The sequence below is a fragment of the Tetrao urogallus genome (genome assembly GCF_951394365.1).
Source record: "Tetrao urogallus genome assembly, chromosome: 16".
In the NCBI taxonomy this organism is placed as follows: Eukaryota; Metazoa; Chordata; class Aves; order Galliformes; family Phasianidae; genus Tetrao; species Tetrao urogallus.
The window spans coordinates 11,794,508-11,866,183 of NC_136829.1; the positions used below are offsets into that span (position 1 = coordinate 11,794,508).

The 71,676-nt window shown below is 40.0% G+C and overlaps 4 protein-coding genes across 4 annotated transcripts; 2 read left to right on the top strand and 2 right to left on the bottom strand.

The window, feature by feature from the left end:
- Positions 1-716: 716 nt before the first annotated feature.
- On the bottom strand, positions 717-13,272 carry RAB22A (RAB22A, member RAS oncogene family; the record flags this gene model as incomplete). Its single annotated transcript, XM_079543561.1, has 7 exons — positions 717-814; positions 2,024-2,133; positions 4,003-4,109; positions 4,224-4,295; positions 7,170-7,251; positions 11,438-11,517; positions 13,237-13,272. 7 exons carry the CDS (start codon positions 13,270-13,272, stop codon positions 717-719), a joined length of 585 nt encoding a protein of 194 aa, XP_079399687.1.
- A 408-nt stretch (positions 13,273-13,680) lies between these two features.
- LOC306952596 (serine/threonine-protein phosphatase 4 regulatory subunit 1-like) lies at positions 13,681-31,922 on the top strand (the record flags this gene model as incomplete). The annotated part of the gene is made up of 20 exons (XM_079543317.1): positions 13,681-13,687; positions 13,795-13,839; positions 19,190-19,322; positions 19,670-19,776; positions 20,012-20,154; positions 20,686-20,832; positions 21,344-21,451; positions 22,498-22,563; positions 23,133-23,291; positions 23,751-23,944; positions 24,289-24,722; positions 25,573-25,805; positions 26,845-26,934; positions 27,438-27,623; positions 27,932-28,093; positions 28,642-28,742; positions 29,774-29,894; positions 30,106-30,240; positions 30,654-30,795; positions 31,768-31,922. The coding sequence occupies 20 exons, from the start codon at positions 13,681-13,683 to the stop codon at positions 31,920-31,922; spliced, it is 2,868 nt and encodes a 955-aa protein (XP_079399443.1).
- A 4,134-nt stretch (positions 31,923-36,056) lies between these two features.
- Positions 36,057-39,537, top strand: ANKRD60 (ankyrin repeat domain 60; the record flags this gene model as incomplete). The annotated part of the gene is made up of 4 exons (XM_079543358.1): positions 36,057-36,237; positions 36,373-36,503; positions 38,506-38,671; positions 39,266-39,537. The coding sequence occupies 4 exons, from the start codon at positions 36,057-36,059 to the stop codon at positions 39,535-39,537; spliced, it is 750 nt and encodes a 249-aa protein (XP_079399484.1).
- Positions 39,538-53,314: 13,777 nt separating this feature from the next.
- CIMIP1 (ciliary microtubule inner protein 1) lies at positions 53,315-58,071 on the bottom strand (the record flags this gene model as incomplete). The annotated part of the gene is made up of 5 exons (XM_079543318.1): positions 53,315-53,470; positions 55,478-55,576; positions 56,591-56,672; positions 57,034-57,310; positions 58,068-58,071. The coding sequence occupies 5 exons, from the start codon at positions 58,069-58,071 to the stop codon at positions 53,315-53,317; spliced, it is 618 nt and encodes a 205-aa protein (XP_079399444.1).
- Positions 58,072-71,676: the final 13,605 nt, after the last annotated feature.

Here is a 71,676-nt window from a genome sequence, read left to right on the forward strand (position 1 = left end):
CCAACAGCTTAACGTCAAAAACTTGTAACAAGAAGAAGATGTCTATGAGCATATCAGTTTGCCTCAAAATGATTAAGTCAGCACAGAAAAAAAGATTGTCCGTGGTTTAAGGTCTGTTGCGTGTGTCCCCACCCCCGCTGCTTATCTTTAAATAAAAAGTGCAAATGGGTCCTGGGGAGTGGACGGACTGATCTGTTATCTGCCTTCATTTGCTTATTCTGAAGCCACCTCAAACACAACTGTCCCACTGTACTTTGGATTAGCTACACCTACATTTCAAATAAGGCTCACTGAAGAAAAGAAGAAGCGACAACTCACTAAACTTCAAAATCCAGACTCCTTCCACCCACCCCCAAGTCCCACAAAAGTGCTCGTTTTCCTTTTTACAAAAACACAATCTCAATTACAAAACTACTAAACATTTCAGTTCAACCATTCATAGTCAGCTTCCTTTTAAGCAAGGCCAAAGAAGTGATGATGGATTCCCTTTGAATGCAAGAGATACTACAACTTTTTGTAAGTAAACAGGCTGACATACCATGGCAGTCTTTTCTGCGAGCATACAGATGTCAGATGAACTGGTCCATTTTTACTGGACCATGGGCGTATGAACACCAGCAGATAGAGATCTAAGACTGATAATATAAATCCAACATGAACTATTAACTTCCAAGACCACCTACTGTATAAACAAGTCTGATTTTCAAATGGACCAGTCAACAGCAGCTGCGCTTTGTCACCGACGGCTGTCTTCTAAGTTTGAAGCCCTTACCACTAGATGGGGGGTTGGTGTCAGTTGATGGGATTCTACGACCTACAAGGAGGCAGAAAAAGACATTTATGGCAAACATATTTGAAACTCACTCTTTTCATTCAGTGTATGTCAGGTCATAACGTCATTAGTGCATAACATAAGAATGGCAGTTAACAGTCTGCACTGTGTTAGAAGTATGGATCCACAAATAAAAGTGAAGCAGCCTAAGCTAACTTCATGCTTCTGGCTAGCCTTGTCTCAGAGTCCTACAGCATAGGAGCATCCAGAGAATATACTCTGCAGGATGCAGTACCTTCTGGAAACTCTCTGCTCTTGATCTGCCCTTCCCCAGCAGACCACCTGCATCAGGCTTAACACCAAAATGCTTCTAAGAATAGCTGCTTCAGTCACCCAGTAAGCGTTTGAAGCTGACCATTCCTGGTTGAGCATTCTTCTTGAGAGGGATTTAAGAAATTATTCCATAGCTTACTCAACAGAAATTTTTAGTTTAGAGAACAACTATTAAAGTCAGTAAACCACGAAGCTTATATACAGGACATACTTTTGACATCAGCTTCAATATACTGAACTGCTTACAAGAACAAGAAATGTCTTTTTATTTGAGAAACAGGATATCTGTATACTGGTGCTGCTGCCTGAAACATATCCTACAAATAATACTTTATTCACTTAGGAATACTGTTTTTCATTCATACATGGAAAAAAGTGTTTGCCACCATCCTCTGCCATGAATGAGACAGAGAAGATTTGCCATTTAATTGAAAAGTGAGGTATCACAAAAATACTGCTGGAAAATACACACACTAGGTGCTCTTCCTTAGGCAGTAATCTATTATTTTCAGTTCTTATGTTTTTGAAAATGTATTACCTGGGACTAAGTACAAGCACCGAGAGTGAGAATGCAATTCATTTCATGAGCTGTATGAAGTCTGGATATTCGCCACACCGTTTACTGTCCCTTCCATAACCTTGGAAGTATTAACTGCATCATTCAATTACAGACATAGTAAGATGACACTGACTGCTATTTATCCAGCAGCACAAAAGTACACGTAAAGTCCCTAGATGGAACCTTCAGAAGCCATTAGACCATGAAAAATATATGCAGCTCATTTTGCAGTTAGTATTCATATTTGGATGTCACACTTAAATCAGGATACTCTTGCCTAAATAGCACAAAAAACGAACAGTATCAAATTTCTACTTGAGCTGCTTGCAGAAGAACACATTACCTGTTTCAATACTTACTAATTTCTATAAAGAGTTCATTAATGTTTATTGCATTTTTCGCACTTGTCTCTACAAATATTGCATGAATGGAATCTGCATAGTCTTTAGCATCTTTTTCCATGACTTCCCTGAAAAGAAGCAAAGAAAGAACTGCATGTAGAAAAATACTTAATTCGGAACTTTCAGAGACTGATTAAGCTTTTAAGTGTCACGTTCAATGAGTATTTTGTATTACCTGTTTTGCATCACCCTGCTCCCTCATCCTGAAATTGATATCCATTTTTCACTGTGCTGTCTCCTTGTTTAGGGGCAGGAGCATCCCTAAAGCACAAACTAACAAGGCCATCTGACATGACAGTGGAGTTTCATTCTTGACTACTCTAAGTGTAGGCCTGCAATCAATCACTGGGAGTAGTTTATTTTTTCCCCACACATACAAATTTTAGATGCATTGAAAAGACCCTCATGTTCACTCCCCTAATCCAGTGATTTCCTACAGCTGCTTAGAAAACCAGGCATCTCTCAGTGCTGCACAGATCATTAGCATAGCGTTTAGTTTACGTGAAGCAATGAAGACATAGCTGGGAGCAGGAACTTGCTGAGACTGTAACCAACCACAGAGCCAAGAAGTGAAAATGAGTATTTTACACCCTCAAGCAGGCAGGTTGCTAATGCAGTATTTCCTTCAACAACAGAAAAAAACCCAAACCAAACCCCAGCAAATAAAGAGAAGACTATGCTCTCCATGTCTTTACATAACGTTTCTAAAACACATAACTATTTTCAGTAACAAGAGACTTAGGACATCAGGACACTAAAACACTGCCTTCAGGACAGTGTCTCAGATATTGCCTCTCGTGAGGAGAGCAATCTTACTCATCACAAGGACTCTTACTCATTAGCTTCAATTGCAGTGTTTACATGATTTACAGCTCCACCTAAGGACCAAGAAATAAGTGCAAGACTTCATACTGCATGCCTTACAATTGACACATAAATAATTTTATTCCATACTGACTCCAGGGGACATGCTATTTCTATCAGGTTATTACAGCATGCTAGGTAACTAAAATATAGGAACAATTCGTAAAGCTATACCAACTTTGCAGTGGTTCTTTAAACACAAAACCATCTGTCTCTCATGAGACAGCAGCTGCAGTACCTCTTCCAATGAAAGCTAAAAACAAGGAGTTTGCACACACCTTCGTTCTGAATTCTGAGTTATTTACCCAGGATATGAATAATAAAGGACTTCTTTTGTTTTTAATACATGCCTGCTTGAAAGTTTGGCTGTTCATAAAGTTTCTCAAAAACTTTTCCCACTCCCTGCAACCATTCAACCACAGCCAATTCCACCCTAATGCTTAAGCAGTGAGGGAAGGCACCTGAACAAGCAAGTCAGAAAAACCTACACAATGCTTTCCAACAGGCTTGATGTTTTTCATAACAAAATGAGGTGTTACAGATTGACAGGAGTACTTCTTATAAAAGGAGGTAAACAGCTTGTATTACACTGTAGTTTCATAGGCAGTTTTAAGCTTGTGTAACTTGGCACTGCCACCAGAAAGGTAATCCTGTCTCCCTGTAAACTTCTCATTCGTAACCCTGCTGCCCCTCCTCTGCCATGCTAGCAAGTTATCATGTCGTGAGTGAGATAAATACACATGGATAAGTTTTCCTTTTTAAAATTGGTTTGTTTTAATGTAGATCAATTTTACAGTCTGATTTACTGCTAAATCACACATGTACTCACACCAACAAAGAGAAGGATGTGGGCAAGAAAAACAAAGGCAAACTAACCAAGTTTTCTGGCAGTGGGAATAGCTCAGCCTCCATATGAAACTAAAATGGCAGTGCAAAAAAAAAAAAAAAAAAAAAAAAAAAAAAGCTTAAATTGCTCTAAATCTTTTACCAGCTTTGAAATCTTAAAAATAGCATCTTTAGCACTATTAGCTTGTCTCTGAAAGGAAGGCTCCAAACTGTCACCAATTATTTACCTTACGTCGTTAAGATCACATTTATTTCCTGCAATAGCTACAACAATGTTTGGAGGTCCATGTTGTCGAAGCTCTTTAACCCAGTTCTTTAATGTTGAGAAAGTTTCCTGATGTGGCAGGAAAAAAACAGAATTAATTAGGAGCCAGAACTGCTTCATAACATGAAAAGAAGAACTGGTAATGCTGAGTAAAAAAACAATGGAATTTATTGAATTTCTTACCTCTTTTGTGATGTCATAAACTATAATGGCAGCTGCTGACCCTCTGTAGTACATTGGGGCTAAAGCACGAAACTAGAAAAAAAATAATATATTATGAATCTGATTTTTCACTGATCTCCTGAATTTGCTTCTTAATATTAAAATGAGAGAAAATTATTTTAAAATTTAACATTAGCACAAAGCTTTTCTTTGCAGAGAACCTGCACAACAGAACATGTAAGCTTCCATAAAAGCACTATTATATGAAGGCCAACCAATCAATAGCTTGGGGATCAGCAGCACACCTACCATAAAAAGCAAGCAGCCCAACTTGATTTTGACTGAACGAAAATCTCTCCTTTAGTAGGCCAGTTATAAACAGACAAACCCACAGGATATACACTCAACTTTGAGTGGAACAAAATCAAAATTGGACTTTTTTATTCTTGCCAGTGCTTTTGGAAAAAGTAATTCAAGAAAGCTAGTGTACTGATATCTGCTGATCTGAGCTGTCCAGAGGATCGTGGCAATCTCCAGCCTTGCTGAAAAGCGGTTAAGTCATGCCACTCATTAAATGCTAGGTTAAGAAAAGAGCATTTTTAACTTCAGGCTTTAGGGATTTTGCTCAAGTTTTTCCTCAAAACTCGGAAAATTGAAGCACATTTAGAACTAAAAATGGCAAAAACACAAAGCTGTGTGATCCACTGCAAACAGACATTTAAGGAACATTTTGGATAATAAAAGCCTACAATAATGTTATTGCAATATTCAAGATTAAATCTATGTAAGATATATTCAGCTGGTTGTGAATTTGCAGGCTATAAACCAGGTCTGTACCTTCACATAATGTTCTGAATCCATCACAGCAAGAAAACACAAAAAAAGGGGGGTACATGATTGAATATCTTTCCTCAACTTCCTAAATACCCAGTGTGATATTCTGCTCATTAAAAAAAGAACCAGACAACTACTCGAAGAAACAGAACTCTCATGGAAGCAGAATAAGCTACACGTGCAGTTCTGATGTAACCATATGAACTCTGGTCTTCTGTGCATCTTGTTAGCAGGGAAAAAAATCATGAATAGAACACAGATTTTCATGAAGGCCTATGGTTCTTATAAAACATCAATTTCCTTTTGCTTAGCACAGTTCAACTGAGAGCAATATTATAAATCATGAAAGTTTTGGTATAAAGGAGAATTCCAGACCATTTACATTTGGTTCTCAAATTCTGTTTTGAAAACAGTATTTTGAACACAAAGTTCAGAATAGAAAAATATTTAATAATGGGAAAGGGAAACACAGGCAGACATTCAGTTCACATTGGGGCATAATCCCTCCCCTCCACAAATACTAAAATGTAAAGGGAAACATATTTGGTAAACCACCACTTGGACTGGTTGCAACTTGGCTTTTTGATTATTTGACTATTTACCTTGGGAACAAACCAACTTTCACTCACTGATTTTGTAGTACTCTCATTTCCTGCCTGCTAACACTTAGATACATTTTTCCACTTAAGAGCAGTCAGCAGATAAAATACATTAACAAAACAGATGTTAACAGGAACACTGCATTTTCCTTTTGCTGTTTTTTCAAAGACTGCAGCTTGCCATCCTGACTGATTCGCATTTTGACAGAACTAAGATGTAATTTCTACAGTTAGGCACAAATATAAGAATCCTAAATCCTTTAAATAGCCTTCGTCCAACTTTACTCAGGGCAGAAGAAACGAGAGAACAAAAACGGCACAGGCATGCAGCTGTACGTCCAGTGAACGAGTGCACATCTCCAGCACAGAGCAATGCTAGCTTGCCACTCCCTGAAACCATGTAGAACAAGGGGCTGCCCTATCTAGTCTGCTAATGGGGTTTAGAAGTAGAAAATAGCAAGCACTCCCCCAAAAGCCAGGATTAGGAATTGTGTTTATAAGTATCATTTAGAGATTGCAATTCTTGAATGGTTTGGACGTTCTTGCTGTTCCAGACCACCACAAATGGGATTCTTTCCAAGATGCACTGTCAGATGTGCTGCACGGCAAGAAAACCATGCAGCAGGTTTCAGCACAAGGCATGTATAAAGATCGGCTGTGACCTGCAGTAAGTGACAGTACTGGCTTCCTTGGAAGTATGTGGGCTGCACAGAAATTTCTCTGTGGCGTGGAATAGCCCTTAGAGATACCACAGAACTCAGATCAGAAGCCAGGGTAAGTCATCCTTCCTTTTTTGATTAAAACAAAAAACAAACAAAACCAACAACAGTAACACCACACAACTTGAACAGAAGAAAACCAAAGAGATGTCACTTGGTCTAAAAACAAAGACACAGAACGTACTGGGCATGCACAGAGAGCTTCCTCAGATTGTAGCATGCTGAATCCAAACAGGATGGAATGCTAATACGTAATGGATGCTTCCTGCCAAGTTGTTGCAGGCACATTTGTAAGACTTATTATTATTATTATTTTTTTTTAAGAGTACCACTCTCTCAAAAGTCTCATTTCATTGCTTAGAAGACTCACATTCAAACACTGCCATTTCAGAATGAGCTCTGGTGTTCACATCAGGCATGCCATTAACAGTAGATGCTGACTGACTGCTGCAAATAGAAAGACTGGGACATTTTTGATAACATGCATACACACACAACACATCCCTGATGATGAAAGTTGGTTTTATATCATGCTGCTGGGAGGAAATCAGTAGTCATTCGGAATCCAGAGTTCTGAAAGCAATACAAATATACTAGAATGACTTTCGAGACATCAAGTGTGTTACCACATTAAAAATCCAGCAAGTCAGTTTCACCAGGAATCCAGAAGGTCAAATGACTGCATGAAAATAACCAAGCCTTTACAAGATTATTTCTTTCCCCTGCTTTGTGGTTTGGGCTCGGGTAGGGTTGAAAAACATCACAAAGTCAGAACGGTATATGCAGACAGGATGAAAGATACTGATGCTACTTACCCGTTCCTGTCCAGCTGTATCCCAAATGAGGAATTTATGCAGCTCATTTTGATACTGTACAGTCTTGGTCATAAATGAGGCTCTGGAAAATATGCCAAAACATCATCTTAGAACACGACTGCCACGAACTGTTAAACAGGTTTCTATTTCAATTAAATTGCTTTTCCTCCCTAGATGCAACTGATTACAATTTTCATATATAAATATTGAAACTGAGGCAAAAGGCCCTATTCAAAGGACGAAATTCAACTAACAAACCAGAAGAAACAAGAATGCAGGCTGTAAGCCTTTTGGGAAAAATAAAGGATGTATGATGACCAAGAAAAAAAAGTCAGAAAGGTCAGCTGTTTTCTTAAAAGAGGAGTTGTTACCACGGATTATCTGAACGTGTACAGGATCCTTTTGGAGGGTAAGAGATCAAAGCCTCACCCTTGGCATCAGCTTTTTTTTTTTTTCTTTAACATCTCGGTACTAAAATTCAAATGAATTCTTCATCATTCCACACTTGGGAGGACAGCACAGGAGAGTCTTATTGCCATTTGTAGGTGTTAAGGGGACAGACATCAATAGTAACTCACTCGCTGTCTCCAACCTGTACAGCTCCCATAACCTGCCTGTCATTATATCTCAGCCTGCAGAGGCTCTTGCAGATCTAGAAGACAAACGAAAATTCTCTTCTTCAAATGCCCCTGCCCCCAGCTTCCAGGGTATTACAGTAACATTTTGAACTGCTTCTGTGTTTTGCTTGATCTGTTTAATGTGAATCAGTGTATATCTCAATAGAGGAAACTCTAAGATCTGATATTTTAAAAGAGAAAGTTCTTTGCTGAGTCTGTAACCTGTAGCCATTTTTTATTAGAAAAACAACACACTGAATGCAAATAGCCAAGGATCTCTAGATGCCATGATTACTTTAAGCATATGAGATCATACCTTATGATCTTAAACAGCTTTTATATACTTAATTTTCATCACTCAAGATATTGCAGATTTCCAAACGTGCTACTGACAGTTTTGGACAGGATGGTAGATAGTAACCTGGAGGCATCCTTTGCTAGAGCTTCTTAAACTGTATTAAACTGTGTAAATTCAAAGCAGAAAGCAAGAGTCATTAGCATGACAACATTAAAAGTCAGTATCTAAGACTCCAAATTTCAGTTTCTCTTGCCCTACATTTTACCAGGGCATGAAGCTTTAGTGCCCATTACAATTTTGTAGTGAATAGAATTGGTATCTTCCAGCATGTCTCACTGTTACAGGAGGACAAAATTATTATGCATGCTTAAAATAAAGGGGAGCAATTACACAATGCTTCCCTCTGTTAAGAGGTAACCTTCTCCCATTTCCTTAAGCTCAGATAGTTTGCCAAAAAGCATGTCATTGTCCAAAGTTCATTGTTATTTTAAGAAGCTAAATATATGACTGCAGCATCCCTACCAAGAAAGGATCTAACTACAATTTATTTAAGTAGAATAAGCTAGATTTATTTTAGCAATGAGTAAAGGTAAAGAAAATGATAGGAACATCTGCTGTAAAGTGCAAAAGACTTTGGTTTCTTTAAGACTGCTGGAAATTCAGCATCCCTTCCTGAATTAGACACTCACTGACAACTTCTCTGGTTCTACAAACCAAACCATGCCAGTGCGTTCAATTTGAATTGAACGGCCATACTTCACATCACAGTTCAACATGCCCAAATGGTAGCTGACTACAGAGGCTCAGCTCCACCTGAAATTCTCTGAGAAGCGTGACAGAAGCAAGTGAGAAAGCATGAGCAGGAGAGTGCAACTCAAAGACAAACTGCTCTGGGAGCATCCAAACTAGAGTTAACCTTGAGTTATTCTAAGAAAAGCAGCAGTATCCCTCCAGATTTCCTAGCTGCTTCTCTCAGCAAGCACCATAACTACATGAACACCTGTACTACACTCATTCAGAGTGCCTATGTAAGGATACAGAGAGCAATGCAAGATCCTGCAGCAGCAGCATGAAGTGCCCCCAGCACTGACAACACAGAAGTTCCAAAATTCTAACAGGGTTTCTACAGGCTGCCCACACTCAAATTTGAATTAATCATGGTGAAGTATGATTGCTCATATTCTTAGAAGAGTGGAACTAGGACAGGAAACATAAGATCATATCTCATGCACTCAAATACCCCGGAGGAAACATTGCTTTGTTCTCACCTTTAGCTTTGCAAGATGCTCTAAAACTCCTCTCCAGTCCTCACTTTATTCTTTCTACCCCCTTGTCTCAATTAGGAAATAAAAGCATGGTCTAGCAAAAGATCCAATAATTCATTTTTTCAACTTCACACTATCTGGCATATGGGAAGTTTTGATTAGTTGTATCACTACTGCAAAGTACTAAAACACCAAGTCCTTGGACCATTTAATTTATCCAGATCACCAAAAGACGCAGATTTTCAGCCTGTCACTTCAGAAAACCACAGGAATCCTGTAACTGTCACTAAATCAATGAAAGGAAACAAAATCCTGCAAAGTATCCTCATCACCACAATGGTGAGCACTTTCCAAAAGTACCACAAGGTATTCCCAGGCCTTCTCTTCAGGAGAAACAAAATAAAACTAATGATCCAATGAAAAACACTCTCCTAAGCTTTCTCCAGAATGCAAAGAGTTCTGCTGTCACAACAAAAGCAATGCAGATCACACAGATCTTAGCTCTGCAGCTTTACACAGTCTTGCAGATACGTGGGGCCTAAACCAGCACAGTTGGTTTTTCAGAATAATTTGAGAGATAAATGGAGGAGAACGCAAATCCACTCTAGGTTACTCCAAGGTTTAACTCAGGCAACTTAAATGTGTGGTCACACACATCTCACTACAGAACAGAGCATCCCACAAAAATAAATAAGCACTCCCCATCTTTGCAGAGTCTGTTACCACACCTGAACACCTACTAGTTAAGTAGATTTATTATTATTATTTAAATTAAAAATCAAGAACAATGAAAAAACCACAGCATCCAAACAAACAGGATCTGTGTGTGTGAGCATGACTGACCACTTTAGGTCTCTGTAGATACCATCCATATTAGTCAGCTATTTAGCAGACTAAACCATAACAAAATGTTTTTATTTTTGTTTCTAAAAGTATCAGGAATGAAATCAGGTGCCCAATTTCTCAGAAAACCTCACAGAATACAAAAAATAAACTGATCTTTCAGTAGTGTCTCAACAAGAAGCTTTGCTTGCAGCTATGTCACTGTGAGCAGTAGGCCTTAACTTTCTGCACACACTAAACTTAAACGTTTAGAACAGGTTGGCCCTTGGCTTAAGCAAACAGCACTACAGCTACTATCCCCACTGCAGTTTCACTGTCTTCCAAAAAAAGAATATTCTTGTAGCTAGCCTGAGAGCCAAGAATGTTCAGTCCTTGAAAGCATAACAAAATAATCTAGCAATCTATCTTAACGGCTACCTTTGTTAACAGGAAAATTGAAATAAAAACATAATTCCTATAGAACATCTTGCAGTTTGATACCAGTATTTATGCTGAAAAAACAGGAAGAGGAGAGCAGCAGGGAAGAGAGCAAAAGAGAGAAAGATCAAGGAAACCACATTCTTTAGAAGGACAGGATGAGATGTAGCTGACATTTAATCAGCAGAATCTTTTTGATCAAAGCTGTAGTGGAGGCTGTGTGGCACCTGAGACAGGAAGATGCAATGCCCCCCACACTTCTCAGCATCAAGTCATGTCCTCCTGTAAGTAAAGAATTGCTTCTGAGCAAAGCAGCTCATAAGATATTTTGAGAATAAAAATAAATTAAAAAAAAAGGCAAAAAATCATCAGAAAAACTTTCAACCACACCAGGAATTCCTGATGTCCTCCCTCTTATCTATTTGAAGATCTGAGGTAGGCATCATCGCTCCTCTGAGGCTTACCTGTAAAAAAATCCTTAGCTGTAATAGCATCTGCACTAGCAATTTCTTCAGTTACTTAAGAGAATAGATATAGCATATCAATGTATAACATCAGACTGAATTAATGAGAAGAACTATAACCTGATTTAATATATTAATATCCGCAAAAGCCTTGGAGACTTGATATTGTAATTGATTCAAAAAAAGAAGGTCACAGTTGCATTATAATCAGACTTCGAAATTTAAGAATAGCATTTGAGAAACACATTGTTCATCTAGCAGAAACACATGAAGTAAAATACTCCTAACACGATTTTATTAGCTGACACTAGCAACACAACGCGGGCCCAGATCTTACAGATGAAAATTTCATTTAGTTTCTTACCCTATTGTTGGGTTGATGTTGGGATCAAAGCTATCTTCCACAAATCTCCACACGATACTTGATTTGCCCACACCAGTGTCCTAAAAAAGAACAGAAACATGAAAGAGATAAAACTTGCCGTAAACAATTCTTTTTGTCCTCCCATCTTACAATATTTTGTAGGAATAACACATTCCTGCAGAGAAGCTCAGTGAAGTTAGAGGTTCACAAATATTTCATTTTCTCTTCTTTGTAGTATTGAAAGTATTATTTTCTTTGTTAACTAGAAAAATGAAACATTTCTTGTAAGTTACAACTTCCTAAATAAAACTGTTATCAAGGAGTATAAAAATCTGTATTCCTTATTTATCAGTCACTCAACCTTACCCCAGGTGTATACAAACCACGTATGAATTAGAGCACAGAAAGACCTTCTAACACATTTAGCAGCATATACAGAAACTGAATTTAGTACTCCACCTTTGTAAACCAATCAAGCATGTGAAATTATACAAATGTGACACACACATTTCAACTTCTGACTAATGCCGTCCCACCCTTCTTAATGAAAGGCCTGAGATGTCTTGTATGACGCACACCTGAGACATGTTTCAAATACAACTTTACAGGGTTGAAAACGGAAGAGAAAATACGACATAAAAATTTCACATGACATTTGTATTTGTACCACCAACTTGATTGTATAAAAAAAAAAAAAAAAGAAAAAGAAAAAAGTAATAGTAGGCATATCTAGGAGTGAAATGATGCACAAAACCATTCCCAATAGCAGCTGGACATCCCAAATGGTCATTTATCCAGGCAGGTAACAACAAGCATTTTGCTTTGCATGTCCAGAATCAACAAAGCATTAAGGAAACAAACAAACAAAGACACTTCACTGAAAATGAAGTTCTACTCATACATGTTCTTAAATTGCCCTCCTATCGGCAATGGTGTATGACCTTGGTTCTGGACTTCATAATATTTGCAATCTCAAGAACAACGCAAATATTAAAAGAGAAAAGGAGACACAGCTCCTGGCTCTTAGAGTTCGGGAATCATTTTTCTTAGCTGCTTCTCTTCTAAGATGAGGAAACACAGGACAGGGGGAACACAGAGCAGACAGGAACTCTGCATCGCCCCAGGTTGTCTTACATCACACGGAGCACAGAAACATACAGATTTCTCTCTGAAGGGCAGAGAGGCCATCTGGGAGTCCTGAGAGCACTGCCTGCAATGCCGCCAGCACAGGGCCGAGGCTCAGGGCACTGCCCTGCTTCCCACAGCAGCTCCGCAGCCCGGCAGCACTTGGCTTCTTCCAGAGATTTTGAAACTTCGACGTCACTTTGCTCCAAGTCTCCTCCTTCCCCATTGCTAGTGCTTAATGCACTTTCAGAAGCCAAATACCGTTAAACAAATATAGTTCTGCTTCCCTCCCTCTCTTTCAAGTTTGATTTTAGATATTTGCGACCTCCAAGCCCGAAGCAGCGTGCCTGGGAAGCGTGAAAGCGTCCACCAGCTGCCCGGGCCTCCCGTCCACTCCTTTTCAAGCGATAACGCTGGAACACAGCAACGGCATCGTCCCGTCAGGAGCCCCGTCCCTCAGCACGGCTCCCCGCCCTCCGCTGCCGGGGCCGGACGGTCGGGACCGGGATCAGCCCCGACTCCGGCGGGGCCGCGGCCCAGCGCTCGGCAGGGCAGGCCCGGTTGTCGGAGCCGCCGGAAGGCCGAGCCCGGCGATCTCCGCAGCGAAGGGCGCAGGGTGGACGGCCGCCTCCCTCTCTCCCGCTCGCCCGCCGTGTCCCGCGCGGAGCACTCACCCCCAGCAGACAAACTTTCAGCTCCCTCAGAGCCATGGCCGGGCAGGCTGCACCTTCAACGAGCGCCAGAGACGCGGCCCAGAACGCTCATAGCCCTCCTCGCCGCACGCGCGAGGCCCGAGGGACGCGGACAGCCGAGCACCGGGAGCTCCGCCGCCGCCTCCCGCTACCAACGCGTCTCTCTCCTCAGGCGCCGCGGACCCGACGCCATCTTGGGCGGCCGCCGGAGTCACCTGACCACACCCCCCAGCGCGGCCGCCGCCGCCCGCAGCTTTCCTCCCTCAGAGGAAGGGACGGCGGCCGTCGAGGGGCGATCCGCCGGCGGGGAGCGGCCGGCTGTTAAACCGGTCGCGTTTGGAGGCTGAACCGAGGGCAGGAAGTGCGGGCGGCTCCTCCCCGCGCGCTCCCGTCCTCCTCCTCCTCCTCGCCCATGTCCGATCCAAGATGGCCGGTAAGTGGGCGCGGGCGGGGGGCGGCACCAGACAGCGCTGCCACGGACCGTCCTCACCGCCGCCCCCCGAACCAACCCCTCGGTGTCTCTTTTGTTTTTGTTCGTAGGGATCCCTTTGTATTTTGTGGATTTGCAGGATGACTTAGATGATTGTGAGTAACCGTTTTTTATTTTTCTGCCTCCCCGCTCAGGCCCTCCCCCGCCCCACGGCCCCGCTGTCGCGCTCTTTTCACCTCTCCGTTTTTACCCCCGGACGGCTTTCGGGCGGTCTGACGGCTCGCGGGCCTTCCGAGGGATCGCCGTGCCGGCGGGGCGGCACGCGTCGCTCTCGTCGCCGTGCTGAGGGGCGACGGGTCGGGACCGCCGAGCTGCGAGGCGGGGGGGGGGGGCCGGGGGCGGCTTAAAGGATTGACTGTGCTGTTGTTGTGGCTGAAAGTTGGCCGGGGCCGTCTGGGGGGATTTTTGCTGTACTAATTCCGATGGGTGAGGCCTCTGAGAGCTTTGCTAAAGGCGCTACGTTTTGTTTTTGGAGCATCTCCGAAGCGCAGACTTCGTTACTGTGTGCGCTGCTGGGGCAGGGCGTGAAAGTAAATCCGCCTCGGTGCTGCTCTTAGCCGACACGAGCCCGTGTGTTTAGGTGAAGTGCCCTTCCTTGGGTGCCAGACGAGGCTGCAGCCCCCGGTCCGGAGTTGTGTCGTGGGGTCAGAGCTGTAGGAGTGCGGGGCAGCCTGGAGATAGCTGTGTCTCAGGAGATAAGGCTTCGGCTGCTGCTGGTTTGAACTAGAAAGCGGCTGGCACATAGGGCGGTTGGGATGCTGTGTTGAGTTTTCCATTAAAAAAAAAAAAAAGAAAACGGAAGCAGAATTTGTTTTGTTTGTGCACTGATTTGTTTAGCATGTGAATTTTATTGTGTAGCAGTGCTGGAAAATGTACAGCAGAAGGATAATTACAGAATAACTTTTCCTGAATCTTATCATTAGTGTTTAAACCCTGTTTAAAGAAGGTGATTTTGAGGAACAGCAGGAGAAACATTGGGTACAGAACATTTAAGTTCTTTACAGAGAGAGTGGTGAGAACACAGCTGGAACAGGCTGCCCAGAGGGGCTGTGGATGCCTCGTCCCTGGAGGTGTTCAAGGCCAGATTGGATGAGGCCCTGGGCAGCCTGGTCTGGTATTAAATGTGGAGGGTGGTGGCCCTGCATGTCGCAGGGGGGTTGGGGCTTCATGATCCTTGAGGTCCCTTCCAACCCTGGCCATTCTGTGGGGTGTTAAAGAGGCTAAGTGTCCCCTGGCAAGGTGTGCAGGGATGTGGCCTCTGCAGGCAGGGAGGGGGTCTTCCTATGGAACGTCATTAGCTGGTGCTGCTAACTGGTTTTGCTTTCAGTGCTTGAGGCTTCACCCTTTTGGGTAGTAGGACAAAAAGTGTTCATTTGTATTTTGATAATATTTAGAAAATGTTGGGATTAACTGTATGCAAGATAGCTCATTTTGTTTTGTGTTTGTATCTGTAAGTGTATTACAGAATGTCTTTGATATTTGTGCAGACACTTAAATTGTAACGGTGTGAGTCTTATTGAATTGTAAATTATAATTAGAAATGAGGAAACCTTGGAGGGTAATACTTGTAGTACATGGGTTTTTTAGTACGTAAGGATTTGGAGCCTTGTTAGTGCTATAAGGAGTTGTTATTAGTAGGTACTGGAGGTTGCTGGTTACTGCAGTCAGTAAATGAAAGAAGGCCACACCAAGACCTTAAATGACAAAGCATGCGAGTTTTGAGCAGGATTTTGATGAGAAAGATATTAGATGATGTGTTTCATCTGTTCTGTAGAGCAGAATCAGTCTCACCTGAGTTTCTCTAATAGCCAGAGCTGCAACAGCGCCTTATTTAAGACTTAGAAATATTCGATTCTTTCTACTCTAATTAAAAAAAAAAAAAAAAAAGCAAACAAAAATCCTTTTCATAGTGCTAACAAATGCTCAGCTATGTGAATTGATTGCATCAATTGAATTGAATCCCATCATTGAATTGTTCCCAGTTCCATTTCTCTTTTTTTCTGTCTGCAATAAAACAAAGATACTAGTGTGTCATCTGAGTTCTGTTTGCTGAGCGTAAAGCACAAACAGCAGAAATAAGTGCAAATATCTCATAGCGTTCTGTGGGTTTGTCCTGGAGTTAGGCATTCATTCTCCATTAGTTTCCTTTACATACATATGTATATATGGTTCTTCCAACAGGTGGGATAGGCTTAGGTAGTTCAGTTGGGAGGGACCTGTAGAGACCATCATATCCATCTGTCTGACCACCTCAGGGCTGACCAGAAGTTCTTGTTTGTAGCTGAGCATATTTGAAGTTTTTTTGTTTCACTGGAAAGAAAGTGCTGAATAAATACTTCATTCACCTGTGAGCAAATATTATATACGTTAGAAGTACCACCTTATTTTTTTCCATTTATTTACTGCTACCCTGTAGTCTAAAACTTGGAGCTATCTATAGCTGCTTCCTTTATGGGAAAAAAAGTTGTGAGAGAAGTGGAAATGGGTTCTGCTGTGACTGTTCCGGGTATTGAGAGTGCATGCAAAAATTTCGAGTATTTAACTCTCTTCATCCTTAGTAAAAGTGGTTTACTCTGTTTTCCCTCAGGTCCTAGAAGCACTAATGTGTACTTAGCCAATTTAAATGAATAATAAAACTGCTCAACTAGTAAAGCTAATCCTAGGTGTAGCATTATGGTCAGGCTATAGAGATTTGTTTCACTATCATTTGACTTGGTAGGAATTCTGCTCAAAATGTATGAAGGGGCCAATAGCAAAATGGGCTGCTGAGTGCATTCATTTTTGAGTTGCTCTGTAGTTCAGTAACAAGTGGGAACTAGATGAAGTTAATGGCAAGTGTGTTGGGTTTTCATTATTATTGTTTGTGTTGTTTTCAAGCCTCAGTGGATCCTTGCACAGCAGGTGGCTAGCCTCAAAAATCAGCTAGTGCAAGAGTGCTCAGTCTGTGTGCACTTCAAACATGTAATGCTGTAATCGTGCAGGCGTGGGGATGGGCGGAAATGGGTTTATGAGATGGGAAAGAGTTACAATCTCCAAAAGGAAATGTGCATCCTCTCCTACAGCCTGTAGCTTCCTGACAGCCCTCAGTCATACAGTGGGTTTGCTTTGAAGCAGGAAGTGCTGGTACCTTCAGACGAGCTTGGAGGGATCCCAGCATGTGGATAGATCAATCCCTATTAGCTCTGTGTAGTGTAAACTGTCTACACTTGTGCAAATAAGTGATTTGAACCTGACAACTTCATGGTTGTTGTTTACATGCTCTTAGAAATAATAATGGCCCCTTGAATGAAACTAAGGCTGCCATAAGAACGAGTATAAGACTGAGTAGCACGTGCTTCTGGTCAGGTAGCTGTGGGTTCTCTTTGTCTGTATACATTTTAAGTGGGAACAATTGGTCTAAACCCACAGTTGTCGTCTTTTTGAGTTCCGTTGAGCTGTTGGTGGGAGCTTGTCTCCAACAAGTAGAGTTGCTCTGTCTTAAAATTCAGATAGGTTCCTTAGAAATGATGCCTTCAGAAATCCAGTCTGTTTGTTTTATTCTTTTGTTCCCCAGAGGACTGCAGCGTAATGTTTTGCCCCGAGTATGTCCAAATAATTCCTTTTTTTTTTTTTTTTTCTTTTTTAAATGACCTGTATTTCTGTGGAGAATGTTTTGGCTTCAGTTTGCGTCTGATACAAGGAAACCATTTCCTAGTCAAAGTAATGGATGTCTTCTGTGAGTTTGAAAGCAATGTCTTCTATAGATTCAGTCCATTTAAGCATGTAAAGTGAAACCTGAGTATTAAATAATGGGAAATCAGTCATATGTATAAAATTGGACTTTCTCCTTGCAGGAAAAAAGCCGAGGCTTAGTACCCCTGAGTAACAGATTATCATTTGTATACAGATTTGTAGTGGATATTGATGCAGTTTAGAGCCAAAGTCCATCGCACCTGGTCTCAGATTAAGGGGTTCTTTAGAGAAGCGTTGGTGACAGAAAACCAGTGGTAAAGGATGGATAGAGTTGAAACTTCATTATACTGATTAAGGTACAGCCACTGCAGTGCTGAAGAAATTGTTGTGTCGGGAACCCTGTGATTCTGTATATGCACCATTTAACCTCCTGGCAATTTGAGAGAGTATTATGAAATAATAACAACTTCTCTTTAGGGTGTGCAAAAGCTTTATACAGTCTGGGATGATGTATTTGGAAATACTTCAGTTTTTTATTTAACCAGAATACTGAAGGGGTGGTTATGTAGGTCTTCACGTGCATATCTGTTAATCTGCTAAGTATGTCCTGTTCTTCCCCTTTTTGTAAGCAGGAGAAATTGATGCTATAAATGAAACTGTGTCTGGTTTGTTTATTTGTTTAGCCAATGGTTTGCTTTATATTTTGGTGGTACTTTTGGGAGTTGTTGTGTTGTTTGGTTTTTTTTAAACTTCCCCTCCCTGCAGACAGGAGGTCTCTGCCTATGGAGGCAGCCTGGAGCGCCTGGATTTTTTTTTATAGGCAGTTTCAAACACAGACCATTTGGCTTGTCATTGTGCTTACGAATTATTACCAGTTTTGTGTTTTCTTTACCAATCTAAATACCTAATATAATGTCTTGCCAAGTCAGGAACTGGCTTCTGTTTTACAGTGCTTGTCACTGCTAGCACACGTGCTGTTCTGAGACCTTGCATCTGAGAAGCAGTAGTGGCATGATTTGTGCTTAAGGAGTATCACACTTGCTGTTATTAGTGTGAACAAAGTCCAAATAATTCAGAAGCGTGCTTTGCTGGGAAAGTTTTAAACTGAGAAATATCAGCTACTCCAGTGCAGTATTTTCTGCCACTTCGATTGCTGTATGTGTTTCTATATGAAATGAGAGAAACTCTGTAGTTAATAATGTCTGCAGTAAAAGTCTCCCTTAGAAATGAGGTGAAGTTGAGGTGTTTTCTAGGCTACCAGTGTGATGTAGATGAGTGAGACCCATGGCTTCAGTGAGAAAAAGGAGCCTCGGTAGCTTTGAAGCAGACAAGAGTTTGTGGGTTCAAAGCAATATGGTTTGGGATTTTGTCATTGCAAAAATTGCCATTTTTCTTAATGGGACTGATTCTTATTCTGAATTTGTCTGTTGGTGGCACGTAATTCTTTCACCTGAGCCCTCTTTAACATGCACGTAGTTAGCTCACTCAAGTTGCAATGTGAAATGTTAAAAGGGAAAGATATTATGACAGCTGAAATAGACTGCACTTCAAGGCTTGACTTTACAGCTCTGTACACAAGTGTTGCTCTGCACATAATTAGGCACAGCATAGAGATTTTTGTAAGCAGTTTTCAGTGATGCACAGTTTTGCTTTGAAGGATAGTTCTGAAAAAAGTGTTGGTGTAGGATATTTTGTATTCAGCATCTCTTGCTGACTTTTGTGTGATTTTTAAAATTGCTTTGTTTTGTTGTTCTGTTATACTTGTCTTTCAAGTTGGATTTGAAGATTATGGACCAGACTGTGATAGCATGAGGATAACAGCATTCTTAGACATTCCAGGACAGGACAATTTGACCCCACTGGCTCGTTTAGAAAAATATGCCTTCAGTGAAAATGTATTTAACAGGTAAGGATTCAACAGTTCTGCTGGATGGCAGCCTGAGTCTACTAGTGGATGTCAGGGGTTCACTACTTCTTTCATTATTTTGCTAAATTGAACATTTGTTTGAAAAACAAGCTGTTACAAAATACTTTCCATAAAAGGTAGTTTAATCTGTTGGTCGTTTAATGTCTTGGACTCCATCTTTGTTTTGTTGGAGCCTGGCAAAATTGTGTACCTTGTATGTCTGAATAATCGGAGTAGATCTTGGTCTTGTGTTTTAGGGTTTCCATCTGGTTTTGCTAAGATCCTGCCATATTCCACCCATGTTGTTGACAAGATGCTAAGGCGATTAATATGTTGTCTCTTCACAGGCAGATTATTGCCAGAGGTCTTTTGGATGTCTTTCGAGATTTCAGCAATAATGAGGAAGATTTCCTGACTGTAATGGAAATTGTGGTCAGGCTCTCTGAAGATGCAGGTTTGAATGTATTTATTTTAATTTTTGTAATTCTGTACCATGGTGATGTGTTGTGAGGTTATTCTATTTATTTCCTTCAGAAACCAGCAATCTCAGTGGTAACATTTCTGTATGTTTTGAGTCTTTTCATTTTAGTCCATTTTGTAAACGTTAAACCAAAATAAAATCCTGCCTTTTTCTTAAGGTTTTTAATTTTGAATTTCCTGATTTAGTTTTTACTTTTTTTAATTGGTAGAGCCGACTGTACGTACAGAGCTGATGGAACAAATACCTCCAATTGCCATTTTTCTGCAAGAAAGTCGACCAAAATTCCCAACAGCGTTTTTTGAATACCTGATGCCCATAGTGGTGAGATATCTGACAGATGTGAACAATCAGGTAGGAAAAACAGGCTGTGTGAGTTAAATATCTGGAAATTTTGATGTGGTTTGGTAATCCTGAAGCACGAGAAAAAAGGCAATAAGAAATTCCCTGTTAATTGATATCCAGTTCTTCTGTAGCACTTTGTATTTATTGAATGCAGCACAATTTACTATGGAAGTCTGAATATATGCATTTTTTCCTACTTCCCTTAGTGGGGAACTTGCAGGATTTACCTAATGGCATATTGACATTGTGTTACTGGAGTCATGGCTTCTGAATTCTGACTTACACTTAAGATTTTGGCTTCTCCTCACAATTTGATGCAAGGGCATCTAACAATTAGATTAACATTTAATATTTATTACTAATTAATTATAGTGCTCAACTTTTTTTTTTAAAAAAACAACTTTTAACTTTTGGTTTGTTTTTTTTTCCTCTTTCTTTAACCTTGTACCTTTGTATTCTACAGAAGCATACCTCTTGTAGCTCTCACATCAGTAAATGTTGTTTTTACAGCTGTAGACTTCTGTTTGTTCACATTAACAGGTTAGAAAGGCAGGTCAAGAAGCACTGCTTGTACTTTTGGAACAAGATCTTGTTTCTCAGAGTGACATTGAAAACAAAGTGTGTCCAATTCTGTTGGACCTCTCTGCTCCTGACAGTGATGATGAGTATAAAGTGGAAGCTGTGAATGTGAGTGAACTTGAAAGAAAGCTTGTATCTTTACTTGTTAGGCTTTTCTTTAATTGCTTTTTTTTCTATTTTTTTTATCAGTGTTGTTATAAAGCCCTTTTGGAATGTATTTGTGACAGCTTTTGTGCAGTACTTTAATAAGCCTAAGAGCTCTACAGTAATCATGGAACCTAAACTTTCTATGCCATCACTATTGCAGTTTGTTGTATTTCTCTGTTTATTATAATTTGCTCAGTTGCAAATTGCAGAAGTGCTGTAGTGATATAGTTGAAGCTGGAACCACAGCTTGTCTGTTAAGCTGTTAGATCTTGAATCTGTAAGTTTATTAGTTATTTGTAACGTTGAACACTGTTGGAAAAACAAATTCTCAAAGGATTTGGGCAAGGTGAGGACTTGATACCTTATATTGAGAGATTTAAAAAACACAAGTAATTTTTAGGAGCAGTTTGGGACTTTGCTTATAAGCTTTCTAATTTTCTTGTCCTTCCTCATATTCTCTTCTTCATTTCAGATAATCTGTAAAATGGCTTCTATGCTGAGCAGAACAACAGTTGAGCACTTGCTACTTCCTCGTTTTTGTGAACTTTGTAGTGATGGGAAATTGTTTCAAGTCCGAAAGGTTGGTGTATTTTCAACTGAAAGAATTTGTGTATATGTAGTTATTCAAATGCCTACTTGAAGAATTAAATTATAACTTTTGCTGACGAAATTTGAAAGATTCTTAGAAGAATGCTTTCCAGTTTTTGGAATGGCTGTAGTTTCTGAAGTTCAGTAAAGAAATATGTAACAGTCCTTTGGGAATAGCAAGTCTGGGGCCATTTAATAGTTTTTCACAACCAATACTTAAACCACCATGGTCAGTTCTTCAAAACCAGAAATTCAGAAGGAGTAGATATTTGAGAGATTCATCCTATATTATTGAACAGAGAAGTCTCAGAAGTGTGAGATTTATTCTAAGTCATGATCAAGTACAAAGGAAATTCATACTATGAAGTCTTAAAATAGTTCAGTAGATTTAAAGGTCACTTAGAACTTCAGTTTGGACCCTAATGTAAGCTGTGGTTGTTGGAATGTGACCTGTTTTAGAGCATTATAATTCTGACTTACATTAAATAAATCAGACATTAATGGAGGCCCATGTTAATTGATTTTAGATTTCAGCTACTTCTTTTGCATCATGAATGAATGTCCTATCCTGCCTTAATTATAGAATTTGTAAGTTACTGCCCTGTAAATGGCACCAACTTGAGACCTTGGTTAAACTTTGCTTCAGCAAAGCGCTTAAGCCAGCAAAGAGAGTTCTATCAGTGCACCTAAGTCCTGACCCTCATATCATGTTTTAGTCTGCTTTATTTTTGACAGCTGAAGTTCCAAGTCATTAAACTTCCAGTAGGCTTGTTGGGCCCTTTTAATTATTACTGAAGCAGATGAAACTCTTCACAATGCAGAGTACTTTTCACTATTGATTTCAAAGACATGTGGCTTACAGAAGCCTGCTCTATCGAGTCTTTATCTGGGGTGAGCTAATGTTACAGGATGTAGTTACATGGCTGAAATTTGAATAGTCAAATGTGCAGTTGTTAGTGGGTGTAAGTGGTGAAGTTCACGATGAAACTAAAGCACTTGAAAAGTCCAGAATGTTGTTATTGACTTTTTTTTCTTCAGATTTGTGCGGCTAATTTTGGTGACATTTGTAATGCAGTCGGGCAAGAAGCCACAGAAAGACTTCTGGTATGTTGGGAAAAAATAAAAAATAAAAATCCAAATCCATTTACAACACATGTATTTATCAGTTCAAAAAGTTGAATAATGAGGTCTTGTCTTGTAATCCATGTTGATGCATTTTTGAAATGGTTTTGTATAAGGCTTGATTGCAATTGTATATCAGAACTGGAATTGAGCAGAAATAAACAGCTCTTGTTTTTCAGAATGTTTTTAAATATAATTGGTGGCTCATATGTATACTTTTGAACTACTGACTCTTTCTTTTCCCTGAACTAGATGAACAATCGAGTTATAATTATAAATGGCTAACTTTTCCTGAAATTATATTTTCCAGTGCATGTAGTTATACATAAAGCCCTAATAAAAGTAAATGGGAAATATATATTAACTGAAGAAACAGGGAAAAACTACTTTTAACCTGTCCTCACTCATCTGTTCTGTGAGTTTTCATTGTCTCCAGTTCCAAAGGAGATATATAGATAGTACAGTTATAGTGTATAGTATAGTATTGATAGTAAGTTACTACAGTCCTTGCTTAGTCTTTAATTTGTCTTGGTTTTGCTTATTTTTGGCAGATTCCCAAGTTCTTTGAGCTTTGTTCTGACAGTGTTTGGGGCATGAGAAAAGCTTGTGCTGAATGCTTTATGGCAGTGTCTTACACCACATCCCCAGAGGTCCGCAGGAGCAAACTGTCCCCACTCTTCATCAGTCTTATTAGTGACACTTGTAGATGGGTAAGTAACTCACTTTGTCACTGGTGCGTCCCCCCAGGCAGATCATACACAAATAGTGAGCAAGTCAGAGGCACACTGTAAGTTCTCCACACAAAATTTGCTAGGGTAAGACTCTAATCTAGTAAAATTTAAGCTTCTCTAAAAAGATTTTTAACTTACTTTACCTCTTTTGTTACTATAAAAGAAAATTGATAGAAATTCTAAGTGTAGTCTTCAGAGAATAGGTTGCTTTTGTTAAATGTGTTCTTTGAAGTCTGCACTGAGACCCTTACCATGTTTATAGATACATGTTTAATATTCCAACATTCTTTTTATAGATGCCACTTATTTGTTAATTGGTTATTTTTGGTATAAAATGAAGCTGTTGTAGTAAGAAACAACTTCAAACCTAATTTTATTTTAAGCATTGGCTCTACAGGAGTTGCACGAATCCTGAATGTTGTCTTTCTCCTACACCAGGTTCGTCAGGCAGCTTTTCAGTCTCTTGGCCCTTTTATTTCCACTTTTGCAAATCCGTCAAGTGCTGGACTCTACATCCGAGAAGATGGGACACTGAGCATCCGGCCATCAGCACAAGATGTAAATTCCAATTCCTGCCAACCAAGCAACAACGTGACTGTAATTGCCTCTACTGCAAATGCTGCATCATGCAGGTAAAATCATGGGAAAGATGTGCTGTAGGGGAAGGGAGAAATAAGAAGGTAATTCTTTTAGTTGTTGCTTGGGGTAAAAATCTTGAAAATAGTTCCAGGAAAGGAATGAAATACGAAGTCTTGCATGTATGTCTGAGTGTAGCCACATTATTAAAGTGTAATTGATTTTTATGGCTTCAAAGGAAGATAAAGGGAAAACTGGTGAAATAAAGCATAGTACTAACATATTTTGTCTTTCTGCAGAGAAAATAAGCTTCTGCAGTTGAAACTATTTTTCTGAAGTATTTCACTGAGGAATTACTGTTATAGATATTTTATATGGATAACTGTGTGTTTGTTATCAGTTTGGAACAACCAATGGAAATCAAATCAGAGTCATCAACTGAGGAGACTTCAGCTGAAGTTAATGTGCTAGTCTCTGTTGAGAACCTCAGTAGAGACACGTGGGAAGCAAGTTCAGATTGCTGTATGAGTTCTGGAGAAGATCTGTCTAGATTGCCTCAGGATGATGGAGTTGTTGCTGGTGTGGAAGTCGCTAAGGACATCAATTTTCCAGCAGTTACCTCAAGGCTACAGTGTTCTGAGGATGTATTTAATACTTTTCTCTACTGGCGGCCTCCGCTGCCTGATATAAGTCAGGAGCTGGAGTTGCTTCAGTTCAAGACTGAGAAGCACAAAGACAGCTGCTCAGGGCCGTGTAATAACTGCGTTGCTAGCAGTGAAATAAAAAAGGTTCTGGAAAGCTTACAGGAGCACATAGATGATCCAGATGTTCAAGGTGAGACTAACAAAGAAAACATTCTTTCCCAGTAGATCCTCACCTTTACAAAAATCTTTGGCTGCTTTTTGGTGGTGATGACATCGGTCATCCTTAATCAAGTTTCTCATTCCACTGAATATCTCAAGTGTTGCAGTGAATTAGCTTGTAAATATGTCTTTTATCAGTTCTTCTGTTTCCCTAATTTCCGAAGTATTCTACTATTCTTCTCCTTTAAATTATCCTCTGTTGTGTCTTGAGGCTGCTTGCTGTAGGCATGTGGAAATACAGCTACTGTGGTTTTTTTTATTCTGAACAATTAGTAACTTCCTGTTCATAGAAGCAGTGCACTGTAACAGTACAGTTTGTCCACATTAACTGGTGATACTGGTCAGTGGTAAACCTGACCTTTTATTTTCCATCTACTTCTGCTAACCAGTTTAGAAGTGGTGTGACTAATTTCCTTCCCTAGCTAGAATTTTTTAATAATGTTTTTAAATGCGTATTCGGCTGCCTGGAGAAGGCATTAAAAATTCAAGAATATTAAAAAGAATTTGTATTAATATGTTTGACATGGTGAGGAATGGGATGTGAGCTGGTATGCTGTGATACTTCATGAGGATTTTCAGAAATGTCTTTCAATAGTAGAAATTAGTAGATGTTTCTGTTGAAAACATAAATTAAGAGCAACAATTTGGATGTATTAAAGTGGAGATTTTGTGGAAGAGTAATTGGCCTTTCACATATCAAGTGTTTGCATTTTATGTGAAGCTTAGTTTGGACTTTTTTTATTCCTTACGATTAAGTAATTACAAGTTTAATTCTTTTAAGTGCAGAAAAGAGACTGAATGGTATCTTTTGCTTTATACAGCTCAGGTCCAAGTGTTGTCTGCTGCTCTCAGAGCTGCTCAGTTTGATTCTGTTGGGGATTGTGAGACCAGAAAAATGGAAGAGAGCAGCGGTGAACTTCAGAACCAAACCATTTCAGATCAAACAGCTGTTTCAGATGCAACCTGTAACCAGGTGGAGGAAGGCACTGTTTCATCCTCTGTGTCCCAAGATAGCATCAGTGAGCAGCCCACTACCAGCATACTGAAAAGCACGGTAAGTATGTATTGTGCTTTGTGGCTGATAGGAATTCTTACCAGCTGAAGTAGTGTTTTTATGTAGACAGTGACATCGACCCAATTCTGGCCTATAGGCCCTCAAGTATTGCTACCAAAATAAAACTATTGAGGGTTGTTATTTCTGTGTACTCACAGAGAACCTGGGAGGTAAAACTTTATGGTAACCCTGAAGGATTTTTAATATGAAACATATCAAGTACAGTCTCAGTTCTTCCTGCAATAAATTTAAAATTAATCTTTTTATCCTCATGTGGAAGGCTGAATTAGATGTGACATCTACACTGTTCCTGGTACACACACAATTTCTTGATCACAATGTACACATTGCAGAATTATTTGTGCCTTAATAGTATTTCTGATAATAATTTTGAATAAAGGAAAAAGAAAAAAAAAAAACAAACAAACAAAAAAAAAAACTAGCTTCATTTGTGAACAAAAGCTGTACTTAAAACTGTACAAACAAAATTGTACCAACAAACAAAAACTTAAAAAGACCAACACCCAAACTGTGTCATCTTTAAGACTCCCTGTGGTTTTGGCCTTTTAAACCTTTTAATTCTTTCAGTTTTCATATTTGGAGGGAGATGTGTGATTTTTTTATTTTTTTTATTTTTTTTTTTTTTTCTTCCCAAAAGAAGTTACACATTTATCATATTGATTTAGTGAAGCAACTGCTCTGCTGCCTTGCTTAATCTTTATTTTCAGTTCAAGAATAAAAAATGTAGTGAAAGTAGCCGTTCAAACTCTGAATGAATGTTAGTTTATTGCATTAAAATACTTTTGTTTTTATAAGTAAATCTAACTACCGTTCCCCTTTTTGTTATTGCAGTCTTAATAGTGTTTGTCTTTAGTATTCAACCGTTATCTTTTTTGCGCTGAGCAAGGCTTTGCCTGTACAAGGTTTTGTTTATAAAAGGCTGTTTTGTATCTGAATTGCATTGTTCTTGGTGTGATGCTTTGAAATATTGCAAATGGTGCTAAGGCTGTCTGATTTCATTGCCTAGAATGTCCTGCAGGACTCGGAACAACGCAGAGGAACCAGTGTATTCTTAAAGAAAGAACAGGAGAATCATCCTCCGTTTGAAGACGACAAATCAAAGTTACAGGTAACTGAAATACCACCTGCTTTAGCAGAGTTCATCTTATCCTTAATACAGCGTTAGCTTTTGCAGTTGTAGAATGGGAAGAAATGCTCTGAGCATTTAAGGAGAAATTTATTTTAAATCTGAAAACTAGAAAAATAGTTTCTGGTAAACAAGTTTAAGTGCTGCCTACTGGGTAGAGGCAATCTGCAACAAAGGTAGGAGTTAACTGTACTTTTCACTGGATTTATTGTTTGTCTTCAGTGAAGAATGTATTTTCAGTTTGATTCAATGTAGCACGTTGATAAAATAGTATTTACTGTTCATTACTGAATGGTGTATCTTAATGGGAAGACAAATTAGTCGTTTACAGTGAAGCTAACCCACAAAACAGGGTTGCTGTTGTTTTAATTTAGATGCCAACTAATTGGTAGCAAGACAATAATGTAGTACAGCAGGAATGTTTTCTTACTGATTTTTAAATTAAAGGAAAATGTGTGTTTCTCATGTGCTCTCTTGCTTTACAGGATATCATACCTCAACCTTTACTTGACCAGTACTTGTCCATGACTGACCCTGCTCGTGCCCAGACGGTTGATACTGAAATAGCCAAGCACTGTGCATACAGTCTTCCTGGAGTGGCCTTAACGCTGGGTAGGCAAAACTGGCACTGCTTGAAAGATACCTATGAGACACTGGCCTCAGATGTGCAGGTAAAAAACAAAACAATTACCACAACCAAGCAAAACCAAACAAATGAAAAAGTTGTCTCCAACCAGAGTTTTGAGTAGCTTTTTTTTGGTTTGCTGCGCTGAAGTTACAATAGACTTTCTTGTAAGTGATTAAACATAGACTAAAAAGTCAGAATTTAAATCAGTCCATAAATGTAATTGGCACTTCTTACTGCTGTGCAGCTTGCTTCAGTTGTTCTGCTCTCTCAATCCCATGGGTGCCTTTGAAAGCTTTGTTTTGTTTTCTGATGATTGTGCCTAATCTGTATCAATTCTTAAACTGTTTGCAGTGGAAAGTACGTCGAACGTTGGCTTTCTCTATACATGAGCTGGCAGTTATTCTGGGGGATCAGCTAACAGCTGCTGATCTGGTGCCAATTTTCAATGGTTTCCTGAAAGATCTCGATGAAGTGCGCATTGGTGTCCTTAAACATCTCTATGATTTTCTAAAGGTAGGAAAGCAAAAAAGCTAATGTAATTTCTCAAGAAACCATAATTGAGTGGAAAAGAAGTGTGTTTTAGTTAGAGATACAGGCATCAATATCTAATTGTAAAAGCTAAAGTCTGTGCTACACTGCCACTTCTCCCTTATAACCCAATGAAATATCAAAACTGAAAACTTCTGTAAACGTGGTTGTAAAAGCTCCTGATACAGGGAAAGAATTAGTACTTTGAGAGAAGGGAGCAAATGTTTGTGGTCTGCTGCACAGTAAGCAAAGATCCGTAGTTTTTGGTTGGTAATTGTTATGCCTAGAGATGGTGCTTTGTCAGATGTCCTTGCAGAAGGGAAGATTTGTGTGGGTTTGTTTTGTTGGTTTGTTTTCTTTTTTTGATGTCTTTGTCTGGCCTGTCCAGGTAGTTGGCTGGTTATGCACAATTTGCAGTAAATATCTTGTGGATGACCTTGCTTTCAAGTGGGAAAAGACACACAGATGTTAACAGAGAAATTCAGCAGAGTTTTTAACTTGAGTAGTTTCATGGTAATATTGCTTTTTTTCAGTTACTTCATGCGGACAAAAGACGAGAATATCTTTACCAGCTTCAAGAATTTGTGGTGACTGATAACAGCAGGAACTGGAGGTTTCGTTATGAGTTGGCAGAGTATGGGAACTTTCATGTATATTACTAACTTGGAAATGGATTATTATGCTAAGGAGTTAGTGGATAATAATCCTAATTAGCATTTTTTTCTTACTTTCTTAAATGCAAATTGTGTTGTAATTGAGCACAATAGAAGCTTGAATACCTGTCACGTATCAAAGTGGAGATCTGATTTGCATGGAGCTTCTGAAATAAGACCATCTGATAGATGCTACTCAGTGAGGTTTCAGATTTTACTCAGTTCTGGACTGACTGTAAAGTTAAGGAAATGAATTAGAAAAATGATTCTGTGTGTTTGCTATCCTGCAGATATGTAACCTATTGTTAGAAGCATTATTCAGTTGGTATTTGGGGATATAGTTGAGATAGTGACATCTCCCAATTCTTCAATTCTTTTTCTTGCAAACCTTATTGATAATTGATATATCCAAAGAATGTTTGTAAACTGTTTGCAGCTGAAAACTGGTCTTTCTATTTATCTCACTGCTTTGTTTGTGATATTGAGGATGTAATCTCCCTCTGTAGTTTAACTCAAGAAACTAAATCTTGCTGTGGTGCAGTTCTGTTGTACAGCAGTCCTCTGACATCTAGTGGAGACTGCTGTTACTTTGTGGTTGATTTGTTGATGGCTGCAGTAATGTAGTTGGTGTGACTGAAGTGAGCTCTGTGCAGTTTCCTAAATTTAAATCATTTTCTGAAACATAGCCTTCATTTTCTGTAGAAATCTGTCATTTTTACGTTGCAGTAAGTTGTGAAGAAACTTCTCGTTCTGCTTCAATTTGTAGTTTTTGTTATTTTGATGCATTTGTACAGCTAGTTTGGGTAGAAGTTTCTCTTGCACTGCTTCACTGAATAAAGCACGTGCCTCTTTTGATACGTGTATGTACCTTTCTAAAGAGAAGATCTGTTCAAGTGCTTCATAATAACCACGGTGATTTCAAGGCTCCAAGTGATTCTTCCTTACCTCTAACAGTTGGTGTTGAAGCAGGTTAGTGGTGCACTTGTGTGACCCAATTGCTTCTTTGTTTCAGGCAGCTAATCCTGATACTGGAACTCTACAATCCCAATGATGTCTATGACTACTTAAGACATATTGCACTAACTCTCTGCTCTGATAAAGTTTCAGAAGTTCGGTGGATCTCCTTCAAACTGGTTAGTTTTTGTTTATTTTCACTTATGCTTTCTCTGCAGAAGTCTTATCTCCAGAATAAACGTATTAATTTATTAAATTCTGTAAGCAGAGGTGATTATGCTGTATATGCTTGTTTTCTCTTTGTAAGATTCAAATACAACAATCTCCTTTTCCTCAGGGCTACAACGTGTTTCATTTCTTTTTTTTTCATCTCCTCTCCTTTGCTCACAGGTTGTAGCAATACTGCAGAAGTTCTATGCAAACAATGCAAGTGCACTGGGATTAAATTTCATTAATGAACTCGTAGTGAGGTTTCGCCACTGCTCCAAGTGGGTTGGAAGACAAGCTTTTGCCTTCATTTGTCAGGTTGGAATTTTCATTGTGTGGTTAAATGTAAATCAACTTTGGAACCAGTTTGAGGCTTTCCAATAATGTAGTCAAAGCTGAAATCTGGAATCCAAAATTTCTTAAAATTCTGTACATTGGTCTGGCCTTGGCAATAGTGAATGGCTGTCCAGTTTTGAAACTGTTGCCTGTGTTGTGCTATGCCTCCTGCTGGAAAAACGGATCCTTGTCTTTTCTGGCATCCTTGTAGCTGAGATGGGAAATAAGTCCTAGTATGATAACATTCTGTAATACCTCCTTTGACTTTGCTTGGACAAGAGATTACATGGACTTTTTTGAATGTTCAGGCAAAATTAAGGACAAGATAGGAAAGAGTGACAAAAACAGTCTTTTTAACACAGCTTTTGCTCTTATTTTTTGCTTTTATCTTGTAGGCTGTGGTAGAAGAAGAATGTATGCCTGTTGATCAGTTTGTTGAACACTTACTGCCCAGTCTTTTAAGTCTTGCTTCGGATCCCGTGCCAAACGTAAGGGTTCTGCTTGCCAAGGCTCTGAGGCAGACTTTATTGGAGAAAGGTATGGTCTCTAACTTCCTCTCAAAGGTCCATGTCTCATGAATGCTGTCCTTCATCTGCCAGTGCAGTTACTCATAAATTGGCCAGCTTGACTGGTAAAAACTCATTTAGTTCCGTTTATACTGAAAGCACGATGATACATTGTAATCTGGGATATTGCACTTAAATCTCAGAATTTACACATGTACAACACAGTGTCTTTTTTGACTTGAAGTGATTGTTCATCATCCATAAGGGGCTGTAAATTGGCAGGGATAATACATCAAATGCAGTCCTTCATCCACTAGGGGGCAGTTACATACTTGCTTAAGGCAGGAAGTAGCTCTGTTACTCCCTGTTACTGCATGTATTTATTTTTGGTATCTATAATGCTTACAGCAAATATTTTTTTATTTCAAAATTTTAAACATCATCTTAGTTACTCTTGCTTTATTTTATGCATTTGTTTTGAATTAAGTATATTTTCATTTGATACTTCAAATGAAGCTTTGTACCTCTTTCTGAAACGGTTTGCTTTGTTTTTGTCTCAAGGTAACAATTGTAGTAGGAGATAATGTCGTTTTCTGTGCTGCTATGATTTTCACTATTATCATTCCTTGGAAAGCAAAAAAAGACTGATTTCTGGTTAATCAAAGCAAGGCACAGAAATTTCCTCTGTTTTTTCTCAGTTAGAGTTACGGCGAGTGTTTTCTGAAGCACTGTATAGCTGCAGCTTCCTGAGCCTCTTTCTGTTTGCTGATATGCTTCCATTTAGGAACTAGAAATTCTTCACGTACCTAGTAAGATAAATAAGAAGCTGCATATTTTTATCAGTTTCCTTAGCTTGCTGTAATGTCTCCACAGAGTCTATAAATGAGATGAGAGACCCCCATATATTTTCAACTTCCTCGGTATTTCTGTGCTGTGTATGCCCTGTGGTTTAAAAGGTTCTTTTTGGCTTTGTTTAAAATTCTCATTTTCTCCCATATTCCAGCTTATTTTAAGAGTGTTGGCAATCCTCACCTAGAAGCTGCGGAGGAGACTATTCAAGCTTTGCAGTCTGACAGAGATCAAGATGTGTCCTTCTTTGCTACCATAAAACTAAGGCAAAACAACATGGACAGTTCTCCCACTGAGAAACAAAACTAGTATGTTCTTCTCCAGTAAGGTCTGAACATAAGAATTATTATTTGCACGGCATTCATGGTTAGTATGAATAAGGTGGACAAACAAAAACTACTTCCTGCCTGCTTGAGTTAAAAAGGGCCTATTGAGAATTGCCATCATCTTCATTCCATGACTACTTTCCATCTACAATTGTTTTTCTACCTTTGTTTTTGATCAATTCATTTTTGGGTTTTTCTTCACAAATGTGGCTGGTAACTACAGGCTAGGTCACAATTTGGTGTTGTCAGTTCTTACACATAGTTTATGTTCTCAGTAATTAGAAATCACTTTTTTTTAACAAAACAGTTCCATTAGTTGCTTGCTATAAGCTTGCAATATTTTCTAAACCTTGCAACTTCATTATAGCAAATTCACCTGAAGATATTATTTTCTCAGTTTTATTGTAGCTTTTGTATTGTTTCAAGTATTGCATTTTATTTTAACTGGAGGAATTGTATATATGTAAATAGCTCTTAATTTTTAACAAAAAAAGATGAAGAATTTTTTTCTGTATCAGTGGAAAAAAGCTCAATCATTTCATTTTATAAAGTAGTTGTTCTGCTGGAGGTAAAGCACGGTTCATTTTTACTTAATATAATGTGATATTTTTTCAAAGCACAGAGCTCTGACTTTTTTTGTGACTTTTCTGTTACTTTATTACTAAACTGTACTCTTCCAGGTGTTAACGCTGCTCCTGTTACTGCTGGTGCTTGTAGCTGTAGAGAGACTGTTAATGTCTCAAACTGAAAATTACTCATTCCATCCTAGTGAAGTTCCCTTCAGCTAAAGGATTCAGTTCTTACTACACGTTAGTATCTTTGGAAGGATATCACAGGATGTTATAGACCTAGGCTCTTTTACAGGTCTGTTTCATGCCCGCTTTGTTTGAAAAGCACTGTGAAGTGGGCCAACGTTCAGATCCCCATCAGCCTGTTACTTTTTTCATAAGATGTAGAGGACATCTAAGTTCTGGAGAAACTCCAAATAGTAAGTGTTCAGGGTAAAGGTGTTAATTCAGTTTGCTCTAGAACTTTTGTTTATTATATGGTAAGTGTAGAGGCAGACAACAGGTGTAGGCTACTGAGATCCTTAGGCTTGAGCAGGACGTGCCTTTTGTTGATTTAGGTCTTTCAGGAGACAATATACAGATGGAACAAAATTCCATTAACCTGACAGCTTCTGACTAGTTTGCAGAATTACAAAGCTGATAATTCTTGGTGGGTGCTGTCTTCTGTTATGCTCCAAACCTACATTACCCCCGTAGGGCCTGAAACAAAAAGAGGTTTATTTGTTTGGTTTGGTTTGGTAGTTTGTCTTGTCCAAGAGGAAAAAGTTCTCAATACTAGAAAAATGGTTTCATGTAATAAGTTACTTTGTGTACCCATTAATTTGTTGTCAGTAGATCTGTGGAGATATTTCTGTCCTCTTATTTCACTTCTTTAAATTATTTTTTAAGATGTGGCATGTCTGAGATGCAGAGTCCAGCTGAGGAACCTACTTGCTGTATTTTTTAAGGGTACAGTTTTGTATCAGTTTGTCTAACTACTCTTGTATTATAATGTACAGTATTTGTAATAAATTGTTTTCTTGTGAGTTCGCAATACTTTTGGAAAATAAAGGCAGAAATGTACCATTGCCATCACTGCTCTTACAGAAACAGCATAAGCTGTAAATTCTGCAGCATTCTACATTTAATTTTTTACAATTTTTTTTAATATTTTTAACTGGTTCTACAGACTTTTTATGATTGCAATTTCTTAACAAAGATTATTCAAGTTAATTTTTTCTAGTTCTAATATCTTTTTCTAATGCTGGCTTTATATTGGTATTTTATAACAGTTCAAATTTTCTAAGGCCTTTCTGAGAAGGTTTTACTTCTGTTTTTCTATTACCAGCTCACTAAATTTCTCAGCACTGATCAAAATTTTTGTGTGTATATGTAAGTATGTTTGTAATTACATGAAGTTGAGCATTGACACAGCCCAGGTCTCTATTTCTTAGATAATGTTTTGTCACCTTGCAATAATCCACTGAAAAACACACAAGCTTTTGTGTTTTGGCATGTTTGATTAGTGTTCATTAAGAATTTTTAGTTAGAATATATATATACATATATATAAAAACAATAAGCCACCATCTGTAGAAGTTCACTAAAAACTAAATACAGATCTTTGTTTTTGACAGTATTTAATACCTCTCTAGCTCTGAAAATCACATCTGTTCCAAATGGTAAGATTTCATTTGGAGCATTCAAAACTTTGTTTGAACTCTACAGTTGCATGCACTAATGGAGGACACCATAGCTTTTGGGAGTGTCTTTTTTTCTTTTTGTATGACGAAGTGCAGGTCTGTTGATGCAGGTTTACCCTTTACAAGGTTTGCCTTTTTGTTGCAATTTTCTACTAGAAATGATTTCAGCATGACTAAAGACTGCACTTTACATCTTGTTCTGGACAAATGTATACAGTGATGAGTAAAGCTGTGTGTTAGCATACAATCCTCTGGGTTTAAATTATGCAAAAAAAAAAAAATATGTATTTTAAAAGCCAGACAAAACAAAGTGAGTTAATCCACTTCCACAAAAACAGTATGAATATCACTTTAAAGCATTTCTAGCTAAGGAACATGAAAATAATGTTAGTGGGTGCAATATTGCTTGACTGTTACAGGAAATTATCAAGCACTTGTAATCCAGAGCATGTTAGTCATGTTGCTTGGAATTCAAACTCACTGGTATCTTATGTATGATGTACACTTGGCATCTGTGGGGATGCTGCCCTAGTGGCAGCTGTGACTGTACACAGTGTTGTTTAGAACCCAGTTAATGGAGACACTCTGGAAGTGTCATTCATTTGTCAGAATAGAGAATCTATGTAACTTTCTATTTGTATTTATCTCAATAAAATCTGTGACTGTTTTATAAATCAGCTTGTAACTGACTTTTGTCATTAGTGGGATAAGAATGTGTTCCTTTGGTTACTGAAAATCTCCCTGTCATAAGTGCAATCATCTCTTTAAACCAGTGTCTTTTGGAATTCATCATGATGTAATAAAAAATCCATCAGATGTCCGTAGATTTGAAGTGGCTTTCGGCACTTACTCCTCAAAGCAAGCATGCCAGCACTACTTTGAAACTTAGATTCTGTCAGAACTGGGGCTCTAACAAGATATATTTTAAGTGGAAAAGGCTCGTGGATGTGTTGGATGAGAGTGGCATTCAGATCTTTATATTATATCCTTCCAAACTTTAGTTAGGAGCAACATTCTGGACTTCTTTTCAGAGTGATGTTGCTCTCAGACATCCTGCATAAATGAATGATTGTGAAGCTTTTAGACTTTGAGGGGGGAATGAGTAATCAGCACCTGGCTGGTTGGATTTGCTTCTCATATCAGGAGTCTTCTGTATGTTCTGCTGCTGCAGTCATCCTTTTGTTTGTTTCAGACGCTGGCTGTTCCATCTCTTGCTCTGGAGCTTTTGCCAACTGTTGCAAAAGAACACATGATCTCTTTTTTTCTCTGCAAGATTTAACATGATGTAAAAATGAAGAGAATGAGCAGCCCCTTGCACCTCCTAGTGAAGTGTTTCCTCACTTTGCATAAAGACAGGAGAAGCCTGTGTAGTGAAAGTGGAAACACAGTGGAACAGCCATGTGCTCTTTTTAACACACATCAAGTTAATGTGTATATTGTGACCTGAACTTGGCCAAAGAAAACAGGAAAGTGAAATGTGGGTGCCTCAGATGTGTACTTTAGTAATTAGTTTCTTTACTGCTCATCTTCGAAGTAAGTTTGTCATCCTAGTGAAAATCAAGAGGAAAAAGTCCTTCTGCTACCATCTTGGTGTGTTACTTTCTGTGAAGTTCTCTTGCTTTGTTGGTACAGGCTATTACATCACACAAGCAGGTTGTACTTTTGTGATGTCAGTTTATGCTGCATGGATACTGTAACGTGCTAATGGTACACAGGGCTGTCCATCCTTAGTGACATCTATCCTGATGACAGGGGGAGCGCCGAGGGAAGGGAGGAATTACGTCTGGTATTAGGCCCCTGTCCTTATAATGGTACCTATCTTTGTTAAGAGGAAAGCCTCAAGCCTTCCCAGTCAGTAACAACTGCATGCCCAGGTCTTCCTCGCCTCTGCAGACCTTTAGCTTCCAGCTCAGGCTAGCTGAAACTAATGAGATATTTTCACTACCTCAGTGCCAGAATGACTTGACGCTGAAGCAGCTCAAGTCTGATTTGGAATTATTGACTGGGATCCCCTTTCATTTCCAGCGGCTTCACTACCTGGATGAAAGTAAGAACCTGTAACCTCTGTTCTTGAAGGTTACTGACAGGTTATTGTTCACTCACCATCTATTTATTATAGTTTACATTTGTTTACAGTCTCTGAGGGTACGTTGACTTGCTTTTATTTTATAACTCCCTTCAGTAGATCTGCCAGACGATTCTACGCTTATGGACAATGATTTTGTCCCTGGTGGAACAATTACAATGCGCATCTGGAGGCAAGATGGCTGGGGGCATCTCGTGGCAGCTGCTGCCAAAGGAGACACGATGAAGGTTGATTCCATTGCTTCTGTGAACGGGTGGGGTGCTGTCTGTAGAAATGCTGAAAGTATGTTGCTGAAGACTTTAAGTGCTTTTATCGAGGAAGAGTTCATAGGGAAAAGAGTGAGGAAGTCCTTAACGGAAGAGACAGTTAAGTAGGTTAGTCGTATTTACTGCAACAGTTAACAGTGAAAAACAGGGAAAACAATGAAACAGCAATCCAAAAACGAGAAGTCAATCCTTAATGCAGGCTGTTCTGTTCAGAAATGTCTTTTTGCTGTTATTAGTGGACAGCATATACAGTTGAAGCCCAGTTTTTTCTCTGTCTTGGGACTTTTTGTAGGAGTAATCTATGCTCATGGTTTACTTTTCTTGTTCCTGCCACCTGAAAAATGTTGGGATTTTTTGTTGAGCTGCCTGCTGTTTTATTCTTTTGATGTGTTCTGTAGAAAAGATACTTCATTCCAGTACTTTTCATACAGGTAAGAGAGATGACACATAGTACGCAGGAAAGGCCTCTTTCTTAAGGTATCTTAAACAATCATGAGAGGGCTTTGGATTATTTCTTTTTAGGCATTCAAGAGAGTCTGAGTGACTTGTTTGAATTATGAAATTGAGGCAGAAACTCTTTCTTAATCCATCCTTCTCTGGCAATATTGGCCACGGAGGAAGAATGGGAACTGATGCTCTTTCAAAGCACACAGCAGATTCAAAATCAAGGATCAGAAAACATTTTGCATCCCTTTCGCTTTACTTTCTGTCTTCAGTTTGCAATGCTGTCAAGCCTGATTAGTAAGACAGCTTTAATTTTTTTGCAGAACAAATAGTTTCGGTGGCTCTCTGATAGAGGACATGCTGCTTTCTTGATTTAGGACTGAAGTGTTGTCTCAGCAGAAATGTGAGGTACTCTGATATGTCCTGTAAATCTTTAGGCCCAAACAGATGTGATCATGAAATATCCTTTGGTGCCTTTCATAACGAACCATTATCGCTGTTGTCCTGGCCAAATTCCAACTTGGCTAGTTACATTCTGTTCCTCTGTATCTCCCCAACCATTGCCAATTGATGCTGCAGGATTCTTCACTTGCTGTCATTAACTGTTGTGTAGTGTTGCACTTCATTGGTAAGCAGCTGTTCTACTTCATGCCACAAACTGCTTCTATTTTGCCATTGGGCAAAGTGTTTTTTTTCTCCATGTTTTAAGTTCCTTGTGTATTAGAATCTTCCCTCTCAGTGTGGAGGCAAACAGATGTGCCAAAGGCAGTGGTCTCCTTTGAAATGAAAGATGTATTAAGAGCCCACAAGAAAACTGTTGATAATGATAAAATCTTTCAAATATATTTAATAGAAAAAAATCATTGAAGAAATAACTGTGCAGCTGCTCTATTAATGTGCTTCCTCTTACTAGGTGAGAAGGCCATGGTGCAGTGTTAAAGATTTAGTCCAGCTTGGAATTGCGGTCTCGAGAATAACAGCAGTATGAGGCACCTGAGAATTGTGCCTAAAAGGCTTTTTGGCAACACTTGAGATATGTTTTGGCTTAATTGTCAAAAAACACCACAGACCACCTTATGGAAATAAAATGGTACAAGACGGTACCCTGAAGCAGCTAATGTTTGAGTTGTCCAGAAGAATTAAGGCCTAAAGTCTTAATTAGATCCTAAGGAAGTTGTGCTTACATGGCAAGTGTCTCCTGTTTTTGTTGTCCTCTCCCAAAAACTTAGAGCCTGGTCAGTTTCCAGTGAACTTGAAGAATTTGTGAAGTCAGTAACTACATGTAAAAAGAAAACCTAACTTAATGTTCCCTTTAAGGGATGGCTATCAAAAAACGTCATTAGGTAGTGGCAAATCAAGATAGGGCAGCGCAACATAAAAGAAGCATGTGCTATTTAGAATGATTGACTTAGAATGATTTATGCAGTATGCTCTACGTGCAGAAAGGAGACTGTTGATATTTTTGAAGAATAAGGCCATCTTTGTGAAAGAGATTAAAAGGTTTCTGTTTATTCTGCAGCTGGCCCAGCTGGGAGTTACAGAAGAGTATGCTGGCACCTCTCCATATGCAAAGATTCTGGGACCGGAGCAGAAAAAGGAGTGGGTAGCACACCGTGCTTTTGTGGCTCTGTTTGTTGCCAGCCACAGAGGTCACGTTAACACTGTGAAGTTTCTCCTGAGTCATGGTAATGTTATGAGATAGACTTATTCTCTGGCTGTTTTTGCATAGCATATCACCTTCCTGCTTACCAAGTTACAGAATTTTACCTGAACTATCTCTCAACTTTTGTATTTGAGTTGGAGAATGCATTTGCCCCATTGGCTCTGGTGTAGACTTGAAAACAATCAAAACTGCTCTTGCTAATTGTAACAAGTTTGATATTAAAGTAGGCATATTCGGAATGGAAAACAGGAATGAGAATTATTTCCTTGCTTTTGAGCCTCAGTTATTTCTATTTTCTTGTTATCTAAAGATGTTCAGTTTTTCTTGATCTTGTGCAGTGCTTTACAGTCACTGCAATACAAGCAGAGTTGCACATTCTGCTTCCATGGCTCTGACATTTGGGCTCTTTGCCCTTCCTGAGAAATATGCATTGTCCAGCAGTGCTCCTTCCAGCCCAGGTTCAGCCTGGCCCTGTTAAATCTTGTTGAGGGATGGTGCCGTTTTCTCCCAGTGCAGGAGTAATGGCAGCGCTCAGTTGGAATGTGACTTTGTGTGAGCTCTGGCCCGTTGTCCCTTTCTATGAGTCCTGTCACACTCATGCTGTGTTTCTTTGCAGGTGCAGATGTGCACTCTAAAACTCCACTGGGAAGGACTGCGCTGCACGTAGCTGCTATCATGGGCCGCTGTGAGTGCATTGAGCTGCTGGTGAGCTGTGGGGCACGAGCCCTCGACCCAGACTGTGAGGGGCAAACCGCAGTGAAGTTGGCCCAGCGCTGGGGCCAGAAGCAGAGCGAGCGTGCCCTGATGCACGTCCCACGGCCGCCGGCTGGAGCCAGGCCTTGGTGCAGGGATGGAGCTGTGCTGCAGGCTCATGGCCAGCAGGCCTGATATACACAGGCTGACCTGGTTCTGGCAGATCTGAGGACAGTCAGTAACTTTCCCAATGACTCACACTTTAAATAGAGGTCACTGAGTACCATTTGTAGAGTTTTGTTATGAAATAATGTCATATTCTGATGATGCTGCAGCTAAGGTGACAGCTAGCTCAACCACATAACCCTTGAGCGTGTGCTTTATTTGTAATTTAAGCTTTTTGGTAGTGCTGCTTTAATTTCTTTGAGTTTAAAGGTGCCTTTTTTTTTTTTAATCTGTGGATGTTGAGATCGGGAGGTGGCAGTGGGGCCGGCAGGGGGTGTCCCAGCACTGCACTCAACTGCAGGCAGCAGTGCTGCATCCTCCCCTGACGGTGGTGCTCCGACTGTCTCCAGAATAAGGGGATAAATATCCCTGACTTCTTCCTGGGAATCGAGTACTAAAGCAAGGTTCAAAACCTTAGCCTATGGAAGCCAGTTACTGTGGGAGAGCATATAGCAAACTTTATATGTGCTGGCATTGGTCTGAACAAACGCAGAATTCCTGCTGGAACGATGCCTTTTAGTACTGTTTAAAAAAGGCTCACTCTCTGGTTTCCTGTTGGTTATTAGTTCTACCTGATTCAAACATACAGATGTTGGGTAAATGCAATGACAAGATCACATTCTATCAAAGTGATCAATGGACAAGATATAAAACGGTGTTTGATGTCTTGCTGAGCAGTTGGATATTGTAAGCAGGATTATACAGAGAAATCTTTAGAAATCCGTTATTCTTTCTTTGTGTTGTCTGTCTAGACTGTCTGATCTGTGCTTAGGCTTCTAGAAAGGAGGAGAGGATTTGTAGTTGCTTTTAGCCATTATGCAGCATAACTTGGGAGAACATGAGAATGTCATACACAGAGAACTGAGTGTCTTCAGGATGAGAATTCCAGAAATGGTAGAAAATTATTTAATATACAGTCATGGAGGGCAGATAGCAAGTATTGCTTGCTGGTAGCTGGAAACTCACCCTCAGAAAAGAAAAAGAAAAAAAAAGAAAGAAATCCTAAATGTGTTGTGGCTGGGAAATGAGTGTACACTGATCCAAAATTGTCATGGGGCAAATCAGAAGAGAATTAACATCTGGACAAGGCCAGCACTGGAACAGTGTGTGCTCGTGTTTTTCTTAGATGAGAAAGGAGAACCCAAGCTGAAGAGAGATTAACCAGAGGAAAGGAGGGAGTTTGTCCTCAGGAGAGGAGCAGGAACACCAGGCATTCTGTGTTGTGGTTGTTACTTCCTCTCCTCTGTGCTACAGTACAGAAGGAGGATCAGTCTTCAGAAGAATTTAGTGAGGACTTATTAATGAGCTTTGGGATTCTCAGATAAAGGAAGAGGCTGATTGTTATGAAGAAGAAAAGGTACTAAAGTGCTTTGGGTTTAATTTGGCCCAGGGCAGGACAAATGTCACAACTGTCTCCTAATATTAGAAAATCCAAAGCAACTCCTTTGGAAGGACTGTTGGTGGCCCTGCATGTGGCAGGAGGGTTGGAGATCCATGATCCTTGAGGTCCCTTCCAACCCTGGCCATTCTGTGATTCTGTGACTGTGACTCCCGTGGATGTAAAAACCAAAGTTAAATAAAGATGACAAGCACAGCAATAATTCATCACACTTTCTTAGTGTTACAGCTCACCCCTTTCCTTGCCTGGGCAGAGACCAGTACTGTTGCTCATAGCCATCACAATGACTGCTGCTCCCTCAGAGCCTTGAGAAAGCCAGAGCTCAGCAAGCCTGACACTGGCTGCTGCTACTTAGAGGTAGTTGCTGTAGCCAGTGACAGCCTTGGATATCTATAGACTGTCACCTTTGATAACTCTGAATAATGATATGTTCCCCAAACATTTCCCCTTCCTCTAGAAACATTTCTAACTTTAACTGAGTTATACCTGTTCCATATTTATCTGTAGTGTGGAATGTCGTGGCAATCATGACATTCATTTTTCAAAGTGAATCAAATGAATAGAAATTGTTAAATGCTGGAGTACAATATAGCTTATAAAACCCAACATCAGGAAAGTTGCACTGATTGGACTCTTAGATGCTGTTTTCCTTTTGCTTGGGAAACAGAATTGTAGTCAGCTTGCAATCTCCTCAACATTGTTCGTGGAGGAAGCAGACAAAAAATACCAATGGCTGCAATTTAGTTAATTTTATGCTAAACACAATCAGCATTCAAACTGGGAGTTACCAAGTGGAAATGTATTGATAGAGAAGCCAAAATATTCTCTGTGAGTAGAGAAGGAGTAAAGGGCGGAGAAGATGCAAAGGTGAAATTTGGCACTGCTGGAGTCAACAGGAGGTCAGTGAGGTCACGAATTAATCCTCAACATGGGAGGTCATGACTCTGTGTGGTAGGAACCAGTGCAGCACTGGTATAACATAAGGCCTTGTAACAACTAAGGCAACGATTAAAAAAAAAAAAAAAGAGATAAAAAAAAAGGTTGCTAAGGATGTATCTGAATCAGGACTTATGTAGGAATGCTTTCTCTGCCATCAGTTTTCAAATTTGCAGCGTGCCTTGCATTGCAACCACCAACTGTGTTCAAATACAACCAGAATTTGGTTGTGAACTTTCTGAGGATCGTGTTGACCATTAATGTTTAGAAAGGATAGCGGTTCACGGAAGGAAGCCAAAACCTATATACTTTCTAGCATGCTTCCAACATCTATTATGCTTCCAGCATCCCGTTTAGGTTGGTTTGATGCCTGACCTACACTGCAATTGAGGTTAGTGCTTTGCTTTTCCTTGCAGTTCTCCATATGGTATTCTGTTTGCAAGATTTACTTGACATAACTGTCTGGTATGGTTTGTTGGTGTTTTGCTAGGATTCCTGTGTGTTCAGAAGCTAATAAAGGAACTGTCAACTCAAAGGCCTGTCTTAAAATGTGGCCCTACTGGCTTGGGATAAGAAACACAGAGATTCCTATTCCAAGCCTCTTCTGTGGAATTCGTGATGCTATTTCAATTCCTTTGGTTTCCAGTAACAAAAAAAAACAATTGGGGTCAAGCAGAAGTCAAGGTATAAAAATTAATCACTGTGAGCTTCCTTACTTGTAAGCTGGGCCATATGTTAAAGGAATGAGCAGTTCTTATATCTCTTGATGAGTGTTTGTATGCATCGTTCAAATGTACATGTGTTTGAATTCCAGCCTGTACTGATTGAATTGGTCTATGATAATACACAGGATAAATAAATCAGATGAAAGTAAAAGCACTGATGTGCTTGTAGAATTGTGCAGGATTAAGTTCAGTACTATGACCTTGAGCAGGATGTAATTTCAAAAGTGCCTCAATTATGATGATGACATAAAATAAGGCTGAGGAAGCTGGAAAGGCAGAGAGATAGGAGGCAGAGGGACAAAACAAACTCATTTGGAATGACTTGGTTTTAGCAGGATTACAGGCTGATAAGTGGCTTATGTGGCTTATGGTAGGGAAGCCAGGGACCATAGGCAGTCAGACTCCAATTGGAGTGGAGTAGTGTGCAGTAGAGATCAGAGCATGGCTAAAAGGGCACGTGCAGCATTGGGAGAAATCGTTTCTAAGGTGAATTGCTGTCTTGGTGCTTCTTTTCTGACGGAGATCTGCTGTACAGCTTTGCTTGCTGCACAGCTGAGGAACTGCTGGCCCTGTTGAATTCAACCCCCATCCAGCAAAGCACCTCCTCCTGTGATTATACTACTGTAATAACAGTGATGAAAGAAAGGTGACTTCTGTGTACTTGTGCCCCACGTTTCTGTTATCCATTGGTTCTCCATAGCACAGGGCAGCGTTAGAGCCGGCATCCTTGGAGTTCCTTTGTCGGTTCGAGCCGTTGTCACGCGCCTAGCTAATACCCTCTAGTAATTTTCTTATTCCCATGCACACTTAATGTCCTTAGTCATTAGACTGAAAAATGTTAACCTTGTCATAGTTAGTGACTGGAAGCAGAAAAGTCCATTTAGTTCTCAGGGGAATGAATTCTAATTTTCTGCTTGTCAGAAAGTGACATTTTACATATTTTTCTCTCTTTTTTTTTTTTTTTTTTTTTATTCCCACCATTTTAGTGCTAAGTTTAAATGTGTGTGTCATAGGAATAGACTTTTTGTCTCTGCTAAACACCCCAAAAGGCTTGGCAGGTATCCAATGCATGACCCTCTTGACCAACAGCTACTGCTTGAGCTCGTCTCGTGCACTGAGGAGAATGGGAGGTGAGAGTGAAAAGTTAGAAGCAAGGGGTTATTGCAGAGGGCATATTAATGTTGCATGTCAGAATGCATATTTTTTATCCTGGGAAATATGGATGAAAAGCAGCTCATCTGGAATAAAATATCCAGTGAAGAAACAAATTATGTTAATCAAGCAGGCTCGTACTAATGTTAGTCATTAAGATGTGACACCTTCTATATAATGTCACAGACTGCTGCAACCCTTCGAGAAGAGTGCTGGTTTGAAGGCAGCTTGTCTGTGGTTATTGAGTTCACTGTTCTGTTAAAGGGAATAACTTGTGTCTTGAAAAATAGATGGCATTTATGGCAAAGAGAAATCATCCTCCCACAGATTACAGCTGTTCTTTGCATTGTTGTGTTGGTGGTCTTATCTCATCAGTGGATATTTTCTGTGTTGTTTTTTGGTTGTTGTTTTGTTGTTTTGTTTTTGATACATTTCCATAAAGCTGTTCTGAGGAGAACATTGTGTGCTGGGAGCTGGATGTATTTTGAGAAAGAGACACCACTACAAAGAACTCGGAGTCTAAATTGAAAAGATGGATGAAGTGAAAATGAGGGATGGTTGTTTTGCTTCTTACAGATGGGAACTGAAGCAGGAGATTGTGACTGTTGTGGCCAAAGTCACCCTGGGAGTCCACAGAACTGCATCCTGATCTTTGAAGTCCAATTTCAGTATCTTTATCACGTATTGCCTTTCTGTTCCCTTGGTGCTGAATCTAGATTAAATATGCATGTGTAGCGAGATAAACATGTTCTACATGTGTTTAGCCAAATTCTGACCTTAGGGACATGAAACAAGCTCTCACTGATGTAGATAGGAGTGCTTTCATGAGTGGATTCAACCCAAGGAATACAAAACATGTTGGCATTTAGTTCATGAAACATCCTCTTGTAGGCCTGAGGTGGAACTGGTGTTTTAACCAACTTCAGCCTCTCTGTGAGGTCTGGAGAAGGCATGCCAGGCCAGAGGGTAACAAAACTGTGGGGCTGATTGTCTGACTCCTATATTGCTTGCACACCAGATACTGATTAATGATTTGCATGTAAGAAATTAATTAATGGATGCTGTAGGTTTTTGAGGGAATAGTGTGCACTTATCTCGTTCTTCATATAAAAAAAAAACGGGGGGGGAGGGAAATGGCCAGCACAGAGCCCTTCCTCAAAACAGCATAAAACAGCATGAGATTTTGGCTCACTGGGTGTGATGATCCTTTCTCTTGTCTGGATGCTTCTGTTATACCAGGAGTACTGTCCGCGTTGCGTTATTCAGCTCCAAAACAACTGTAGCAATAATGCACAATGAGAAGAATACAAAACGCATTCTAAATAATTTCAGCATTTATGTGGTTTTGGGTCTTCTGTGTTTCATGAATTGATTGATTTGTTTGCTGCAGCAGGACCAGAAGGCCGATAGGTGCAGTGCAGAGCGATGCCTGTCCCTGCTGACAGGGACTGGTTAGCAACGGCTCCAAGGTATGACTGAAAGAATTAAGAGCAGATTTAGGGAATCTTCTTTCCTCCTTGCTTCTTAAGTGTATAATTCTGCATAAATACATCATGGAAATCTTCACTGTAATTTGCCGGGTATGAAGAAGATTGTTTCTTCTAAAGTTAAACAGCACTGATCCAAGGTGAAGGAGTTGGTCCTAAGCTCTCTGTTGCTTATAGCCAGCCCACAAAAATGTTTATTTTCTCAGTGCTGTATCTTAAACAAATAGGAGCACAAGTAAATATGGTGAAATGTTTTGCTCTGAACCATGGCGAGAGCTGTTGAAATTGGTCTTTTCTCATTTGCATACAAGTAACTCAAATGATTAATGGCATTGCTTCCAGGAGAACAAACATCAGCAGCACTCCCTGCAAGCCAAGTAGTTGTCTGGTTGGCCCTGCAGTGAGTTACCTTTCCCCTGACAAAGTGCCCTGGTCAGAGCCATCCAGAAGTGCAAGCTGAAGAAAATTCTACAGTCTTGAAGATTCAGGGGCCATCTCCTGGTGTTCTGTGCTGCAGAGAAAGAGCAGGAAGTGTTGGAGCTCTTTTCTTCCTCCCAGTCCCTGACCCAGCAGCAGCGCTGCTGCACAGACCCACCGTGCCCTGTGACAGAGGCACACAGCCAGCCTGACTTCTCGGGACCTGGGCTTAAGCAAGAAGGGCAGTTTTGTTACCCCTGCGCATGTCTCACCAGGGAACTGACTGCAGCCACGGCAGAAGCAATGTGCAGACGATGCCCCTCTGCTCAGGTGAATGGATAAGCAGTGTCCCTTCCTGCTTTTTCTCCAGCCCATGAGGCATTGGCATTGCTCAATAACTATACCTTGGCTTCTGCTAAGGGACTGTGAACATACGGGGTTGGCTCCTTCAGCAAGCGTAGTGCTGAGATGGAAGCTGCGCTGCACATAATGGGGAGCACAAGAAATGGCTGTGGATTTTATTTAAACAAAGGATAGGAGTGTGCTCTGGCAATAAGAGCATAATGTCTGCTTGGTTTTTCCAGACAAGGACAGTGCTTTGCTGGTTGGTGGTTGTTTTTTTGGTTTTTTTTTTTGGGGGGGGGGAGGGGTGAGGGGGAGGGAGCCTCTTGTTTGTGTTTTTGCTCCAGCTTTTAAGGATGAGAATGTTGTGTCTGACGCATGTCAGCAAGCAGAGGAGATTTACTAGCATGGCTGGGTTTGTCTTGCTCCCCTGTGATGAATAAAAGCATTAACCGTCTCTCACTTCAGGAGGAGAAGGGGGGCTGTTTTCAGCCTGCGAGAAGTGAGAAGGCTTTGTCAGGTTTGGGTCAGGCAGAGCACAGGGCTGTGTGCTGCTCAGAGGGCAGACGAGCCGGGTGTCACACGGCAGCCTGCAGGCACCGCTCGGAAAGGCAAGAGACAGCAGTGTGCGTGTGTGCGTGCAGGGCGTGGGGGCAAGGCTGCCGTGTCCTGTTTTGGTGCGAGGCTGTTTGCTACAGCAACGATCCCTCTGGAAAGCAGTCTCAGAAAGATGGATTGAATAAAGAGCAGAGAGAGAAACGGCCATTTCCATACTCCCTGTGCAGTTGTCTGAACTGTTACAAGCATTGCTTAACAAGATGCCTGCCCGGTTGTGATTCCGCTCTGTACATGAGGCCTGATCCTGTGGTCAAATGTATCCAGTGGAGCTGTGTAACTACATGACTGAAAACGATGGGGGGGAGAAGAAAGGATCCTCTTTGTTCTGTTTATTTCTGTTTCTTCTGCAATGTGGTTGCATCTATTTTGATGCTTTGAAATTCTCAGGTTTATTTCAATCGCGGCTTCTTTAGTGAATCACACGATGCATGGAGGAGAAAGATATGAAGGGAATTGCCAAATTTAAAGTTGGGTCGAGCTTTGGCAACATACCTGAGAGTAGAAGATGTAGTTTATATTAATAAAAATGTGTTGTACTGACTCATCACTTCATAATTTCAGCCATATTTCAATATAGCTGTGTAGCTGTGCAGTACGTGTCACCAAAAGAGGCTGCAGAACCTTATCATGTGATAAGGAAACAGTAGAGCTTGGAATAGAGACCTGGTCAGCTGGTTCACATTAAAGTCTATAAATATGTGTTATCTGTTATTATAATTTTCTTAGTGATGCAATGCTTTCCTCCATTCCAAAACAGTTAAGTGAAACTGGAGAATCCTTGAAGTTGTAGTTTGATTCATTATTGTAATAAGCATGCAATGGCCGTGGGTTTAAAGATCCTTCAACACAAAATGAATTCAGACCAAACCCTCATAACTTCAGCTGGGTAAACTTCAGCACAGAAACACAGAATGGCCCGGGTTGGAAGGGACCTCAAGGATCACGAATCTCCAACCCCCTGCCACTGGCAGGGCCACCAACCTCCCTATGTAATACTAGGCCAGCTTGCCCAGGGCCATGGGAGAAATGTAGGAAAAACTGAGAGTTTTCTCAGTTTGTTAACAGGAAATGCAGAACTTTTAGGTAATTCCTACTGAAAAGAAAATTTTTCACTCCTGGGTGAAAAACAAATTTTTCTCAGTTGTCCTCAAAATCCGTAGCTTTTTGTTACCATTGCAAATCAGGAATAATAAAGTTAAAAGATACAAAAGGCAGGACAGGTAATTATCCTCAGAGCTACTCTCTAAAGAAGAAATTTTAATGCACTGTGCTCTAATGTACCGAGCATAACGTAACATGTAACCTCGCTTAGGTATTTCCAAAGAGGAGGAAGCAAGCTTACTTCAAGTTCTGTTTTTTCGGATGCTCTCATTTCTTACAAAAGAAATAATGTGCCTAGAGGTAACAACCAGGCTTTGATCTACAATTTCCTGTGCTGTTGCTAAACACGGTGAATTTTTTGTACTCACAGAAAGTTTACTAAGGCTGTGTTATGTTACTTTTGAGATCACTGTACTGACTTGAGAATGAAAAAAAGCATCGAAGGCTGGAAAAATCTTACACTGGGGATCAGAAGCAATGATGCTTTCTGCTGATCTGCTTTACAACCTTTGGAAGTGGCAGTGTTCTGAAGAATAGATTGCCTCATGTGTCCACTAAGAGTTTTGTGTGTTATAGCAAGTAGAGCTGCGTATGCTTAAGCAAATAGGAATTAAAATTAACCTGTTGTGTTTACTTTTATGTCTGATCCCATCTGATCCTTCTCTGAGCATCTGCTGCACTGCCTCCCCCAGCACTGTGTGCAACCCGTTGTTACGTGGCAGCCAGCTGAAGGCAGCTCATGAGCAGCAGAGGGGCAAAGACAAGTGCTTCAGAACGCTCTTCCCAGTTGCTCTGCATGCTTTGTGCTAGGTGCTCAGTGGCTTGACTGCCTTGGGAGAGTTTTGAATGTTTCATGCTCTGTAAGGGTGTACAAAACACAGTGCTCAGACTGATAAGTGTTGTATAAATCTTACTTTAAAGGTGACAGCGTGCTAAGAGTTTTTGCTCTGAGATGAAAAGCTGTCCTGTGGTACTGTTCAGGTTATATCAGAGAGTTTTCTGTTAGAAACCTTTGTGAAAATAAACGTACCACCCAGATGTACAAGAAAGAATGGTCTTCTAATCTCCTTGTTCTTCGTAACATAGCAAGTGTTGAGATGTGTGAGTGACCCTAAGATCAAGAATATCTCCAAGTCATCTGATCAAAACAAGGTCCTTCTCCAGAGTTCTGTTTTGCTGGTGTAATGTGAATCAGATGTTAGCAATTTCTTTGTTAGTTCTGGAAAGTTTCTGGTTTTGTTTTGAACACTGCTTTATGGCTTGTCCTTTCCATGTCTGATAGAGCAGATCAAAGGGGTAGCATTTTTTACACTGAACCCAATCAGTGTCACAGCACGATGGTATCATTTTCCAGTACAGTTCAGTTTATTACACCGTAGTCCAATGGAATTATTTGACAAGCTTTTGACCAATTAAATAACAGTGTGATGGGATGTGAAAACCACAGGAGCCAGGAAGGAGGTAATAGTTTGTGAGCAGGCCTTATCTGTCTTGCTGCAATGACATTTAGGGTTTTGCATTTAGAAACCTAATGCAAGGAGTGACCTGGACTGGGCTTCGCGTGGGAGTAGAGGTTTGGGGCTGGTTGATAATGGCTAGTGTTTGGTGCTTTGTAGAATGTGCAAGAAACCACAAAGAATCCTTCACTGAAGGAAATGATACGTGTGAATGGGGAGCCTTATGTCTCCAAAAAGGAAAAAAATATATAAAAAATAAAAATCCATATCCTCGCTTTTGAAAGGCAAGTGATCTCAGAATGAAACGCAGGCTGCAGAGCGGCCAGCAGCAGGAACTGGGATGGTAGCTTCTGTACAGACTTAGGAGCAGAGTGGTTGTCTATGAGGACGGCTGGGGAATGGGGCTCTGTAGAAATGTCCCATGTAGAAGAGCAATTAGTTACTCTCTAAGTGGCCACTCTTTGCAGCAGCAAAATCAATTGGCTGTGACTGCAATTTGATTAGTGCTACTTACACGGAATCACCATTTCACTATCATGTAATCAAAAATCTTCACTCCGATTCAAAATGCATTTTAAATAAATACGAGTCTTTCAACTTTGAGATCTCTGTAAAATATCTTGTATTAATTAAATTAGAAATAGCAAGAGCCAGTTGTATGCCAGTCCTAAGAATGCAGAGAAGGATGCACTGTGAAGGAAAAGGGTTTTTTTGCCACCCAGTGATGTGGCTGATGAAGCAAGCAAGTGCTTAGGAGAAGGATAATTCTGATTTCATAGTTCTTCAACTTAAATACAATTGTAACTCAAGTCCCTACTATTATTTCATCACACATCCGCAGTCACAAAAGGCGCGTGGCTGATTTCATGTACTGCTGTTGCTTGTGTACAAAATACACAAGTATTTTTGCATGTAGAATTCGGAAAGCGTACTCTGCAGTTTCTCTTTAAAAGCAGCATGATAGCAAGGAGCTAATTGAACTGAAAGTGCAGTCAGAAGACAAGATGGCTTCAGCTCTCTGAAAAATGTGAGTCAGCTAAGGAGGAATTGCTGTTTCACTTTGCCGGCGGGAGCCTCAGGCCACCAAAAGCATGATGAATGTCTACATTAAATGAAGCTTACACTGGAGCATAGAAGACAAATAGCATCTCATTTTCAAATGTTGGTTAAAAATAATCCATGTAACATTTTATGCATGTTTAGAAACAGCTCTTTCTGCTCCGACTTGCATAGGAGCACAGGCTTAGACGTTTGTACAGAATTACATTTCTCCCAACTTTTGCTGCATTTTTGAAGTGATTTAATTGTGTTATGAAGCCTTTCCCCCACGATGTGCACTGAATTTACTAACACCATCCCGACCTTGGAAATAGTGTGATATTTTACAGCATGCAGTGACATTTATGTGTGCAACTTGGCTCCAAAAAATAGGTTAATTTCCAGAAATGAGATGCCAGGTTTAAACCTTACAAGATGATTTAATAATCCTGTATCAGCAAGTTGGGCTCACGACTGAGGCAGTTGACTGGGCAGTAAGTTGTCAGTTGTAAATCTAAAACCACTTCACACGTTTTTTTAGGTATGAAAGGTCAAATTAAATGTGCTGGGAAAAGAAAGGTTTCTAGTTGGTGTATTCTTGAATACCAAAATCCTAAATGTATGGATCAGCACTATATCACCCTATAGGAAGTTAAAATTTTAGGCAATAATTACGCATCCCCCAAATTATCTTTATCAAAGTATTTCTGGAAGTAAAAGCACTATAAATGATAGAAAGTATAGTAAAAAAAAGAAAAAAAGAAAAAAACCACCACTTAATTGTTCATATGGAGTCAATACTCAGACATTGGAAATAAGATTCAGAAATGTCCAACGATGGGTGGTGGACAAGGAGCTTATTTGGGCTTCCAAAATCAGTGACTCATACGGAGTTGGTTTTCACTTCATACAAACATCTACTGGATATCAGATGCCAGCTCTGGACCTGTAATGTAACATTTTAAAACTGTGGTTGTGAAGCTCCCCTTTCATTTTGCTGGAATCCATGTAATTTTATTGCTACCAAATTACATATTAATGTTACAATACTTGTTTATCTAAATCAAGCAAGAATAAAAGGCTCTGTGCGTGACCTTAAAAGCTGAGGAACCATGTTACATATAGAGACACACACTTATATAAATACAGAAACATAGCAATGACAAGAAAGCACTTAAAATTGAAAAATGATGTAAAATATAATTATCTTGCTTTTTCATTGAACAGTTTAACATGTACACTTAGTAGCTAAAGCGCAATTTAGTTTAAATTTCCAGTGTGTGATTCCAAGTAATCCTTTATTCTGTTTTTTAAGGCTGCAGTTAGTTCTGCTGCATATTCTCATTCTTCAGTAATTTTTCCAAAGGATATGATTCACTTCTCCGTTATTTGTAAAGAATATGGAAAAAGTAAAACATAGTTATTTTGTGGGCACTTGGAACTGGATGTAAAAAAAGTAGGTGGGCTGTTGATCACTGTGAGTCATTTCTTGGGAAGAGGGAAAGAACAAACGCTAGCTGCTGACCTACTGCTATGAAAGCCAAGGGCTCAGTGCTGACTCAAGCACGAATTGATTGCTGCAGAAAACAGTGGAGATCTAGCAGCAGGATTACAGAGGAAAGCCTTTTCTCCCTAAGTAATGAGGACTACTAAGAATTGCCTGTATGGACTTCTTGGAGTCTGTTGTTTGTTTTAACAGTTTTTGAATGTTATCCATTAGTTAACTAGAACTAGAATCTGCAAACAACTGCTGCACCTAAATGAGGCTCCTTGTGAGTTTTCAGAAGTCCTGGCAAATCTGCAGGTGGGTGATGAAGTGCAAGGCTGAGCCCTCCAACACTGAGATAGCTGCACCAATAGCTCCCATGGCAATCCCTTACTGTTAATGAACACGTGTGTAATGTAAAATGTAGTTTAGTTTGCAAGACTCCGTACAAGAGAACAAATTCTACAGATTTCAGAAACAATCTCTTGTATGTGAACAGGTATTCATGTGGTTTGCTGTTAACACGTTCCTCTCATCTCCATTTGCTTTGCTGAAAGGATAGCAAGAAGTGTTGAACAGCATCCAACGTGTCCATTCTGAACCAAACACCTTGGATTCCTCATCGTTTACAGGAGGAACCAATTCACACAGCTTTATCTGAGAGTGCGAGGCAGGAGGGACCCAGTGCTGATTCCGATCCTCGCTCAGATATTTGATTGATTTAATGGCAGGTGACAGTGTGGAAATGTATTTTATTTTCTCTCTCCATGCTGTGTCGTACTGTGCTGTGGTTGCTATGCTGCTGTGTTTGGTAAACAGGATACAGGTGAGATTCCACAAGCAGCCAAACCTCAGCGCTGTGTGACGAACCTTCCAGCCAAAGAGGGAGTGTGTGATAAACTGAGGAACGCCTGGCGGGTTATTCAAGAAGCTGCTGTGGTGTTCGTGTGTTTATTTTTGTTTCTACACAAATATTTCTGAAAATAGGCCTGCCATAAGCAGTGATTTGATAACACATTGTCTTTTTTATACAAAACGTGTTAAATGATGTATGAAGATGGATGTATTTAGAAATTTTCAGTGCAAGAAAATATTTGAAGGCCAATTTAGCTTCTCTCTCTTTTTTTTTTTTTTAAATGAAGTTACTTAGACTTCAACAGTCTGTTTCTGAGTTCATACCAGTCCTGATTGATATAAACATTGGTATAAAAAATCTGCAGCAGCATAAATACTTGGTGGCATATTTTTGTTTTGAAACTTATGCTTAGAAACTTATATTCTGAACAACAAAAAACACTTTTGATACCAAAACTGCTTTTAGAAAGTGACTTTATTTTACTGAATGGCCTTTGTAAGCTTCACTTAAACCAATCAGGCAGCTCTACTGGAAACTAGGCAACTCAGAAGCACTATTCACAGCATGAATGCTATAGGTTCCAAAAAATCTGCAACAAGCGAAATGCTGCATCGTGATGTTCACACATTGCCACAATGATTGTGGGTGCTTATACAGGCACTGAACAATCCGCTGGTGAATGTTAACTTTGGAATGCAAGTGCTTCTATGTGCCCAGCTGCTATCTCCTACTGTCAGTCCGAGGGCTCGCGTGGCCAGCGCAGATCCTTGGAGAAGGCGCCTTTGCAGCTCTGGATTTGAAAACAACGTTCAAGTTGCAGCTCTGGAACAGCTGATCTCCAGCCAATAAATCCCTGGGAAGTCCTTGGAACTGGAGGAGATGGATCCACCTAGAATAGAAGTAAAACGTGGAATTCAATGATTAAAAGGATTTTGATGGTAATTTCTGTCGCGCAACATCCTCCTTTGTGCTCCACTGTGGATGGAAATGAGAATGCATAAAAATAGTGAGTTTAAATGCATTCTGATTAATTAATATCCTGAATGCACACTGACATTTATGGAAGATTGCCTACTTGCATGCAAGTTTGATTTATAAAACAGGATGGTTCATAATATAAAAAGTCATTAGGGTAATTTAGGTCCCATTCTGTAGCAAGGCAGAGGGGAAAAGGGAAGTTCAGTGGACAAATTCCAGCGAAGTAACTAACTTTCATTTACCATTCTTTATAGAAGTCTTTTAGTGCCTTGACTGGTAGATATAACAGGAAATCAAAACTCAAAATTGTCATTCAGTAATACATATTATACATTTTCTTCATGTATACAGTTTTGTTCAATATATTTCTAAGGGCTTTCCGTTATTAGAAGGATTTATTCTTTAGCTTTAACAGTAATCTTTAAGCTACTTGCCTTCTCTAAACAGGAAAAACAGCACTTTATACTTGCTGCAGTGTTTTTGGTAGCAGTGCTGCCATGGAATAACAGTTCTGTGGCCAAATGCTAAAGATATTACTGACCAAGCTGGCTTGTATGTCCAGAAGTACTCATCCATTCCACTTTCTACTTTAAAAGATGGGTAAGCATCAAGTTAATCTGCAACTAATCTTGCTAAAAAGGAAACAAAGCAAAAGCCAGCAGCCTCTGTTCAGTGACTGCTGTGCTTGCTTTGGCTGAATCATCTCAGTTGGGCACTTACATGGTTTTATCATCTGGGGACTTAGTAGAGAAACACACAGTAAGAGAACAATGTTTCAGTTCTCTTGCCAGAGTTACTTCTCTTTGTTCTTTGGCCAAGACTAGAAATGTTCATGATATTTAGGTGGAGCAGTTCCTCCGAAAAGATAATTTTTATGGCCAGAAGTGCCACCCACCAAGCAGGATAATAAAGGAAATCACTTCCTACTTATGATCTGGGGGAAGGGACTATGAAGAAGCATGAATCCAGCCTAGAGAGAAGAACAGATACGATGCCTGTTACTATAAAGGTGAACATGCAGAAAAGACACACCACGGTGTAGGGAAGGCAAACCTGAGTGACTGAAATTGGATGCCTGGGACAAAACTGCAGAACAAGTAGCTCTAATGGCAGAAGGGCCGCCACTTGATTTCTGTCACTCTCAGCACTTGCTCTTTTATTCAGTTTAGTCTCAGTAGAAGTACTTGCTCACCTTATCTTACCACCCTTGGAATCCCTTGAAATTTAGGACAACAATTAGGAATTTTCAGTCTCTTTCGTTTCCCTAATCTTCTCAGAGCAGACTACCCTTGCTTTTTGTTGGCATGTTCTGCCTCTCCTTTTACGAGTGGGTTCCTCTCCCTTTGTGGGTGATCTAGTTCTATGGTTATTTTATTTGGTGGTGGATTCGGACGCTGTGTATTTATAAATCAAACACGTTGACTCATTAGAACTCACTTCTCTCAGCTGATCTAATTTGTGCCACTAAAAGAACAGAGGCAGTGTCTCAGCCAAAAAGAATACTTGCACAAAGCTAGAAAAAATCTCCACATCTTAACCACTACTTAAAATTGAGAGATGAGGCTATGCTAAGCCTCGAAGTAAGGTGTGTGCGTGCATATCTGAACAGTGACTGCTCTGGGCGTTCTTCTATAATAAACCATACAGCTGACTGCTGTGTTACCCGATGTCGCAGAGAACGGGGACGTGCTTTAGGGAAAGCTGATTTCATACACAAAGCTCTGTGAACTAACAACCACATCCAAAGGGCAATTCCTTGTTTTAAATGAGTGCTTTTAAAGCATTGCTTGGGCCGCTAATACAATTTACTCTGACCTTTAGCTAAAGGCCCACCTCTACAAGTCAACTGGTTTTAGGGCTTGGGTGGTCTCTTCAGACAGGCATTGCTGTACGGCAATCTCAGAATCTAATTTCTAACCTTAATATATTTTTCCACAGGTGTCACAGGTCGAATCCGCAGATGCTCTGGAAGCTGTATCTTGGGCTTTGTTTTTTTTTTCTTTTCATCTTCTGTCAACTGAAATAAAAATGTCACCATTAAAAAATGGGCTCTGATATCTATCCCATTAACCTGACTGTTGCATCTGTTTTATCTGTTCTTTCCATTTAAAACACGAGCACACACTGTAGTGTTTTGGAAGTTTTTGTTGTGTACTTTTTTTTCTTTTCCCCAGAAAGTGATATAAATTTGAATTTCAGGTGAAAGGCAAAATGCTGCTGAGTGATTCAACTCTCTTCATTGCACCAGATGTCCAGAAATGGCTAGAAATATATCTTATGTACCTTCTATGACCACAAGGCAAAGACTAAGTTCACCAATAAGAACACATTGAGTTTGTCAGCTTTTCTGCTACCCATCTATCAGCACTGTGCAAAGATGGTGTGAGTGGCAGACAGTGCTTGTCACGGATGGATGCTGAAGCTCAGAGGACAAAATGTTTCAGAGGTGCTGACGTAGATGCCTACAGCAATGTTCCAACATCCTGCAATGGATGCAGTGCTTCCAGCTTCATGTAGGGTAAACGTACGGCTGCATTCAGGGCCTACACTGATCCTGCTCTTTAGCAATGAAAGATCATGATTCCAACCTAACATTATGCTACGCTAGATTCTCATATCTAAACACTGGTGAGAATAGACACCTCTCCAAATATTTTAGTTCTCTGTAAATTTCTCCACTGAAATTTTAATTAGCTAGAACCTTTCCCCCTTGGTTTTTAACGTACCATATGGATAGACAAAGGGGAAATGTTTTCCTGTCAGTGTGCATCTCGTACTTGTTAGCACTGCTGGGAGCCGTGTTTCTCAGGAGAAATACATCAGGATGTGCATGGCATATCAATTACCACTTGCTCAATTCATTCAGAGGAAAGTCGGAACCCCGAGCCCACCTTTAAAGGTACTGCATTTGCAAACTGTGAACCTGGCTTAGTAAAGCACGCACAGCACTGCTCTGTGTGCTCACTGCTGTGTCTGCACAGCCTCGTGTGCCATCGTGCTCCACACCTCACCCAGCACCGTCCTGTTTTACCTCCTCAAGAGCTGTTTTCAAAAATCCCCATTTGTGAGACCATCTTCTTGCAGTTTCGAGCTCACTTTCAACGCATCGTTTCCTGAAATGGAGAAACGCGTGAGAAGACTCAGCCACATTCTAAAAGCATAAACCAACGAGCCCAATAAAAAGCACAGCAGAGCATGAGCCGTCAGCCCTCTGCCCCCGAGCAGCACGGCTGCGCTGACAGCTCTCTGAGTGGAGGTGATGGGAGCTATTTCCCACGGCTTGGAAAGGCGATGATGCACGTGAACGCAGCTCCTCGCAGGTGTCTGTGGTGACACCTGAAGCTCGGGCCCCGAGCTGCCCGCCTTCCCCTGCCCTCCCAAAGCTCTGCACCCTCGTGCCCGTGAGCACGAGCGAGCTCCTCCCGCCCCTGCTGAGCGGAGGGGGCAAAAGAGAAGGGCTCTGCGGGCCGCTACCAGCAGCTGTCCTCAGCCACGGCGCTGCGCGGCTCTGCCATTTCCCTGCCGGGCGGGGCCGCGCGCTGCGGCCGTTGCGGGGCAATGAGCGCGCGGCCGGGGCGCGGAGCGGCTCCGTTGTTTGCTCTCCAGAGAGAGCGGCGCTCCTCGAGCGGCAGATGACCCGCGTTGTGCAGGCGAAGGGCTGCCAGCGCCCGCCGCTTCCTGAGGAGAGCAGGGAGGTGGGCTGCTGTAGTTCGTTCTCCATCATTTTCACTTATTTTCTGGACGCTACTCGCTAGGAATACACGTCAGAGCGGAGCAGGTGACAAGTGTTTCAGGGCAGGGGGCGTTTGCTGAGCTCCAGGCTCATTTTGCGGAGCTCAGCGCTGCCGCCTCGCATTGCCGCCCCTGGGCAGAGCTGCGGCGCTTTATGGCCCTCCCATGAAAACCCCAACTGCGTGCAGTTTGTAACAAAGTTCACGTTGTTTTGGCGCTTTTTTTTTTTTCTTTTTTTTTTTTTTTTTTCCTTTTTTTCCTCCTCCTTCAGCTCCTTTAGAAATCTAAATTGAGGAATTCAGAATTTGCGCAGTGAAAGCGGCCCCTCTTGGTGCGAGGGCTTGAAGTAATTCCCCGCCCCGCGATGGAAGCTGGTTTGGACTGAGGCTGCAAATCGTTTTTCCCGCTGTCGGACGCTTATGGTCATTATAATATAAATGCAGACACGTTCTGACCTTAGCCGGGTGGTTTATAGCTAGTGGGTTTGAAAGCTTATTTGCTATTTGTTTCTTTACTGTCGAGCGAAATATCTAAAAGTCTTAAATATTTGCACGTGAGAAGGCTGTAAATGTTTTCAGCTGTCATGTAGGTACGCCGAGAACTTCTATTTGAATTAGAGGGAAGGAAGGCACTGCAGCCCTAAAACAGCAGCTCTCTAAAAATCAAACTATCAACAAATGCAGTATTTCACTTATGTGCCGTTTCTTGGTTCTCTGTTTGATAATTAGCCCAGCAATTAAATCAGCTGGGTCTGCTATCACACCATAACTGCTTACTCATTGTCCTATTTAATTAACCCCTGCTGCTTCGTCACAGTTATCTCAGGAGCACTCTTAATGCAGACTAGATGTTTTGTGTGAGACAAGTAACTTGTTAACAAAAGCAATCTAATTCATGTATATATATATATATATATATATAAAATTATGTATCAGGGTTTAACCTGCAGTAGCATTTGTCAGGAGGGAATGAAACTTCATACCAATTTAGTGAAAATAGAACCTAATAATATTCGGTGTTTCTCTTTTGGTGCTTAACTGATGGTCTTTTAGAGGAGGGGATGCAGGGAGGTGAGCCGTCAGCTGGAGCTGTCATTTGGTTCTTCTGAGCATGGGATAATATTAAAAAACTTGCAGTATGGGGAAGCAAAGTGAGATAGGGGTTAAATGAACCGTCAGCTGTACAAAAAGTTTTAAGGTCAAGTATCCATTGAGATTTAGCGGTCATCTATGGAAAGTCTATGGCTTGTAGTTACGTACAGCAGTGTTTGTCAGCACGTCACAAATGAAGTAAATAATAGGTAGGTACATAGGTAGTTTAAGGTGCATGTTTGAACGTGGTCAAGTCTAACTAGGAAACGAGATGATTTGACCCATGCTCTTCTGTGTGGTTCTACAAATGCTGCCAGCAGCCTGAGACAGGGCAATGATGGAGGGCTGGGTGGATGTGCTGGGTGTTACTGCTGGGTCTGTTTACAACACTATAGCCTTGGAATGTTGTGTTGGTATGGGTAGAGGTGGTATTGCTCTCTGAAGTAATTAGAGAACCGAAGTGACTTAAACAGACTCCTCAATAAGTGGAAATGAGGTCACTGATCTACTGTGTTTCACAAAACAGCTCCATGAATGGTTGTGTTTCTGCAATCAAAATAACGAATGGAATGGAGACAGTGGAGGGTGATGCATGAGCCAGGATGAGCAACCAAGGGTAGGTGGACCTTTTTATCACACGAGACATTGTATAAAGCAGTGATGGCTTTGCTTATGTCATTACTGGTCTTCAGAAGCAGTTAAGTTTTTCTGGGAATTTTGTATGCCTACACTGATGAAAATGTGAAAGCTTTTTATATTGGTTGTTCATGGAGAAATGTCCAAAATAGCATACAGTAGCTCTGCTAATCTTTGAAACTGCTTGGAAGGAGCAAACCTGTTCTCTTTCAGGCTCTAAGTGGGATTTTGCAAGTGTTGTTCATGAGCACCTCAACTTCCACTGAATGAACTGAGAGTGATTCTAGATCATATTTGTGCTCAGGTTCTGTAGGTGCAGGTATAAAGCTCCTTATGTTTGACAGTACACTAAAACAGCTCTTCTGTAATGTTCAGTTCTGGTTACAAGGCCAGCCCTAAGACATGGGCCTAATTCCAGCATTACATTATCAACTACACAGTTTTTATTGGCCTACTATTCTTGCCAGTAGAGATAAGAATCCTCTGCTTCTCATCAGACTCGGGGAGGAAAACATAAGAAAGAGGTTTTTGTTGTTGTTGCAGAGGGTATTTTGAATGTTTTTATATTTTCTATTACATGAACTATAAACATAAATTGCTACTGTATGGTATTCAGTGTAGAGTTGTAATTAGATCTAAATCCTTGATCTCTTTAATAAGAGCTCTGCATTGTTCATGTTGGAGTTACCAGGAAAAAGTACAGCTGAGCATCTTCTCTGAGAATCATGAGATAAAAGCTATTGCTAGTTTACTATTTTACTACTCTGTGTACATGCAGGGTGAGTGTAGGTAGAGGTTTGGGGATCAGCTAGCAGGACAGTTCCTGAGAAACTAATTTGCTTGTTTCCCTTTGAGGAGGTCTTAGCACCTTAAGGACTCTCCCAACTTTTGGTAGACTCAGGTGTGCAGTAACATGAAAGTGCTCAGAGATTCTTCAAACCCTGTCCTCCTCCTGTGCTGTTCTAACAGTGCACTTCATCATGAACTGCAGGAACTGTCACCATGAAAGCAACGATACAAATGATAAGGAAAGACTTTCTTTCCACTGTGAAACTTGCGAAAGTTTAGAGTTGAGGAGTAGAAGTTTACAACTGCTGTTTTCTATCTGAGAAATTCAGTGCAATATAGTAACGTGCAATGAAAAACACAGGTTAGTGATCTGAGGAGTTGTCTCAGGGCTGTGCCACTAGCTTGGATGTGACCAGTAAGTGCCATGCGCTCCCAGTGTGGTATGGCTGCTGCTGTACATCTGGTGGTTCCGTGGGGCAACTGTCAGTGTTCTGACTGGGCTGCTTGGCTGGAAGGTGCCAATAATCTATAAATAATCTATGCAGATGTGAGATAAAGCAGCGAGGGAAAGAAGAATGCTGATAGTCCTAAGGAAACCCACAGTGCTGTATTCCAGCCTGTGCTCTATGGCTTTATTTGTTAAGGGCTGCACTTCTCACTATAAGCACTGATGTCTTTGCATCCATCTGAAAACCTGAAAGGCATTATTTTCCTTCGTGTTTACATGTTACCACTCCTCCTCTGAGGGGAAGCCTCTGAAGATGAAGATGGATGTTGAGGTGTATTTAAGTCCATACATAAATGTATACTTATGCACTTGCATTGAAAATGTTTACCAAAAAATGTTGATTATTATTGGTAGTTCTGTACTTGTTGCCCCATGTTGCTTTTTACAGCACTGAGTATGGAAGTCAAATAGAAGAGATCAGTGAAAGACTCCAGCTATTTTTACAGTGTTTCTGGATAATACCTCAGATGTAGGCTGCTGAGTGGCAGACTGCTTTGTTAGGATGGCTGTGATTTGTTTTAAGTAAACCAAGTCCTATTGAGACTATGGACTCTGTCTTCATCCATGAACAAAACCAAACCAACCAAACAAAAAAAGCCCTGAACAGCAATGAAACAATAATTACAAATGCAACAAAAAAGAACCCTGCTGAAGTCTATCACATCAAGGAAAATGTTAAGTAGAGTTCCTGGGTTACCATTTATTAGAGGAATCCGCGGTGTGCTGAGAATGATTGTATTTTGTAGCCAAATTTAGAATGGTCATGATCTTACGGCGGCTGTAGTTATCCCATGGCTTTTTGAGTGGTGTCTGGCATTTCTATTATCCCAATTTAAAAATGTTTTCTGTCTGTAAAATGTCACAGCTACAGCTTTTTGCAGGTTTCTGTGCTTGAGAGGTATGAGCAATCTTAACTGATTTAGGTACTTGTCAATAATTTCTGTTAAATTTGGGTTTGTGAAGATCCATTGCTTTTGTTTGTGCTGTAGCTGTTGGAGTTTGATATGTGTGCTTCCCAAAGTTATTTCTATGGTGCTGTGGAGGGTTTTTACACTGTCAAATTGTTGGACTTCTTGGCATCAAAATCCTTGGTTTGGTTACCTCTGAGTTCTGCTCCGGTTGCAGAGGACTTGCAGGATGCTGCCTGTTACAATTGAAAAGATCACAGAATATGACCACCACTGCTACCCTTCTCTGAGTGAACAGTTCTTGTAATGCCTACGTGCAACACATCTGGAATTCTCCCCAGCTACGTGCTGGAGTACCTCAGCATAATGTCTATTATGGTAAAGCAAAGAAGACATAATTTAGAGTTCTGTTGCATTATATAAACTGAAATCAAACAGTTCACAGTTTTTGAAAGTATTTTTTCTCTCAATAAGTGCGTGTTTCAAATCAGAAGAGTTGCCTTTTTTCTTTTTGCATGGAAGGCAGGGGGTCTGGGACATTTTAATAGCTTTCATATTCAACTCCGCAAATACATTATTGCAGCATAATAGTTTCTTTGCATGAGAATTGCTTAAATGATTCAAAATGGATTGAAAAATATATTTCAGGTTTTAATTTTATGCACAGAACATTAATGAGCAGTGCCCCTTAGAGACATACTGTCAGTTTAACATATTCACAATAATCTCAACACAGATGTTATTCCATTTAAATCCTTTTAGAGAGAAGAAACTAGCAATTTTTCCTTGGAGAACATCAGAAAATATATTATTGTTGAAATTGCATTTTGATCCCAGAGTGCTGTGTAAAATATCACTGCTAGGATGAATAAGTAGCACATTATTTCTGACGATAAGCCTGTAAAACTTTTCTGAGCCTTCCGTAAATTGTACAAACAAGTGGAAATTCTGTTAGTGCCGTGCAGTTCTGTTTCCCTTGAGGATGACTGTAGGTGATGATGGCTGTGAGTGTCTCATTGTGTTCCAATTTAAGAGGATATTTGTTTTTAGTTCAGAATTCTCCATTTGCAGCTCTAACACGGTGAAGTTGTCTCTACCAGACGTATTTTACTGCTCTTTCTCTGAGCACGTGCGTTCGAATACCTGCTCTTATGTATTTAGATGAACTTTCTGTTGGTGTTGGAAGCATTCATAACGCGCTTTATGTTCTGCAATATGCCAGTGCTTGGTTTTTCTGCTTAATGTACTCACATTGTACTTTGTTCTCTTATATTTTGAAATATTATTTCTTGGGGTGACTCACAGCGATGGTTCTGCTATTTCCCCAGAGTATCAAAACCCATCCAGGACTGCACAAATACAAGAATAATTCTTCATTTTGATAATGGGGTGCATAATGTGTCAGCAGTTGTTTTTGTCTGGGGAGGGGAGCAGTTAGGATGGTGGGGTGGGAGTGCAGTTGATCTGATTTCAGAATTAGAACTAGATGTAGCAGTTTTGGCCGAGGCAGGGTTCCAACCCTTTGCTTGTGAAGGGGCTGCAGCTCCTGCAGCCATTTTGTGGAGCCTGGCAGCAGCGATAAAGTTTGCAGTTTAGAATGCATGAAGATCAGTGTTTGAAGGCCGAAAGCTGTTCTGTGAGCCTCGATGCAGAACATTGCATGGCAGAAGGACTTGCTGAAACTTCAAGGCAGTGCAGTGGAATATTCTTTATGCAGCAGTGCTTATTTTGCATAAGCAGATAACTTGTGAAATAGCTGCTCCTTTCTCCTCTCTGCTGTTAAGAACGTTAGAGGAGAAACAACTGTTCACTTGATGATGCAAACTAGCTGCAGAACTGTAAGCAAACAAGAACATCTCATAACATTTCTGAGTGCAACTGCTGAGTTTAAATAAAATATCTCTTATTTAAAGTTGAAAATGAACAAGATTCCACTTCAAATTTAAAGATAATTCACATAATGCTCCCACTAAATTTTTTAAACTACTAATGCATTTTTTATTGATTGAAGTTGTAAATGTAAAATTTTGACATGCACTTAAATATTAATGGAAACTCTTAGACACAGAAGTAAAAAATTGCTCTGTGATTTTTAAAGACCAAAGAATCTGGTAATTTCCCTCTTGTAGCGGGTTGATTGCGATGTGTTTTAATGATGTTAAGTATCATTTGCTTTGGGCTCACAAAATTACAGCAGTGGATAAATTTGCTTCTGTTGGTGCTTTGGATCTTTTGTTTACATGAATTTTAACTGTATCCCTGGTAAGATTTGTGCAGCTTAGTCAGATGTGAAATCCACTAAGTGTAATTTAGTGACCATCATTGAAAAGATCATCATCTTTTTAAAAAAATATGACTGATATTAATGCCTGGAATGCTCCGTGCCCGGAGAATGAATTCAGTTTCTCAATGTAATACAAAGGAAAAGGAATGCACTCTGCAGCAATCTGGGTTGTTTGTTTTTTATAGTAGCTGTGGGAGGTCACGGGATTTAAAATATTTACACTGTCATACTTCTGAAATGCAGAGATCCCAGGCATACTTGGTTGCATTCAGAAGACTCAATATTTAGACACATGCTCTATAAGTAATGTTGCCATAGTGAAGAATGATTGTACAGTGACTGTGGTAGAAAAACTAATGCATAAATCAATTTAGTATTGATAGTGGGGGAAACCAGGGTGGTGGTACTGAATTTAGGGTAGGATTTTGCTGCTTTTTTAGTAATGTTTTTCTTTATACATTTGTGTAAGTCTTTATTGTTACCAATAATTTTATTCAAGGTTTGGCAACTTTGGTCAGATTTGCAACTCCTTATGTAAACTGTTCCTGGAGCACAATGTGAATGGGTTCTTTTCTATAAGGATAATGACTGCCTGGGCAGGTGCTGTAACAAGATAGAAGCAGCAAAAAGGTAAAAGATGAAGCATCTTCATGAAACTATAAGCTTTGGTTTCATAGCTGTTTGAGTAATCCAGGTTATGAAATGCAATTTAACACGTGCACCCCAAATAGAGGAAAGCAGCTTTATTTTCAGTAACAAGTTAAATAGAACCCACTCATGCAGGATTTCACATTCAAGTAATTGTGGAGGAGGGGGAATTACAAGAACAGAAAGAAAGTTTACTCTTCCTCTTCATAATGAAAGCAAATGTGTTTTTCTCCAGAATCTGCCAAGCCTGTGTTTTAATGATTTAACAGATGGAGTTGGCACATGTGAACCTGGAAGATGCATCTGTCTGATTTTTCCAGTCTGAGGATTTTTTAACTGCATTAATAGCACACACAGACGATGGTAAAATATCACCTCCCCAGGCTGCTTTGCTCTCCTAACACATAATGTCTTTTAAGAAAAAAGCGTGATAGGAGAGTGGGGTGAGGAAGAGGCCAAAGAAATGAGGTTTTGCAAAGTTTAATATCTTCTGTCTTCACTACGCCAGGCTTTTAAACCTCTCACTTTGATGAATTTTGTGTGTGTGCTGTGGGGAAATGGAAATTCTGCTCTGGCACCCTTATCTGTGGTATCAGTTCAGTTAATTACTTGCTCTAAATAAGGGTCCTAATACCCTTTTGTTTATTTTAGGGTGTATTTCTTAACACTCATCCAGCCTTTCTGCTGAAATGAAAGGTGTGGCTACCTGTCTAAAAAGCCTGGAGGCTATGGATTAAATACTTCTGTTGTGCGTAGGAGCTGACTAAAATTGCAAGTCTTCTGCAGACATCTCAGTGAGAAGTTCTCACTTCTAAGAAAAGTATTGTCCAAGGGCCTGATCAGTGGTGCTCAGGTAACACTTAGTAAGCTGTGCAGATGATTGCACTGCTGCTGAACACAAGCTCTTGCCAGGATGTGTCCAAAGGAGGACGATGAAGATGGTGATGTGCCTAGAGGACAAGGATACAGGAGTGGCTGGGAGGAGGCACTGGAGCTGAGGGAATGGCACGGAGCTGTGAGAGGGAGGGTCAGGCTGGGGGTTAGGAAAAGTTCTTAACCAGAGGGAGCTTGGGCTCTGGAAAGGGCTGCTGGATTTCAAGGAGTATTTGGACAAGGCTCTCAGATTTGGGGTTGGATTTCGGTTGGTGCTGTGTGGAGCCATGGATAGGGCACTGTGGTCCTTGTGGATCCCTTTCAATTCCAGATATTCCAGGATTCTATAGGATATAGTAGGGATTCTCATTCTGTTTCTAAGTAAAAATATGGTGGAATTGTTTTTCTATCACAAGAAAGTAGTAATCTTTTGAGCTGTCTGTGCCCTTTCTAAATATTCCGGGTGTTCAATACTGTGAGCACTGATGGTGACAAGGTACCTCAAAATGTCAATCATTGTTTTAAGACAAATGTGCAAAACAGGACAAAAGGCTTTTGAATTCAGTTGTGTTTGGTTTGTATGAAAGATGCAATAATATGAAGTTGCATTATCCTACCATATGGTTTATGCATCTGCAAACCACAGTAAATCAAATGCAAAGCCAACCTTCTGTGTCTTGTCTAGCCCCAGTTAGAAGTAGGTGGCTGCTTCTTTCTGAGGCTGAAATTTGAAGCACTGACATTGCACTTCTTACAGAGACAGTACTTGCTGAAATGACAATGACTTTCACTAACAGCTTTAGATGAAATTGAGAAATGACAGATTCTGGTTTCTAGGGCTGTAAAGTCAGAAGATTTGGCCTTATTGAAACCATTCATCATGCAGTTCTGGTGAGCAGTAATAAGACTTCTGAATTCTCAGGCAACTTATTGTCAATATGAAAGGTAATAAGGGAAATTTTCCTGTCTAAAGAGATATTTGACAATTTTTTAAAAGTTCGGAAAAGTTGAAATTAAGAAAGTGAAGAACTGTCAAAAACAAAGATCTGATTTTCCTTTACTGTACATTTTTCACAGCAGATATTTTGGTTGTGGATCTATGAATGTAACATACAAATATTTTTTTTTTTCCTAAACTGAGGATAAGTAATAATTAATCTATGATGGATTTAACTGCATTGCAGTGCTCATGTCATTTATTCTGTGTGTATACAGGGATTTGTTTTGACAAAAATGGAATGATTCAGCAATGGTCTTGTCTTCATTTGAAGATCACCAAACTCAGTGAAATTACTGACATCCATAAAAACTGAATGAAATTCTCTTATAGTTTGCTAATTGCTAGATTTTTTTCCTATGTGGATAAAATGAGCGATTAGTTCATTCTGTTATTATCTGCCACCCTTTGGAGGTGACGGTTTCCTTTGAGAATGAAAGCTCAGACAACCAGCTTCAAATACATTTGTAACTTCTGACTGAAGTTAGGTTGTGATTAGTGCTACTTTTGTATATCATAAAATAAAAAATAGGAGAGTTGCATGATGCTTTTGCATGGTTGTTTAAAAAAAAAAAAAAAAAAGCCTTGAGACATTGCAATATCAAACGTGTGCATTTCAGTAGCCTTAGTCTGATTTCTGCAGAAAATCAGGAATAGAATGGGTCTCTTTGCTTTTTTTTTGTGATTCAGAGGCAAGTGCTGAGAAACTGGAAGCACTGGAGTCCCAGGAAGAAGAGAGTGCCAATTTTCTGCAAGCACAGGACATTGAAAATATCACTGCATTAACCATAGCAAATACCACCAGAACTGTTTGTTTTGATACCCTCGTGTATTTTAACAAATGGCTTCACAGTTTTAAGGTTTGATTAATCAGTTCACTGTGTTCTTTCTTCAGAAGAAAACGTGTTACTGATATCCCTTGGCAGGGGAGGCATACGGGTTCTAGCTGAAATGATGAAGCATTCTTTAAATTATCAAAACAAAAATATGCCTTGATACTCTGCTCTTCTCTGCTGCTATTCCAACCAAATTTCATCTCAAAAGAGCTCTTTTTTGTCATTGGCTGTGGTGACCATACTTCATCTGGATGAGGTTCTTCACGTTTGTGAGATGTGGCAGCACTCAGGTACCATTGCTCCTGCGCTGCTCTCTACTTCCAAAGCTTTTAATATTGCAGCTCAAGTCAAACAATAAGTAGAAAATAATATTGCTGAATATACATAAGCTATCTAAAAGCAAACAAAATCAAACACCGCACTCTATTCTCACTATAAGTGCTTTCCTTCCTGCTTCTGTTTTTCTTTCAAGTTTTCTGATTGTTATTTTTCTTTTTTAAAAAAGAAAAGTGTTTTTTTTTTTTTTTTTTTTTTTTTAAACAGCTTTATAAAACATTCCTTAAGGTAAAGACTTTGAAATGCAGCTATGAAAATCATATTCTCTTTGGGATTCAATCCAGTTGATAAGCCAGGTCCTTCCAAAGCTCCTACACCGCATGTGAGAAGATCCCCTCATGCCATCCATCTCAAAAACAAAAAACCCACACGTGCCTTTTGGAGGATGAGTGCATTTTACTTCTCCAACTAATTCTGAAAAACAACCATGTTGCACATTCAAGATTTTTTTTGAGCTTTTATTTCCTTCTTCCATTATTTTTCTTCTGGGTGGTGATAAGTAGCATAATTTGGTTTTTATTTGTATTTCTTTGGTGACAGAGAGAGGAGACTTGTGCCTTCAAAGTAATTCTCACTTGACGTCCATTCCATACCAAGCTAGCTGAAACCTCTCTGGTTGCTCTAACAGTTGCAGAGCTGGTTACTGAACATTCCCATTATCTTAGATACCAGGCATTTTGATTTCTGTTGTAATGTTTCCATTATGATGTTAAGGAGCTAATGTGTGTGGTGTTGCTGGGCAGTCTTTTCTCTCCATGTGAATGTGTAGGTATACCAGAAGCAGTTAAAAATTGCATTGAGCACTGCCTAATAACTCCAGCTCAGCATCATGTTTCGAACTTATAAACACGATAAGTGAACATTTGTAAGGCGTTGTGCTCATAGCTTCTAACTTCTAGAAACTGAATGGAAGTTAATATTGAAAGTGCCAGGGATCCAGACAATCCTGAGGCTACTTCAATACTGGTGTTTGTAATTATTGTTGGTTTTGACTGCCAAATTTCTTTGCACGTTTTTTCCCTTTTGGTTTCCTGTTTCCACTCGTGCAAATTGTAAGAGAATTCGGAGGGACTGGGAACCTGCTTTGGCACGGCTTGGGCTGGATAACCTGCAGAGGTCCCTTCCACCCCTTGTGATCCTGCAGTTCTGTGATTCTCTATCAGAGTATTTGTGCATATGGTGGTGGTGGTTGTTGTTGAGAAACTGTTTGTACTCGAGCATGGATTTAGATTTTTTTAGTTATCTGTTTATCATTTTTTTTCCAAGGAATAGAACAGTTTGTGCGGAAAAAAGAAAAGGTTAGTGTGATTTTACAAACCATCAGTTATTTAACAAACCAATTAGAATGATGACTTGGCAAAACCTAGCTTAAAGTGAATTAGATTATGCCCCACGTATAGCCCACATGGTTGTCGATTTTAAATAGCTCAAATCAACTATAGTTTTGATCCAAGAGTTAAAATGTAAAAAGTAATAAAAATTGTTCAAACGGGAAAAATCAGAAAGGAAAAATAGTTCTAGATGAATTTTCTTATTTTCAGTTTCAAACCTGTGATACAATTAATCTTGGTCTATCAAACGGTTTCTTCTTGTAATCTTGAAAGAAAGGGAACGACACCAATGCAAGATATCAATGTTTGTAAAGGCATTTTAAATCATAGACAGTGTGGCTGGAAAAGCTGCTATGCTGGCTCATGTAAGATGCTAGTGGAGAAACGGGAGGGCCAGACTGACCTAAGCTATGGAGTCTTTCATGAATAATTTGAATCAGATTTGTCTTTTACTGTAATCAACAAACAAAAGAAAAGCATCAGCTAAGAGAAGCTTCAGTAATAAAGTATAATTGAAGTAAGACAAATGAACAACTCGTTTGTAATGACGGTGTTGGCTGCCATCTCTGCAGCACAAAACTCTCTGAGACAAATATTCTGCAGCATGAGAGTGACTGAGTGCCTTTAAGGAACAGAGCGTGCTAAATGACCTTTCATCACTTTAATCACTTGACTGGGTAGGAATATTTTTAATGAAGGTCAGACAACTGGAGAAATATCATAGCTGATGGCGTAAGTGGCAAATTCTTGACTGTTCTGTACTCTGCCTGATAAGGTTGTTTTTTTCCTCAAAGATGTTCTTTGCAATGAGTGTCTTTTAAAAATTATTATTTTGAAATAGAAGTTGATATTTTAGTGCAGTAATAGTAACAGTAGCCCAATAAACTATGTGATATGAGATGGTGCAGGCTGGTGAATCTTTAAAGCAGTGGTTGGTTTAAAAAAGATGAAATAAAATATCCTAATAATTTTAAGACATTCTCAGTATTGTTTTCATAATTCTGCTTTAATGCCTTTTATCCTGTTCCTGCTGTTTAAAATAAGTCACTGGAGTAACTACTGGTGATTCTAAAGGCTAGTTGTGGCCTTCATAATCTGGGCGAGAGAAAATGGAGTCAATTTGGCTGTATGCTGCTTTTTTTTTTTAAACTGTAGCATCTTTGCTAAATTTCCTTGTGAAGTGATGTCAGGAAATGACACCCAGACACATCCAGCTCCATGGGTTGCTTATCTCTCCATGATGTGCTTTTATTATTGATAATAGGGAGCTTCCTGGGTAACTTTTTTCCAGGCACAAATAAGGTGATGCTGTGGTCCCTACGTTTTGCTGTGGAAAAACAAAAGAAATGGCAAGCTGAAGGAATGAGTTGAGAAACTTCAGGTGGATGACTTGTTGAAGAAAGGCTTGGAAAAAGGAGAAAGGAGAGAAGAGCTTAGAGGTTTGGCCTGACCTTGATTTAGATTTGTTCAGTGTAATCCTATGGGGAGTAAGCAATGGCTTACAGTATTCTGAACTGAAGGAAGATGTGATATATTGAGATTAAGCTGATTGTTTTGTTTTGCAAGATTATTTGGGCACTGATGACCTTTGCTCTCTCCTCTTTAACTATAGAATTTGAAAGTCAGTTTATTTAAGTGAGACAACATTGGTTTTGTTTTCTATTTTTGTTGTTGTTCTGTTGTTTCTTTTTAAACAAAGAAAAGCAGGAAATTGTTCACTACTGTCAAGAAAATGATAACCAAGAGTAAAAGAGGAATCACAGATTAAATATTCACGAGTAATGGATCCAAAGCAAGATGTCACTTAGCTTTCAGAGATGGTTGACCGGAATTTGTGCAGCTCTCAACTAGAAATGCTGCAGAGAAGCAGTGCTGAGAGCACGCTGTCTGTTGGTGCACCCTGTAACTCTGCCTTGTCTGGCAAAGGTCACAACTTCTGGATTTTTCCAGTTCTCTGATGCAGATGTGCTTGTACTTTGCTTACGGGATCCACTGTTGGTATTCTGGAGATTCTGTTTACGTTTACATTAGCTCATTTCACAAGATTACATTTATGCATACTCCTTTTGCTGTAACTTGAGTTCTTTATTGTTTTTTTCCTAATTGCTCCAATGAAAGCAGTCTGCAGATGCATTAATATTAAATATCAGAAGACAGTTTTGTAAGTAGAGCATGCCTGCATCTGGTGAGCCTTGTTGGGAGGGTTGCACGGAAATAGGTTTATGCTGGCATTAAAAAATAAAACAGCCCGCCTTGTTTTGAACAGAGACAAATGAAACATTTGCATCCTTGGTAATTTGGATGCTGGCAAAGTGGCCTTGTTTCTCAGTCCTTTGACTTCAGACACTGTCATATAATTTTCACTCAGAAGAATATGTACAAAAGAAAAAGGAAAGCAAAGTATGTTTATTGTTCCTTTACGTGTTCAGCAGGAAATCAGTGATTTGTTATTCAGACACATCACATTGTTGTGCTACAGGATGCAATGCCATGAAGTGATAGATCTTGAAAAATGAAAACGTGTCTCTGTGGGACATTCACTCTCAGGGTGTTCATCTATCAGTTTGCATTGTGCCTTTCCAAGCCGAACCAGAGCAGCAGAAATTCCAACATCTGTGATGTGTTCTCTTCCTTTTCACAGATAAAATATAAACAGTTCCTAAGATGAAATGTGTCAGCTTTGTCATAGTGTCTTTAATATTTTGTGTTTCTCAGCACAGATGACTTGCTGTGTGACACTGGGATTTGAGCTTCAGAGGAACTTGTGCAAATGTTGCCCTTCAATTTCTGATGTGTAAATTCATTCCCTTTGCCTCACTTCTTATCCAGTAAGTTTTCCTATCAGTTGGAGATTTCAGCAGATGCAGACATACAATAACATTCAACCAGAGAAGTTGTACACGTGCCCCTGGTGCAGAACCAGATGGAAGCAAGTGAATTTTACAGACTCAGCACAAAGCCATAAGACCTTGAAGTTCGCATACCTGGGCCTCCTGTGTGCACAAAGCTCAGCGGGATTTAGAGAAGTCCTTTTATTCTGAGTTTGTCATCTCATTTGGAAGTTTAATGACACTCATGAAACTGCCGCGATTATTCTAATTCACTGCATTTCCTTAGCAGCAGGTGAAGCAAAGGAAGGCAGCAAAAA